The sequence below is a fragment of the Elaeis guineensis genome, chromosome 9, assembly GCF_000442705.2.
Source record: "Elaeis guineensis isolate ETL-2024a chromosome 9, EG11, whole genome shotgun sequence".
NCBI lineage: Eukaryota > Viridiplantae > Streptophyta > Magnoliopsida > Arecales > Arecaceae > Elaeis > Elaeis guineensis.
The window spans coordinates 32,084,178-32,156,266 of NC_026001.2; the positions used below are offsets into that span (position 1 = coordinate 32,084,178).

The following is a 72,089-nucleotide window of genomic DNA, read 5'->3' on the forward strand; positions in this document are numbered from 1 at the left end:
TCTACTTATGTTCTTATTCTTATTGATATTTCTAATAAAGTCTATAAAGCTAAAATGAGTACCAAGACCCAACTAATGAGAGCATGTAAAAATGAGTATCAAAATATTTCACATAATTTAAAAAGCTAACGATAGCAATCAACAACCTTCGATCAATAGAATCTTGGTTCTTTTCCGATCTATATATAAAGTTTGGAGAAATGAAGGTAGGAAGAAGTCAGAGAGTTCTATTTTATCCATTTTTAAGTTAATATGCTCCTATCATTTTTATAATGTTAGATGAATAAATATTCTAATTCTACTTCTATCGTGCTTCCTTTTGACATATATTTAATATTAGAAAATAGGTAGGGTTGCGTGCATAGATTTTAAAATAATTTTAAAATAGCAGAAGCAGAACTAGGTTAAATCTTTTAATCCTACATGCAATAGATCTAATATATATCTACTCGAGTCTTGGATCTAAGTCATGCATATAATTTAAAAATAAAAATAAAAATTTAAGATCGAATCTTAATACCTTACGTGGGTCGAAATACACCGCAATCGATGATCCTAGATCTAAAGATTTCTAAACCGTACATGTGTCCGACCTCTACAGATATCCACTAGGATCAAGCTTGAACCTTTCTTCTTTACTTGATCCATCTTCTTCAAGATGAATCTCAATATTTTTAGACCTTTGATCAACTCTTGATCTTTGACTATGATCTCAACGCTTGAACTGCAGCTTTTCTCCCTGTTCCTGACTATAGAAGAGATCACCCTCAACTTGGGCGTATGAGAAGATGGGACATCGAACCCTAGGGTGTTGGAAAGAGAGGAGGAAGAGAGGTTGGCATGGTGAATGAGAAGGAGATTGAGATCTGAATTCTAAATTCAATTAATTTTGAAACCCTAGGAGACCATCTCTTAAATAGACCTTTTCTTTATTCCAGATCAATCTCCAATCAATCTAAAAAGGCTAGTCCTTGTCTCATAATATTTTTTGTCTTTTAATCTGATTGTTTTTCAAAAAAATTAGATCCAATTGGAAAGGTCCTCACCTCATATGGCAAGTAGATGGAGCACCCCATATCCCATAAGGCAGATAGAGGGGGAACCCTCATCAAATGAGGCAAGTAGATGGGGCACCAACCCTTGGTGCCTCTTAGGGTATAAGGTGCACAAGAGAAGGGGGCATAGCCCTCTCTCTCTCTCCTTCCATGCTAAAGCAAAAGAGGAGGCAGGCGCCTCTCTCTTCTTATGCCCACTCCAAGGGGTTTGCGCCCCTTGGACTTTTCAAAAAGGGAGGCATGTGCCTCCTCTCCTTTTTTCAATTATTCTATGCCACAGAAGGAAATAAAAAGAGAAAAAATAAGAAGATTTGTTTATCAACTAATTAGCTTGATGCAATCCTTTTGGGCCCTCAAATAAGTACCCCTCTAAACTCAAATCAAAATGGATCTAGTTAAGATTCAAGGCTATAAACTTGATTTAATCTTTATCTAATAAGCAATCTAAGTCTAGAGAAGAATTGGATTTAACCATGTGCTAGCATGATTCTCCTAAACCTAATAGGATTTCATTAAATTCTAATCCAATTAGAACTTCATAAGCCCAATTGGTTAATTCAAGATTAAATCCCTTAATATATGCCCCATAAGTTTCATTCTATCTGATAGTGAAATATATTGTGATCTCCATCACAATATTATTGAAACTCCTTTCGATGGATTAGAATAATTTCAACTCTGTACTTCGAGGGTCATCGATCATCAAGATGATGCCCGATGAGTCCCACAATCTACTAGTGACATCTAGCAGTATGTAGTGGCAACCTAGTAGAATGAAAGTATGAACTCCTAGGTACAGCTATCGTGTGATTCAGTCCTTCTATCGTGAGTCCCGACTTGACAGAGGTCATAGAGAACTTGTCAAACCCCTCGTCAATCATATGCCAGATTGTCTCGACTCGAGTTGACTTGTGAATCCTATGGAAATACTTTTTCAGTATTCACATTTTCTTTAGTCAAAGACTTTTTGAACTCAGTCTTACAAATCGCATAAGACTTCTCCTTATCTACCAAGGTTAATAAATTCTATCTAGGTGCATCTTACTTCTAACAATGAATCTTGTTGGGTATAAAATACCCCCAGCCGAAGTTTGTAAAGGACCGACCCTTCCAGGACTTTTCGGCTTCCGACCTTATGTGGCGTCTCTCTGAACCCCCTCGACTGTCCGAGCTTCCATAATACCATCCGGACTTCTCCAACAATGAGCTTCTCCATCCATCTACCGGGCCGCTCCAAAGGCTCTCTGGGCCTCACTATTAGCCGACCTTCTACAGTGATCAACTATTCTCCGAACTTCTTCCGGACTTCATCAATATCTGAGCTTCTCCGACAACGAGATTTCTACAGTAATCAGACTCCATCCAAGTTTCTACGACGGTCGACCGCCTTCAGGATTCCAACCGAGCTCCTGCGAGAGCTAAACTTCTACTACGAGCGGTCTACTCCGAACTTCTACTACGAGCGATCTACTCCAACTCCTACAGTGGGCGATCTACCCCGGATATCTACCATAAGCAAATTCATTCGAGCCTCTACTGTAAACAAATCTCTTCCGAACTTCTATCACAGGTAGACTTCAGCCGAGCTTCTTCGTAGTCGGATCCCGAACGAGCTTCTACATGGGACAGGATCCACCGTCAGGTCACTACTCCGAGCTCCCACGACAATCGATCTTCGACCGAGCTCCTACAATAAGCGGTCTCCTTTCAGCCTTCTACAAGAATCAGACTCCGTCCGAACTTTCATAGCAGATGGATATCGGACGAGCTTCTACGACAGACAGACTTCGATAGCTAGATTACTACAACGGCCGATCACCTCCGGTGCTTGCCGAAGCTCCCCAATGCCATCCGAAGTCCACCGCCGGCTGACCCTCCACCAGATTCTTCATGAAACCGGACTTCTCCGATGGATAATCTTCAGACGAGCTACCACATCAGGCAAATTTCAGTCGGACTTCTCTAGCAATCGGACTCCTACCGGGCTTCACCAACAGACAGTCTCCATCCGAGCTTCTACAGCAGATGACTCCCGCCTGTAGCATCAGTGCCTGAGGTATCCGACAATAGTAGACTCGTCAGTAGCCTCAGAAACATCCGAGCTTCTCCTAGATCGATGGGATAGAGAGCCATTTCGCTCCATCAGATATCCCAGCCGAGCTCCAGCCGACAGATCCGAATTCTCTGGCAAGTCACGACAATGGCCACTACCCTACTCCACTCTCTGCAACGGATTCCACATGGCTCCACACTCTCTGGCAAGTCACGACAATGGACACCACTCCACTCTCCGGCTCTACCACTCTCTGGCAAGTCGCGATAATGGACACCACTCCACTCTTCGTAACAAACTCCACTGGCCATGAACGACCCCTGACCCACTACTCTTCGTAACAAACTCGTGCGGCTTTGAACAGCCCACTACCAGGCGGTTACAGACATCGCTGTCAATCAGTTACGCTCTCCATCTATAAAAAGGGACCCCCAGATACGTTCTTCTCTAAGCTCTAAACTCTATCTTGAAATTCTGCTAAAATTCTCACTCAAGCACTCCATTTCTATTGAAGCAGAGTACTGACTTGAGCATCGGAGGGTCTTGCCGGAGCACCCCCAACTTCGATTTAGACTTCCCTTGCAGGTCCCGACAACGGCCGCGGTCATCTCAACTCCAGCAACTCCGACTTCGATGGAATTCTGCACCAATAGAATTGGTGCTAGAGGAAGGCGGGCTGTATCTTTGCAGTACCCTTGTTCTTAAAGGAGTGCTCAATGGGACTGCCTCTGGTCATCTTCTTTGACATCCTCTTCTCCTTCTCCTACTAGATCTCCACCTGATGTCTCCCCGAAAGGCATCCACCAGGCGATCCACAGCCTCCACGGCCAGATCTTAGGCTCCGGCCTCACCTCCAATTTTTCAGGCTCCTCCTCCTCCTCCGACAATGGCAGTCGGCATGGAGCAGTTCGACCTGTTGGTCCAATAGGTCAGAGGCCTCACCGAAGTAGTGCAGGCCATGCAGCAGCAGCAGCAACAGCCGCAGACGTCAGTGCGGTTGGAAAGAACATCATCGGAGTTCTAAAATCTGGTAGTAGGGTGGGCCACTTGGGCCAGTCACCCTATCTTCTCCAGAAAGGGGAATCCGAGGGTGGAGAGCCCTCAGTCTAATCATGATTCCACTCCCGGAGGATCCTTACCTCTACTCTATCAGAAGACCCTCGAGACTCGCAGTCGAGAGGACCTCCTGGATCGAAGGCTCCAGGAGATGAACCGACAGATCGAAGAACTCCGCCATGCTCCCCCTACTTATGGTGAGGACATCTGTACTGATCCTCCTTTCTCTCAAATGATCATGCAGGAACCGCCAAACTTCAAGCTCCCCCAATTCGAAAGCTACGATAGGACCTTGGATCCGGTTGACCATCTGGAGGCCTTCCGGACAATGATGCTGCTCCATGGCGCACCAGACGCCATCCTGTGTCGAGCTTTCCCATCTACTTTGAAGGGAGCAGCAAGAAACTGGTACTTGGCGCTGAAGTCGGGTACTATCTTCTCCTTTGATCAGATGAGCCACTAGTTTGTGGCTCATTTTATTAGCAGCCGATGTCCCCGGAGAGGCTCGGAGTCCCTTATCAACATCAAGCAGAAGGAGGGAGAATCCATCCGAGCTTACGTCAACCGTTTTAACGTCGCATGTTGGAGGTTCGAAACTTGGACCAATCGGTCGCGATGGCCGCCTGAAGGACGGACTTCAAAAGAATGATCTTCTATTTTCTCTGGAAAAGAAATATCTCATAAACTTTGCTGATTTGCTAGCTCGGGCTGAAGGATATGCCCGAGCATAAGAAGCCTTCAAGATGAAGGATGAGGAGGCCGCGAAGGAGCGCGGGCGGGGTACTCCAGCAAGCCCGTAGCTGAAAAAGGCCGAGAGAAGCTCGGCCACGTTCTTGAACTCCCTCCGGACACAAGCATGCCCAGACTCCTCCCTGGGCTCGTAGGCAGAGGAGCCCAGACCACAGAGTTCGGTGGAGCTCTCCCCAGGAAGATTCCGTAGCTACACCCCTTCAACACATCGAAAACTCAAGTGCTGATGGAGGTTAGGGAGAGCTGCCAAGGCCGGAAAGGATGCGCACACACCCCGAAAAGCATAATCTTAACAAGTTCTGCCTCTATCATTGTGACCACAACCACGACACGAAGGAATGTATTCAGCTTCGTGATGAGATCGAGGAGCTCATCAGACGAGGTCGGCTCGACAGATTCATTCGACGATGACCTGAGGGTAGGGAAGACCGACCTAGGACCCTGCCGCAGCCGGAGCTGCCAAAGAGGGAGGAGCAGCCTGAAGATCGACCTCCGATTGGGATTATCAACTCCATCTCAGGAGGACCCCGACGGGGAGCAGACCTTCCGCGGCTATAGGATTTGAAAAATCTACGAATGTATTACCAATAGCTTTGCCTTAAATAAAAATTTTATATTTGCATATTTATCTTTTTAGCATGAGCTTATAACGATGGGAAGTAACTCCCTCATTCAGTCGAAATTAAGCGTGTTAGAAACAGGAGGAAAACCTCATCCTAACATGAGCAAAGTCGAAGGCCCGATTACTTAAAGATCGGATGGGGGGAGAGGCCCTCGCAACGACCCTTATGTGCCCCCACAGCCTTGTTAGAACAGGAGGAGAACCTCATCCTAACATGAGCAAAGTCGAAGGCCCATTACTTAAAGACCGGATGGGGGGAGAGGCCCTCGCAATGGCCCTTATGTGCCCCCACAGCCTTGTTAGGAACAGGAAGAGAACCTCATCCTAACATGAGCAAATCGAAGGCCCGATTACTTAAAGACGGATAGGGGGAGAGGCCCTCGCAACGGCCCTTATGTACCCCCACAGCCTTGTTAGGAACAGGAGAGAACCTCATCCTAACATGAGCAAAGTCGAAGGCCCGGTTACTTAAAGACCGGATGGGGGGAGAGGCCCTCGCAACGGCTCTTATGTGCCCCCACAATCTTATTAGGAAAGGAGGAGAACCTCATCCTAAATGAGCAAAGTCAAAGCCCGATTACTTAAAGATCGGATGAGGGAAAGGCCCTTACAGCGGCCCTTACATACCCCCACAGCCCTGTTAGGAACAGAAGGAGAACCTCATCCTAACATGAGCTGAAATTGACTATCGAAAATAAGAGGAGAATCTCGTCCTGACGCAAACAAAGACCCAGTCGATCAAGATCGGATGAGGAGGAAAGCCTCCTCAATGGCTCCTCTATGCTCTCACGACCCCGTTAAGAGTAGAGGGAAAACCCTCACTCGAACACAAAAAAAAAAAGAGGGGGAGGAGATGAAAAGGGAAAGCGACGAACTACACCAGTGATAAGTGAAAAATAAACTACATCAAAGACCAAGGGACCTCGTCTCAACGAGGAAGGATACTCCTATCAAAAAACCCTCAGTTACTAAGAGGGAACTCAACATAAGTCGAGGAGAAATTGACTTCCTCAAAGTAACGAGGAGTTTGGGTCCCCAAGCTCGAGCACCGGAGGAAGCGTCAAACTCAAATAACCTCGAAAAGACCTACAGTCGTAAACAAAAAAGATAAATCAATACAGTGGTGACCAGGAACCTTCAAACAACGATGACGTTGAACAAGATAAAAGACAAAAGAAGTTCGATAAACAATAATTCAATACCAGAATGAACAAGGTAATGAAAATTTTCTTTTCATTTCATTAGTGAAGTATACACTACAAAGCCTTGAAGGCCAAAAAGAGAAACAACAAGAAAAGAAAAAGAATACATGAAAGGATGAAAGAAAAAAAAAAGGGGGGGAGCTCTAAGGAAGCCCAGCTCCTTCCAACTTCGAGCTCTCGATTTCGATCCTTATTAGGGATTGCTTTAAATTTTTGACTTCTTCCTCTAGTTTCATCTTTCTCAGTAGCATATCCTGGTACATCTGGTGGAACCGCCGGCTCTCACCCTCCGACTCTCGAAGCCTCTTCCTCAGGACCTCGAACTTTGTCTTAGCATCTTTGACCGCCTACTGCTCGTGGACCAGCTGAATCTTCAGCCGCTGCAGTTCGGCCTCCTCCTGCCCAAGGGCCACGGACAGTTCTGCCATGGTCCCCCTCATGGAGCGGAGCTCATCAGAGCCTTGTGCAGAGGCAAGCTGAACTCTCTCAGACAACTACCTCCGAAGGTGGGCAACTTCGTCGGACGCCGTCTGGAGCTTCCTTTGGTAGTCCTCTACTTGCCCGCTCCAGCCGACTCGGTAGGCGTTGTAGTTCGCCTCAGCATCCTGTAGCTGCTTTTGAAGGTCGGAGAACTTCTTCGATCAGTCTCGATCACGGTCGGCTTAGATGTGAGCCAGGATGAGCTCCCTTCCAATTGGCCGATCTTCTTTCGTGCGGCTGCCAGCTCGACTTCAAGGGAGCTGATCTTGGAAGCCTGAGTCCAAGATCGATCGCTGGCACATTTTTGGAGTTTCTCAAGCTCCGTCATGAAGTCGGCCTTCCTCCGGGTATATTCCATGAGACCCTTCTGTGGAGGTCCTGAAAGCGAACAGCCTCCGCAGTAACTTTCGAATGGCTCTTCCTCAGTCGGTGAAGTTCATCTTCCAGCTTCTTAGATTTCTTCATCAACTGACGAACTTCCTTTCTGAGGTCTCGGATCATCGACTTCAGAGGAATCCCCTGTGGCAGGGGAAGAGCTTCGGCAGGACACTGTCGTTGGGAGACAAAAGCACCACGACTCGAATTAGTACAAGAAGACAGAAGAAAAGGAAAAGAATGCAGAAGAAGGAAAAGGAGCCTTCTGTAAAGAAAAATCTAATTTTATTGATTAAATAAATTTCAAGTACAAGGGAACGAAGAAAAGTCACCACAAAGAAAAAATACAAAGCTAGAGGTTCCGGACCTCTGGGGCAGAAGTGGAGGGGCTCAGCATCTCCAGAAGATCGGCAGCGACAGTCGCGACGGTCGACGGGGTCCCAGCTGGAGGAGGACCGACAGCGGCTTCGGATGGTCCGACTTCATCGTCGGATGCCTCATCCAAAAGCCAAGATCCAGTTCGAGAAACCTTCCAGCCATCTTCTCTTGACAGAGTTCGAAACCCTTGATGAAGGCGTCCTGGCCAAACTGGACCTTTAGATCCTCCATCTCGGAGGAGGCCTTGAACTCCTCCACTGCTCGGGCCCCTGCCTCCAAAACCAAGGATGGGATCTATGCTTTCAGTTCGAAAACCTGCACCTTCAACTCGAAAATCTGTGCCTTCAGTTCGGAGACCTCGGCCTCAGCCTTCTTTCTCTCCTCCTCCAAGGCGGTCCTCAGATCGGACGAGGTTTGTCCCTCCTTTTCCAGCACCTCCTGGAGACTTAGGGCCTCGACGATTTTCTCCTCGAGGCGAGCGGCCCCAGCCAGGCGACCTTCCTTCGCTCGAGCTGCCTCCCTCTTGGTGATCTTCATCGCCTCGACGTTGGTGACAAGCTAGTGTCCAATTTGCAAGAAAGGCCGGGGAGTCAATATAAAGGCTAAAGAATAAATTAAGTAAAAAAGCAGAAGGAGAAAAAAGTTAGTTAACCTACTTCGAGAAAAGATCCCAGAGATTTCCAGACCCGCAGCTCGGGATCAGCAAGGACGATCCTCTGGACGACCTCGGGCAGAATGCATCCTTCGACCAGCCTCTTTATTAAATCCCTGTTGTTGAAGGGATTTTCCCCTAGGTCTTCCTCGAAGCCGCCGGCCCCCTCGACGACAGCCTTGCGACTACGGCTCTTTCGGGCCAGGGTCTTCTTTCTCCTCCTCCCTTCGGCCCCGGGTGCCCCCTCAGGACGAGCCTCTGGAGCGGGATCCTCGGCGGGGGTGCTCCTTGAAAGGGCTCGGGGGACTTCGGATTCAACGTCGGAAGGGACGTCGATGGCAACGGCCACCTGAGCAGGTGCGGCCGAGCTTGTCCCTTCTATCCTGGCTTTCTTCACTGACCCCGAAGTCGAGACGTCTTTTCTCTTATGGGTCTTGAGACCTTGGGCTAACCTTCAAGCCATGCCTGCGTCCATGTCTATAGTAAAAAAAGATCAACACGGCTCAGAGATGGAATAAGAGAAAGGGGAAGCAGCAAAAAAAAAATGGTACCGACAGGGTTAAGAGGACTCAGGCCGACGTTGAACAAAAGTTGTTCCTTCAGAAGTTCGGAGAGGAAGGGGGCTTGATAGGCCTCGAGCTTTTTGGAGGCTTCGAGGTCGTCCCTTTTCAGGCTGGAAGCCCGGCGAATGGAATCCCTCAGAGAGCCCCAAGGGGGTAATCCTAGCTCCAAGGTCGGGCATCAGACATAGAAGAATCTCTCCTTCCAGTTGTGGATAGAAGAGGGGGCGCCTTTCAGCAACCCCTTTCTACCAAACTGAGGGGAGAAGTACCACCAGTCTTTTGCCGAGGGATGATGCTTGAAGGTGTAGAAATTCCTAAACAAAGAAAGAGTCGACCGAACTCCAGCTAAACTACAAAGAGAAAAAAATCTTATCAAAAATCTAAAGGAGTTCGGCGCTATTGAGACTAGAGAAATATTCAGAAAATGAAAGAGAGCGACGACAAAAGATGGAAGTGGAAGCCGAAGTCCGGTGCGGAAGGCCTCCTGGTACAGAAAGAAGCGGCCAGAAGGAGGGGCGCTAGCCCGGTCAGTTGGCCCGAGAAGCTCCAGCTCGTACTCCGAAGGAACTCCATATTGAATCCTTATCAGTGAGAGTTCATCCGGAGTCAAAAAGCTTGGGATGGTGTCCGACGCAAAGACCAGACGAGGTTCGATCCCCACTACAGGTCCATCTACGGTATGAGGACTTTGAAAAACTGGGGCCGACGAACTCCTAGAATCGCTAGAAGAGGAGATATCGAAAGACATTTTGGATCAAATAGAAGCCACAAAAATCTCGAAAAAAAAATGAGAAAAACAACAAACAAGCTCTCGAGGAAGTTGAACGAATGGAATACGAAGAAGAAAGAACAGAAAAATGGCAAGAAGTTTCGAAACTAACCTAGGTTGGTCCGAGGAGTACAGGAAGATGGCAAGGATGATGAAAGTCGACCCGGAGGATGCCTAAGGCCGAGAAAGATGCTAAAGGAGGCTGGAGCTCTCGGGGAAGAGGAGGGGACCGAGGGACTCTCTCAGGCAAAGTGAAATCCCTGAAGGAGGAGGACGTGTTTAAATAGGCAACAGGGCCTGGAGCAGTTATGATTGCGGATCTCCTCTGGCCGACCCGCACTTGCCGCGTGTCCCACTCACAATGACGGGCTGCTGAAAATAGCTGACAGCTGACAAAGTCATTATTACGCCGTACCTAGAGCCACACCCCAGCGAGAATTTCGAAGAAATCTTTTCGGATCGCCTTGATTTGAAAAGACTCCGATACCAACGTGCTAAGCACCAAAATATCTGGCAACCACTGAGTGCGAAAATTAAGGGGGGCAACTTCGGTCGAGAGAATTTCTCTGTACTTCCTTCATTTGGAATCCGAACTCGAAAGTAAGGGGACTGGTGTTGGGTATAAAATACCCCCGATCAAAGTTTGTAAAGGACCGACCCTTTCAGGACTTTTCCGACTTCTGATCTTGTGTGGCATCTCTCTGAACCCCCTCGACTGTCCGAGCTTCCATAATACCATCCGGACTTCTCCAACAATGAGCTTCTCCATCTATCTATCGGGCCGCTCCAAAGGCTCTCTGGGTCTCACTATCAGTCGACCTTCTACAGTGATCAACTATTCTCCGAACTTCTTCCGGACTTCGTCAATATCCGAGCTTCTCCGATAACAAGATTTCTACAGTAATCAGACTCCATCCAAGTTTTTATGGCGGTCGACCATCTTCAGAATTCCAACCAAACTCCTGTGAGAGCCGAACTTCTACTATGAGCGATCTACTCCGAACTCCTACAGCGAGCGGTCTACCACGGATATCTACCGTAAGCAAATTCTGTTCGAGCCTCTACTGTAAACAAATCTCTTCCGAACTTCTATCACAGGTAGACTTCAGCCAAGCTTCTTCGTAGCTGGATCCCGGATGAGCTTTTACAATGGGACAAAATCCACCGACCAGGTCGCTACTCCGAGCTCCCACGACAACCGATCTTCGACCGAGCTCCTACAATAAGCGGTCTCCTTTCAGCCTTCTACAAGAACCAGACTCCATCTGAACTTCCATAGCAGATGGATATCGGACGAGCTTCTACGACGGATGGACTCCGGCAGCTGGATTACTACAACGGTCGATCACCTTCGGTGCCTGCCGAACCTCCCCAATGCCATCCGAAGTCCACCGTCGGCCGACCCTCCACCAGATTCTTCATGAAATCAGACTTCTCCGATAGATAATCTTCAGACGAGCTTCTATATCAGACAAATCCCAGTCAGACTTCTTTAGCAATCGGATTCCTACCGGACTTCACCAACAGACAGTCTCCATCTGAGCTTCTATAGCAGATGACTCCCACTTGTAGCATCAATGCTTGAGGCATCCGACAATAGTAGACTCGTCAGCAGCCTCAAAAACATCCGAGCTTCTCCTAGATCGATGGGATAGAGAACCATTCCGTTCCATCAGATATCCCAGTCGAGCTCCAACCGACAGATCCAAACTCTTTGGTAAGTCACAACAATGTCCACTACCCTACTCCACTCTCTACAATGGATTTCGCGTGGCTCCACCACTCTCTGGCAAGTCACGACAATGGACACTACTCCACTCTCCGGGCTCTACCACTCTCTAGTAAGTCACGACAACGGACACCACTCCACTCTCCGTAACAAACTCCACGTGATCATGAACGACCCCTGACGCCACTACTCTCCGTAACAAACTCCATGCGGCTCTGAACAGCCCACTACCAGGCAGTTACAGACGTCACTGTCAATCAGTTATGCTCTCCGTCTATAAAAGGGGACCCCCAGATACGTTCTTCTCTAAGCTCTAAACTCTATCTCGAAATTCTGCTAAAATTCCCACTCGAGCACTCCATTTCTGTTGAAGCAGAGTACTGACTTGAATGTCGGAGGGTCTTGCCGGAGTACCCCCAACTCCGGTTTAGACTTCCCTTGCAGGTCCCGGCAGCGGCCGCGGTCATCTCAACTCCAGCAACTCCAGCTTCGATGGAATTCTGCACCAACAAATCTAATCCTACTGTAGCCAACATATACAGCAAAGATTCGAATGGCTAGGATCCAAGAGAATATGCAGTCAAACTTAGTAGCCTCACTGTAAATAGCCGATGACACTGCAGGTCAAAAGATCACTCATACCATTGTAGCATCAAGACAATCACTGACGAGTGAGTAGACATCCAAGTGATTTCTTGTGTTGGTCACGCTCAGTGCAAGTTGTTCTCTAGCAACCATCTACACTCACTCCAATATTTCTCTACTGCAAACTTGAGATTCATCTACCCAGAAGGGAGGTGATCTATGCATCGATCTTTAAATAGATGGATCACTGTCCTTCATGATGATTCTTTGATCGAAAGTATTTAGAAACAAACCACTAATTAATGTACATCTTAAATTCTCAATACCTTAAGAATATACAAAATCATCTTTGTTAATTTGTAGGACAAATCATGGACACATAAATATGATTGAAAATAAAAATATCTTTTATTAATAATAAAAATATTACAAGTATAAAGTTAAGTCCTGAAATTATAAAATATATCAGCCAACAACTGACTTCTAGGGCACTCATCTAACAAACTCCCACTTGACCTAAAGCCAATTGGCCATATACCTAAGATCCATCTTCTCAAGGTGAGGTTCAATCTTTTGCTGGCTGAGAGGCTTAGTTAGTGGGTCTGCCACGTTTTATGCAGAGTCAACTTTCTGCATCTCGATGAACTTCTTCTTGAGGTATTCACGTATGATGTGGAATCGCTGCTCTATATACTTGGACTTTTGGTGAGACCTAGGCTCCTTAGCAGGGCTATGATGCTATTATCGCAGTGCAGTGCAATGACATCTGATGGCATTACATCTAGCTCTACAATGAACTTTTTAAACCAAAAAGCTTCTTTAGCAGCTTCAGAGGTGACGATGTACTCCGTTTCCATGATCGAATCTGTAATGATCGGCTATTTGAAACTCTTCCAGCTAACCGATCCTCCATTACATAAGAAAATACATCCTGATGTAGATTTTTATCATCAACATCAGTCATGAAGTCTAAATCGGTGTATCCCTCCACTTTCAGCTCCGATCCTCCATCAAAGATCAAGAACAAATTCTTAGTCTTTTTCAAGTACTTAAGGATGTACTTCACAGCAATCCAGTGCTTTTCACCTAGATTCACTTGACATCTACCCATGACTCACGACAAGTGCTATATCGATCGTGTACATAACATGCATACATAAGGCTCCCTATTATCGAAGTATAAGGGATCTTGCTCATACGTTGGATCTCCTCAGGTGAGTCAGGGCATATCTTTTTGAAGAGATGAATGCCATATCTAAAGGGCAAGAGACTATTTTTGAAGTTTTCTATGCTGAACCTCTTCAGCATCTCCTTTATATACATTCACTATGAGAGTCTTATCATTCTCTTAGATCTATCCCTATAGACCTTTATATCAAGAATGTAGGAAGCTTCTCCTAGATCTTTCATGGTGAATTCTTTTGACAACCATATTTTGATCGATGTCAGTATGGGAATATCATTTCCAATCGGAGAATGTCATCCATGTATAATACGAAAAATGTGACAGCACTCCCACTGACCTTTTTATACACACATGGCTCCTCATCATTTTTTATGAAATCAAATATTTTGATCACATCATTAAAGCGAGTGTTCCAACTCTGAGATGCTTGCTTGAGTTTATATATGGACCTTTGCAGCTTGCAGACCTTGTGATCACTATCACTGGATGTGAAACTCAAAAATTGCTCCATATAGATATTTTTCTCAAGATATCCATTTAGGAAGATAGTTTTCACATCCATCTATCAAATTTTATAATCATGAAAACTGCAATCGCAAGCAGAGTCCGGATGGATTTCAGCATAGTCATGGGCGAAAAAGTTTTCTAATAGTCAATACCTTCGTATTAACTATAACATTTACAACCAGCCTTACCTTATAGGTCTCTACCTGACCATCTAACCTAATTTTTCTTTTATAAATCTATTTATACCCAATAAGTGTTGAAAAATGTGTCCTAAAGTCAATCGTTTGATGATTGTACTAATTATAAATGTATATGAATTGATTAATAATAAAAGTTATTTGATTTTTTTCATCACAATATTACATCTTCTAATGAACTTCTATATTGTGATGAAGTTTTTAAGATTATTTTGATCGATAAAAGAAAATTTATCACATAGTCTTTAAACTGGTTCGCGACCAAACGATACGCTATTACTAAGATAATAGCGATATCAAGTATAAGTCATTGTATGCCATATGCATTGATTGTCTTCATAACCAAATGTGTGGAGATATTGGTATGGCATGCAGATGAGATATAGGAGTACATCATCACAGAACGTGGTCATATGCAGAGCACTCTGCTGTCAAGAGTAGCTTGCAAAGGATATGGGTATAAGTATCCCTCCGACTTGAGATCACCATGATGACTTACAAGCAACTCACTGTACTTTGGTATAGACTACTTAAATTTTTAATTCAGTGATGGAAGGTTTTTGGGTATAGTCAAGTATTTGTCAAGTCAGTACGTGAGTCAAGATGGGATTGATCCTTCGAATCAGTAAGAGTTAATGTATCAATGTATTTTAATTTAGCAAAATCTGAGTTCGGATAATTTATGTGATAATTTCAAAAATTTAAATATAATGTGAATGACTTATTACAGGGTTGACAGTCAAATCCTGATCTCCTTGAGCATTAGAGTCAAAGAGATGAATTATACAGTAACCATATGCCAATAGGTTCTTGAATGTTGTTTCGCCATCATTTGACCTATCCAGATGTTGGGTCCCATTGCTAGATGGTTAAATCGATTGGTTCAAAAATCTATTCCTATGCTACCAGCTTAGATTCAAACCTATAAGGTCATACTCAAAAAAAATTTCTGACTGATCATGTGGCTGATCGACGATTGAGAATTGTTCAAGAGCTTAATCGTCAATTCGATTGATAGTTAATCTTATGCAAAAGTTATAATAATTTATTCACTGAGTGTTAGTGAATTAATAGAGAATAAGAATTAATAGTAAATTTATTCGATTAGATTGCTGATTAGCTCAATTTGATTGAGCAAAGAGGATTAAATCAAATCTAATGGAATTAGATTCAATTAAGTTTGACCTAATTAGGTTATGAGATGACTTAATCGCTAAGAGAGAATTATCTTTGATTTAATCAAGATTTTGATTCAATCAATTTCTAATTTGATTAAGATTTGATTAAAAAATTATGAATTTAATTAGATTGGATTTCATCTATTTATTTAGACTTAATCAGATATGATTTGGTTTGGAGTCAAATAAGAAAATCAAGAGTCCATAAAAGATGGACTCTCCTTCCCATGCGCCACCATATTTTTGATGCCATTTCTTCTTCATGCCAAAGAGAGTTTTGCATGAGTTTTTCCCACACCAATAACATCTGATGTTGCTTCTTTCTCAACACCAAATCTAGTTTGATTTTGATAAAAGAAAAGTTTTGAAATTTGATTTCAAAAATATTTCTTATCAAGAGAGTTTGTTTTCATCCAAACTACTCCACTCACCATCCCTTTTATTCCTTTCTTTTGTGCGACAAAAAGCAAGAATTTTTTATGTAGGAAATTAGATGGAGATCTGATTCACCATGGAAAATAATTGGTTGGGGAGTCCAACAATTTTTTGTGTGTGGACTTGTGAGAGGAGGCGACAAAAACAAGCAAGAGTCTAACATCTCTAGGACTCTTTACCCTAACCTTCTTACACACCCAAATAAAAGAAGATTTTATTCTCTTTTGTGTGTGTAAGAGAGAAGAAAAAGGGCTTTTATGGTGAGTGAAAGAACCAGATCTAGGGTTTCAAGGTTAGATCTTGAAATTTTTTCAAGATCATGCAGCGGAAGACTAAAATAAATCAAAATTTATCTTATAAAATCAAAGAATCCCTAGGTCTAAGATCTTATTACATGATTATTATATGACATTAAATCAAAAATTAAAATATAAAGAACAAGAACTATATGTTGATCATATCAACATGTTTCTATACTATATCTAATGTATGTAAAATATAATAGATCAGATCTATTACCTTACAAGTTAGATGTTCTAACTTTGCTGATCTGGACTTGAGAATGATGTTGTGAGCCACACATACGTCCGATCTCTAAGAGTCATCCATACGAGCCCACGAATCACGATCAGAAGTCTTGATCCAAGAAATCAGCACAATATGCTAGTACTGTGCTGATCCTTCTTCGATGGTCGATCAGATGTCTCCTTCTTCTTGATTTGGACTCTTCCAAAAATGAGAAGTAGAAGAAGAAGTTTTAGATGTGAGACACTCTAAAAAAATTCACAGATGGAGGAAGGAAAGAGGTGAACTCAGCAACCCTAGAAGAAGACCCTCTTCTTCTTCTCTTTGCTCTAACCCAGACACTTAGTTTTGTGTCTATTATATCTCCACGCCCCAACACCTTTCTCCCTAATTTTCACACACCCCAAAGGTCTCTCAATGCTCTATAATTCAAAAAAATTTAAGAATAAATTTATCTTAAATAAAGAGATATGAAGAATCTTTATCTAGGTCAAATACCTAGTCAAGGAAAATCCAAACAGGGCAAGACAAGCGGTGCCCAACTCATGGATGCCCCCTCTTTCTTTTTTTGCCATGGACCACTAGCAAAGGGTGCACAATATATGCCATAAAAGCCATAAAAATCTTTAAAAAAATTTAGATAAAATCAGTTCCATAAGGAAAGAGTTTTGATTTCTTAAAATTCTATCTCATAGAATTTGAAATCCAAACTAATTCCTACTTTGACTTGGTCCACAACCACATTCCATGTAAGAGAGAAAGAGTGAAAAGCTTTGGGCATGCATGAAGGCCTAGGAGAGAAGGTTTTGTCATATAAAATAAGAGAGAGTGGGCGTGGGGAGCTAAGGTGGCGCAAGGTGGAATCCTACTCTTACTAAGATTCAATCTATGACTTGTTCAAATTTGATTTCTCAAACTAAATCAAACCAAAACCAAATCAATCCAATTAAAATAGATCTTAATTTAATTAAAATCTAATTTAATCAGATTAAATTAGATTTAAATCTAATTTAATTTTTTAATCAAATTAAGAATTAGGTTGACCCAAGTCCTAATTGAACTAGGACTAGTTTTTTCTTGCACTTGGCTTATCCAATAAACTAATTGGACTTGATCCAATCAAGTCCAAACTAAATCTAATTAAATTATATTCAATTAGACTTAATCTCAACCCATTGGCTTAATCAAATTAAGTCAATTAGCAATCGAATTGCTAATCGATCCTCCTGCAACACTTGCACTAGGTTAAATGTCAATCGTATTGATCGTTTAACCCTAGAACGATTCTCAATCATTGATCAACCATCCGATCGGATCATGAACTCTAATGTGTGTGACCTCATAGGTCCAAACCTAAGTTGGTAGTACAGAAATAAATTTTTGTACCAATCGAAGTGACCATCTAGTAATGATACCCGAGGGCCAGATAGGTCGAATGTGTAGAACAACATCCTTAGAACTCATGCATATATAGTTTCCATATAATTCATCCCCTTGATCAAAATGCTCATAGGACACCTCAGAGTTCAACTGTCAACTCTGATCAAGTTGTCCACATTGTATTTCAAAATATCAAATCCATCTGATGGATTATCCTGGCCAAGATTTTGCTAAATTGAAATACAGCGACTCATTCTTCTCCAACTCTTGGAGTGGTCAATCCCATCTTGATCACACTCTGACTTCACAAGTACTTGACTGTGTCCAGAAGCCTTCCGTCACTGAATTAGAAATTCAGTTAGTTCAGTACCAAAGCACAGTGAGTTACTTGTAAGTCACTGAGGCGATCTCAGGTCTAAGGGACATTTATATCTATATCCCATCAGAGACATTCTCGACAGCAGAATGCTCTGGAGTTGATCACGTTCAATGATAATGTACCCTTACATCTCACTTATATGCCATACCAGTATCTCCACACTCCTTGATTAAGAGGATAACCAACCCATATGGCTTACAGCGACCTATGCTCGATAGAAGCTATCATCCTTATTAACAGTCTATCATTTGGTCGTGAACAGTTTTAAGGACTAATCGATAAATTCTCTCTTTATCAAACCTAAATAGTCCTAAGGACTTCATCACAACAACGGAGTTCATTAGAAGATAAAAACTTGTGATGAAAATATCAAAAATATATTTTATTTATTAATAAATCAATTACAATATAAGGTTGCTCAACCGTCAACAGGTTGATGATTGGCTTTTGAGACATATTTTCTAACAGTGAGAAGCCTTTGGGGCATGGGTTCGTGGCATGAAAGAAAGAGGAGAGTCCTCTCTTCTTGGGTGAGTGCAAAACCTAAATTTCTAGGATTTCTTCCTATGGGTTTGGGAAGAGAGAAAAAAAGAGAGAAGATCTCCTCTCCATACTTCTTCCACATCTTCATCTCCTCCCGATGTCCATTTTCAACCTCTAAAAAGGTTCAAGAGATTTGAAGAAAGGATCCAGATCAGCTAACAAGAAGTCTTCATGCAAACTAGCATTTTCGAGAAGATCGATCAGATTGGAGCTTGGAGTGGACCTTTCGTAGAGGTCGAACATGTGTGCGGCTATAAGCAACCAGCAATGATCCTTTTACTATGTCTCTCAGCAGTGACAATCGTCGATCCATACTCAGATATCGAGTTCTAAACTCAGATAGATATAGATTTGATCTATTATTCACATCCATGTATGCAAAGTTTATCTTCTATTTTTTTTTAGATTTCATATGCAACATATCATATCATAGATCTAGAGTAAGTTGATTTGATGATTGGATCATATGCATATTAGGTTAATATGATTAATCTAGATACTTTTTACTGTATTTTATTTCAAAAATTTTTGAAATACATACATGAAATCACCTACATTTTTCAACAATAGGTACAATACCTTTAGGTGGATCTACTAAGGTCCAAACTTGGTTGGAATACATGAAGTCAATTTCTAACTTCATCGCTTCCATCCATCTCTCAAAGTGAACATCTAACATCGCCTCATTATAGGTCTTAGGATTATTCCTAATGTCCCTATCTCCCATAAGGAACGTTTCTTCTAAATCCTCTATAAGAATATCTAAGTACCTTTTAGGAGGATGGAAGATCCTACTTGATCTATGAGGTAGAGGAAGTACCATATCTACTGGCTCACTACTGGGTTCAGATTTTTGGACTCGATACTCTTCAGAGACCTCTTCGAGCTCAATCTTTCTCCAACTACCTCCATCTTGGATAAACTCTTTTTTCAAGAAGATGGCATGACGGCTCACAATTATATTGTGATCCTCAAGAAGATAGAAATAGTATCCCATGGTTTCTTTAGGATACCCTACAAAATGAGCTCTAAAAGACCTAGCCTCTAACTTGTTTGCTTGCTGTCATTTGACATGAGCCGGACATCTTCAAATTTTGAGATATCCAAGAGTTGACTTCTTACCATACCATAACTCGTATGGTGTGATAGGAACAGATTTAGAAAAAATCTGATTCAAAAGATGAATTGTAGAAACTAATATATGTTCCCAAAGAAAGATAGAAAGATCTGTGGAGTCATCATAGATCGAACCATATCTAATAGGGTCTGATTCCTCCTTTCAGATACCCCATTAAGCTGAGGTATCTCAGAAGGTGTCCACTATGAGACTATGCCATTATCCTTGAGATAGGTCCAAAATTTTTCGCTAAGGTATTCTCCTCTCGATCTAATTGAAGAACCTTTATAAATTTTTTGATCTATTTTTTTACTTCATGTTTGAACTCAATAAATTTTTCAAAGACTTCAGACTTTCGATGCATCAAATACATAAAATTATACCGTGAATAATCATCGATAAAAGTTTTGAAGTAAACATAACTACCTCTAGCTTATACATCAAATGGACCATACACATCAGTATGTACTATGGCTAATATCTTAGTGGCCCTTTCCCCTTATCTCACAAAGAGTAGCTTAGCCATTTTTTCTTGAAGACAAGACTCACAAACCGGATAAGACTCAGAAGTCAATGATCTGAGAAGGCCATCTTTCTCTAGTTTGTTGAGTCTGTCTTTTTCTATATGGACTAGCCTAAGGTGCCATAGATATTTTTGACTAATCCTATCTCTAAGTCTCTTAGACCCTATTGTATTCATAGTTTACTCGTTAATATTAACACTCACATCCATATGCAAATGATAAAGACCATCAATCAAGAAAGTACGTGCAACAACTTTATTTTCAAAATAAATTACACACATATCTTTATTGAAATGAAAATTATAGTTATTCTGTGCCAGCACAGATATAAAAATTAAATTTCTACTGGCTATAGGTACATAATAGCAATCTTCTAATAACAATTTATATCCTAATAGTATCGAAAAGGTAGGTCTCGACAGCCACAATAGCAACTTCTACTCCATTACCGACATCGAGAGTGATCTCACCTTTTCTCAATCCTCTAACTTCTTCAAGACCCTGCATAGAAGTGCATAAGTGAGCATAAGTGAGCATTTGAACCAGAATCTAGAATTCAACTGGAAGAAGAAAAAATTGTTAGATTAGATTCTATTATGAGCAAACCAGATGTACCTTCAGAAGGCCCATTTTTCTTCTTATGCTTCACAATCATCAGGTAGATCGGATAGTTCCTTCTCCAATGGCCTTCGATATTGCAATGAAAATATTTTTCTTTGCCGTCAATCTTCTTCGAAACTTACTTCTTGGGCTTGGCCTCATTCTTTTGCTTCTTTGCAGGCTTCTTCTTTTTTTTGAAAGAAGACTTTCTCTTAGAGGAGCCCACTTCATAGTTAGAATCGTATCCCTGAAGCTTTTCAAGGCGCCCTCAGCTGTTACTATCATGTTCAGTAATTCAGATAAAGTGCTCAATTTTATTCATATAGTAGTTCATAATGAACTACCCATATGAATCAGGAAGAAACTAGAGGATCAAATCTACCTGCAATTCCTCATCTATATTCATCCGGAGCTTCTGAAGCTCTTCGATGTCTTTGATCATTATCAAACAATGATTATTAACGGACTGCCCATCATGTATTTTTACTCTGAATAGTTTTTGGGAGACCTCAAAATGAGCTATATGACTCTGCTCATCATACAACTCTTGCAGGTGAGTCTGCATCTCCTTGGCAGTCCTCATATCTTCATACTAGTGTTGAAGATCATTGGATATAGATGCTAATATGTAGCATTTTGTCTTATTATCCTCATTCATCCACTTCTCAAGTGTGGCTCAATGATCAGGGGATGGATGAGCTAGTAATACAAGTGCATCCTAGTCTAGGATATGAGTTAGCTTTTTAAAATTGAGAACGATTATCAAATTTTAGAGTCAGACTTTATAGTTTATCTCGGTCAATCTATTTGTGTCAAGAATACGGGCTAAAAGATTTGAACTAGATATGATTATCTACAGAGAGAATAATTTTTAGTTAGATATTTGTACTTATTAAATATTTATTCTAAAAATTTTTAAAATCAAACAAGGCTCCCACTATTTTTTCGAATCTTCCATGTTCCTCGGATAGAGAAATGAAAACCTATATCGATCGATTTTTAGTGGGTATTGCAGTCCACTGATCTATGCACATCTCATCTAACAGTTATTGGTGAGCATAGACCAATGAGTAGACAATACTTTATCCATTGCTTCACTAAGCAAGTTATAGTGGATTCAGTCTCTAAGTCCTGTAGCCTCACCTAACAGTTATTGGTATATGTCTTAGTTAAGTCAAACCCACTATTTACCAGCAGGCGCAAAGCCATTATTGGGTCCCTCACCTAATAGTTATTAGGCCTAACCCCATCTCTACCCTAGGGCATCTAATGTCAATAAAATGATTGTATCTTTTCAATGCAACCGAATCACTGTAATCAGTCGAGAACGATCAATGCGAGGAAGGCACCCGCATCTCTACAATGGTGAAAGACTGCTAGACTTAATATTTAGTGAAGAGATTTAAATTTAGATCTCTTCTAAATTATCAGATTTGATATCTGACTGATCAAGTTCAGATCAGCACATTCACATATCTGACCTATCTAGTCGGTATAGGTGAACTCGAGTCAATAAGTTACCTAATTTAAAATTTAATCTTCCAAAATGACCAGATAAGTTAAGATGAGTGGGGGTCTCCCTGTTACTTTTTTAAATATCAATAAATTGATCAGATCAGATAACGAAACTAATTAAATAATCATCATCTAGATACTTGCCTTAGACACCAAATTGATCGATTAGAATCGTTCAGGTTAACCTATTGACTCAGATCCGAATCATTGAGCTAAATTAGGTCTTGAGTCAATGAATTCACATCAAAATATGAATCGATGCGACCAACTATAACTAAACTTGACTTTAAGCCCTTTTGACCTATTCCTAACCAACAATTGATTAGGTTCAATCAATTACTCAAAAATTGACAATGGATTCTAGCCTGATTTATTCAATTGACCCTAATTATAGTTTAATCACTAGATTTAATTTGTTCAACCTATATTCACATGCAATAACATAATTTTTAGATTCTAAAACAAAATTAGATTATATTTCATTATATGCATTAGTGACTTATGATCTTGAAATAGTTTCAGATCTAAACCTAATATTATATATCACATATATAAAGTATACTACAAACATATATCATATATATATATATTAAATTTTAGATCTAAAATAAAAATTATGTATATCAAATATATGTAAAATTGGATCTAAAATAATGATTAAAATATTTTAAAAATATTTTTTCAAAAATTGGTTTGCATAAAACTAGGATAACCTTTTCAATATAGGAGATAAATCCTATATCAGGACAACCTTATGTCAGTTCAATACAAACTTTTAATCATTCTAATTTTAGATCTAACATGAATAAAGATATATCACATATATCTATTTTAGATCTAAAAGATTGATTTAAATATTTTAAAAATAATTTTTAAAATCGATCAATCTTATGCTAAGATAATCTTTTCAATATAGAGGATTAATCCTATATCAGAAGAACCTTATACCAATACAAGATCAAGATTAAATCATTCAAACTTTAGATCTAACATGAAAATTAGATTATACATGTCTTAAAAAATAGTGGCTCTGATACCATTGTTAAGAAATTGATAGGATTGCATGCATAGATTTCAAAATAATTTTGAAACAGCAAAAGTAGATCTAGGTTAAATCTTTTAACCCACATACAATAAATCTAATCTATATCTACCCAAGCCTTGGATCTAAGTCATGCATATAATCTAAAAATAAAAATAAAAATTTGAGATAGGATCTCAATACCTTGCATGGGTTAAAATATATTGCAACCGATGATCATAAATCTGAAGGTTCCTAAGTTGCACACGTGTCTGGCCTTCACAGGTATCCACCGAGATCAAACTTGAACCTTTCTTCTCCTACTTGATCCATCTTCTCTAAGATGAATCTCAGTCTTTTTGGATCTTTGATCAATTCTTGATCTTTAACCGTGATATCAATGCTTGAACTGCAGCCTTTCTCTTTATTCTTTGCTGTAGAAGAGATCACCCTCAACATGGATATGTGAGAAGATGAGATGCCTAACTCTTGGGTGTTGAAAAGAGAAGAAAAAGAGAGGTTGGCATGGTGAATGAGAAGGAGATCGAGATTTAAATTCTAAATTCAATTAATTTTGAAATCCTAGGAGACTATCTCTTAAATAGATCTTTTCTTGATTCCAAATCAATCTTCAATCAATCTAAAAAGGCTAGTCCTTATCTCATAAGGTTTCTTACCTTGTAATTTAATTTTTTTCAAAAAAATCAGATCCAATTGAAAAGATCCTTACCTCATATGGCAAGTAGATGGGATGCTCTATATTCCGTAAGGCAGGTAGAGGGGGCGCCCTCATCAAATGAGGCAAGTAGATGGGGCGCCAACCCTTGGCACCTCTTAGGATTTATGGTGCACAAGAGAGGGGGCATAGCCCCTCTCTCTCTCCTTCCACGCCAAAGCAAAAGAGGGGGCGGGCCCCTCTCTCTTCTTATGCCCACTCCAAAGGGTTTGCGCCCCTTGGACTTTCCAAAAAGGGAGGCATGCACCTCCTCTCCTCTTTCCAATTATTCCACACTATAGAACAAAATAATAAGAAAAAAATAAGGAGATTTGTTTGCCAACTAATTAGTTTGATCCAATCCTTTTAGGCCATCAAATAGGTGTCCCTCTAAATCCAAATCAAAATGAATCTAATTAAGGTTCAAGGCTATAGACTTGATCCAATCCTTATCTAACAAGGAATCCAAGTTTAGAGAAGAATTGGGTTTAACCATGTGCTAGCATGGTTCTCCTAAACCTAATAGGATTTCATTAAATCCTAACCCAATTAGAACTTCATAAGTCCAATTAGTTATTTTAAGATTAAATCCCTTAATATGTGACCCCATAGATTTCATTCTAACTGGTAGTGAGATATATTATGATCTCCATCATAATATCATCGAAACTCCTTTTGATAGATTGGAATAATTCCAACTCTACCCTTCGAGGGTCATAGATCATCAAGATGACGTCTGATGAGTCCCACAATCTATCAGTGACACCTAGCAGTATGTAGTGGCAATCTAGTAGAATGAAAGTATGAATTCTTAGGTGCAGTTATTATGTGATTCAGTTCTTCTATCATGAGTTCCGACTTGACGGAGGTCATGGAGAACTTGTTAGATCCCATCGTCAGTCATATGCTAGATTGACTCGACTTGAGTTCACTTGTGAATCCCATAGAAACTTTTTTTCAGTATTCATACTTGCTTTGGCTAAAGACTTTCTGAACTCAGTCTCACAAATCGCATAGGACTTCTTCTTTTCTACTAAGGTTGATAGATTCCATCTAGGTACATCCTACTCCTAACAGCGAATCTGAACTTACTGTAGCCAACATACACAGCAAAGATTCGAATGGCTAGGGACCAAGAGAATGTGTAGTCAAACTCAATAGCCTCGCTGCAAATAGCCGATGACACCACAGGTCAAAAGATCACTCATACCACTGTAGCATCGAGACAATTACTAACGAGTGAGTAGACATCCAAGTGATTTCTCAGGTTAGTCATACTCAGTGCAAGTTATTCTCTAACAACCACCTGCACTCTCATCTCAGTGCTCCTACACTGCAGACTCAAGACTCATCTACCCAAAAGGGAGGTGATCCGTGTACCGATCTTTAAATGGATTGATCACTGTCCTCCGTGATGATCCTTTGATAGGAAGCATTTAAAAACTAATCACTAATTAATGTATGTCTCAAATTTTCAATACTTTGAGAATATACAAAATCATCTTTGTTAATTTCTAGGATAAATCATGGACACATAAATATGATTGAAAATAAAAATATCTTTTATTAATAATAAAAATATTATAAATATAAAATTAAGATTTGAAATTACAAAATGTGTTAACCAATAATTGGATTCTAGGACACTCATCTAACATTTAAAACTTTGAATGAGGTTGATGGAGTAGCAGAAATATGAGTTTAAAAAAATCATCTTCCAAAGAACCAAAGGATTGTAATTATGAAAACAAATGAATAAATAAAAGAAATAAAAAGAAGTAGAACTTTGAACTTCAATAAACAGAGGAGAGCGAAACCAAAGAAGATAATCATGGCCACATCTTGTATTGGGTTGATTTGGGTCTTACATTAGGTTCGGATCGAGTCAGGTCAGATTGAGTCATTTATCTCAAGATCCAAAGCAACCCAAAAGTCCCTATAGGTCAGGTCAGGTCAAAATTCACTACATTCAGATCCAATCTTGAAAAATGAAATGGGTCCAATTTTAGAACTTAACCCAAATCCATAAGTCTTTTAAAATGATTCAGGTTGGGTCCATACAGGTCGGATCAGATCGGGTCACAAATCAACCCGACCCATTTGTAGCCTCAGTAACATAGAAAATATAACTGTTATGTTTCATTACGTCTCATTATTTACCATTACAAGAGGCCATTATACCACAAATAATGGCTTTTATAACTTGTACTTTCCTATCAATAAAATTAATATTTATTTTAAATTTTTTTTTTTCAAAGTCATCTCCAAAATTGATTGTGTGAACAAATATATATATAGATATATATATATATATATATATATATATATATATATATATTATATATATATATATATATATATATATATGTCATTTTATCTCTTTAATGCACGTTGTTTTTTATTATAACACCATTATAACAGCCATTATTATTATATTAGTGATCATTTTAATATAAACAAATAAAAGAAGCTTTATGGGGTCATTATAATTATTATAATAATTAGTGTTAATTATGCTTTTAGTCCCTAAACTTACTTATCATTTTTTAAAAGATACTTAAAGTTCAAAAACCTAAAGTTTGGTCCATCTAATTTGTGAACTATTTTAATATAATGCTTTTTCCAGATTTCCATTACCTTCTCCCATCAAAAATCCCAGCTGACTATAACTGGTGCTTATGTGGTAAAAACAGAATAGAGAGTATCACATGCATTATAATGCATGTATATATTGCCTAGATTGCATCAAAAGGTTATGATACAAATATAAAACTAATTAATAATAATTTTTTGAACTTAACTTAGTTACCTTGCATGGATGCAAAAAAATTATCTTTGTTCACGATCACATCAGTTGCCCATAAATATTGCCGGTTTCGTGTGTGATCACTAGAGAGGAAAACACAAGTACCACCTCAAATGCCTTCCTAAGTGAATCCGATGATGAAGGACCTTTGTTTCCTCTCTAGAACACTCTTTTCGTGTGTTTTCTGCCGAAAGAATGAAGAAAGAGGGAGGAAGATACGGCTATAAGTGAGCGAGAGATTAGTTGTTCTGTAACTCCCCCTATTAATTTTGAATGGAAGGGTAACCATTGGAAACCAACCCAATGGTTCGGCAACCCCAATACAATCCAACAACTCCACCCCACCACCGCCCGCCCAACCCCACCCCACCCCCCGACACCCTCCGGCATCATGGGCGCCCAACCTGAGCCCAGTTTCCATTTCCAAACACGAGGAGAGACGGGGAAAAAAATAAAGGGAAAACAGGGCATCCTTTGTCAAGGACAGTTAGTGGGTTAAAAGACAAAATTTGTCAACATTTGTTTGAGATCAAATCAAATTCTAGAACTTGATTAAGGTAATAATTTGTTAAACACTGTCACACTCTTCCAAATCAAAATTTTCTGGTGAAAGAAATATAAGAGGACTCATGATGATAACCAATATGTCTCCAAAAGAATATCAGACGATCCACGGTAAGAAAGATAAAAGCTAACACCACATTGCAGAAGGAATGGAATGATATGAAAAAGAGTGTACTTCTGCCACTAAATTACTCATCACTTGTTGCTGAAAAATTGACATGGCCACCATCTTTTCAATGAACTAAATATGAGAAGAAATGATCATTTCTTTCTTTATCGATCAAATTAAACATAAAGAATTCACAATGTCTTTGATTTCATATTACATTAGCCAATAGCTTGGTTAAGATCAATGCGTAGAAAACAGATAAAACTGCACCAACTGGAATAGTGACCACCCAAGAAGCAACAATTTCACGCACAGTCTCTGCTCTTACATTATTGAGTCCCCGCGCAAAGCCTACACCCATTACTGCACCAACAAGAGTATGGGTTGCAGAAATGGGTAGGCCAAGCTTCGACGCCACGAGAACCACGGAGGCTGCTGCAAATTCAGCAGCAAATCCTCTAGTTGGGGTAAGCTCAGTTATTTTCTTCCCAATGGTTGCTATGACTCTATATCCCCACATTGTAAGCCCTGCAACAATTCCAAATCCACCCCAAGCAAGAACATCAGTGGGAATGACTATTTCAGTGCCACTTGCATTGCCATGGAGAATAGATATTGCAGCTGCCAACGGCCCAATGGCATTAGAGACATCATTGCCTCCATGGGCAAATGACATGAAGCAAGCTGACAAGACCTGCATGTAACCAAAGACACCATATACAATCTCCAACTGAGCTCCTGTAGGGCCCGCAAAGTCAGACAGAAATCCAATATTTCGAGGATGTGGCTTGTCAACTGGTGCTGGTTTCTCTGCTTCAGAATTGAGCAGGTGGCCGAGCTGTTTTCGTATGATTCTGGTAACAATAAGTGCACCCGCAATCCCACAGGTTAAAGCCTGAGCTAGTGCAATCGGAAAGACCTTGCTAAGGGGAAAAGCAGCAAAGGAGATTCCTGTAACACCCAGAAATACAGCAATTGGTGCAGCAGCAGCTGCAGCCTGCCCTGGGTTTGGAGCACTGTACACAAACTAAAGAGAAACAAGATAAGAACACCTAAAGAGAGTTCAAGTAATATTTTCAATAAGTTGTGCATAAAATGAAGGTTCCTATGTTTTTGTAGGTTAAGCTCTTGTTAGTGATACTCAGAGATGAAATGCAGAACTCTTATAGATGGTCTAAGGCTTGTTGTGGGTGTAACTCCTTATAGAAGTGAAAACATACCCTACGTATGCATTTGTAGACAACAAATGAGACTGCTGCTCCCATGATTGGAGAGATGACCCAAGATGAAGTTACCCTTGCCAATGAACTCCAGAAAACTGCCCCAATTCCCCCATAGACTAGTCCAAAGCCAACCATGGCTCCTACTATACAATGTGTAGTGGAAACAGGCCAGCCATAAAAAGAAGCTACCTGAATGAGGAAAGACAATTAATTAGTTTACAGATATAGATGATGACAAAAGTACAGACATTCATTCATGAATCCAACATGGAACAATGAAAACAATTAGTAAAATAAGGCATGCACTCTCACATTATCGACTTGTTATTTTGCACTCTGGATAATGCTTTAGTGCTGCTTTAACTTGAGACCAGATTAGACATGTTCATTCAGTATTTTCTAAAGCAATTCAAGCATATGCAATCAAACCCAAGGTTTTACGTCCCGGCTGTCCCGATCGTTCCATCCCGTTTTTGTGAGAAAACGGGATCAAGACAGAGTTGGAACTCCGAAACCCATCCATGTAGGGAGAGAAGAAGAAAGAGAAAAGGAAGATGAAGAAAGAAAAAAGTGAAAGGAAAGAAAAAGAAGAAAAAGAAAGGAAAGAAGAAAGAAAGGAAAGAGAAAGAATAAGAAAAAGGATAAAAACAAAGGAAGGGATAAGAAAATGAAACAAAGAAAAAAAAAAGAAAGGAAGATGGAAGAAAAAGAAAGAAAAAAAAGAAAGAAATGAAAGAAGAATGGAAGAGAAAAGAAGAATATCTATGGGGATGTATGATCGGAACAGCTGCCCGGATGCACAGGACAGCGGGGCGTCCTATTCCATGGAGATACCGAGACATTTCCATCCTATGGAATTTAAAACCTTGATCCAACCAACATCAAATTGGTATACATCTCTGTAATTTTACTCTTATCAATATTTGTAAGTTCCTAGAGAGCTCCAGCAAATATAGACATGGAGAAGTTCTCGTCCTTCCAAATTCAATGGATCAACTTGGAGTTTATTTTTAAGAATAAAACAATGAAGAAAAGATTCATAGGCATATTGCGTGAGGTCTAAAGCCTTTGATTTCTGGTTTGGAATGAAATTTGTATCTTTAAAAGAAAACTACAAATGTCTATGAAACATACATTTATCAAGATCCAACTATTAAGACCTTGTCTAGTTAAAGCAAGTATTTTGATGATCTTCATACATCTGTCTATACTTTGTCACTCATAAATTTTTCATTTTTTAAGATTTTCAAACTGATTAATATATATTTAGTTCATATAATTCCTACTTACATTAGTATGGTATACAGTCACCAACCAAGTCTTACTATCCAAATAGCAGAATCAAATCTTATGATGGCATGCAAACACGGTGCAGAAACCTACCAGGACATTAGAATCTAGTCACCATGAGAAATGATTTGTTGTAGATTACCCATATGTTGAAGTGAGTGACAAACTTGAGAGGACTTGGGAGGGGTGATCACTTTCTGAATCCTTGTTATGTCAATGCAACCTAAATGGTAAATTATCAGTATACTTAAAGTCACTGGAAACATTCAAGTAGCAGTGAAACTCCACCGGTGAAAGAGAGTTTTATTGTAATTGGGTTGTGAAGAGCTTGAAGTTGAGGTAGTGCCAATTAATCCAGCATCCAAAAAAATTCTCCAACAACTCAAGAATAATGCTAACTAGTTCTTGTAAATTATAACCATTTTATGGAAGAGTACTTACAGTACCATTAATCACAATTTTACTATTAGTATGAGATTTAAGAATAAAGTTATTTTCTAAGTCTTGCTTTCAAAGATTTTTGAAACAGAGCCGCTCTCAGGATTTGAAGATAAAGGTTAGGATTACTGGATGACAATTTGGGGTTTCCAACATTCTTATAATCATTAGATAGTATTGACTTTAGTTTGATTGTGTTCGTTATAAATAATCTTGTGTCAAATCTTTATGAGTGAATCAAATATAGACAGCTGAATCTTCTTTAAATTTTGATCATGTTTAAATGAAATTTTTTGAAATATCCTTTCTCTTCATATATTAATTATTTAGGTATTGTTCTGAGCTGTCCAAGAGGGATGTTTTCTCTCTCCCTTTCCCTTTTACTTTATTTCTTTATTTATTTATTTATTATCTGAGTGAAGACTATTGGCATTATCTAGTGTGAGAGTAGGACAGCAGTAACCAGGTTAAGCGAATTTAGTACCTAGAGCTCTCAATTTGTTCCTTGGGCTGGACCCTATTATTGTTCTTCAAGTTCATACAATCAAGGAGCTGCTACTATGAATGTTCTTACCGGATAAGCGATGTATTGAAGTGTTTTCTTTATCCTTTCTCACCTTTTTTTATAAATTGAGAATGAAGGATTGAGTAATTGTTCCTTTGAAGAAACAATGCATGAGGAGTAATCCATCCGTAACACACTAATGTCAGAAATAAACATGCCTGTGCTTTATGCTTTTATACTAACTTTTTTCTTCTGTGAAGCTAAAATCATGTTTCTTAAATATCTGTTGGTTGTCTTGGAAATCCTGCATCTACGAATTATAATGGACTTAATCTATCTCTGAGAGGAGGTTCAGATATCATCGTCTTTTCACTATCTTTTCACTTTTTGAGAAGAAAGATGTGAACTATCCATAAATTAATTTAATGACATAATGAAATAAGTAGAGGAAAAAAATGATAGAGCTAAATAGTAATCTAAAGAAATTAATTTGCATTTAGCTCTAGATGATGCTGTCAGAAATTGCTGGAAGAAATAAAAAAAAAATAGAGGGAAATATGAAAGAGAAAGAGATGAATTAAAATGTTATGGCGAAGGCATGCTGACCAAAGAGTTGTCTTAAAGATAGTAGATTCTTCCACACTATAGAGAGAGGTTGGCTACTAGATATCCTATTTCAGGATACAATACTCAATTGATAAACCTAGTTGGGCTTTGCACTAGATGATTGGCTTATGGAACTATGCAATGAAAAAAACTTAACCCAATTATATAAATTAAAACAAAAAACAAAATGAAACTTAGAAACAGAATGTTTAAAAGATTCATAAACTCAAGGGAAGACAAGTGAGAGACTTTCAATAGTACATCGAGATGTAGAACCAAAGAAGCAAATATGGCACCTTCAAAAGAATCTTGCTCTCTGACAAGCCTCGAGTGTATCATATTTGAAGCAATGATGAGGATAAACTCACCCTCTTTTAGCATGCAAGTGGCATCGAGTGAAGAGGCTTTTCCATATCATGATAAAAAGGAGTGTAGTATTTTTTACAACGGTCAAACTCAAAGTTCACAAATGATTTTGATTCACCTCCTATCTATGATATTTATAAGTTATGAGCAGAAAGATCTTTATGATACATGCAAAACTATCATTGTCAATGATTCAACTCTTAGTCAAGATGAGAATGATAAGGTTGGCAAGCATGATTAGAATGATATCCAAGTCTTTATTCCAATGTATTTTCAAGAATACTTAAATGAAGAGTTGGCTCTTAATCAAGATGGTCATTCACATTGACATATAAGAAAATAAATCTAGGATTGATCATGTGAATTTATGCTTTGATCTCTTAAAGATTCTGATAAAAAAGAGAGGGCATGTTTAATAAATTGTCTTGCTTTCTCTTTACTCCATTTATTCAAAGAACATGAAAATCCCTATTCGCATAGAAAAGTATTGCTCATTGTGCATGATTACTGAACTTTTGTTTCAACCAAGAGAAATTATATGGAAGGAAGACACAAGAAGAAAAGATTGAGGACAACACAATGAAAGGCATTTATAGGCTCATACCATCAAGTACTTAATAAAGTTTTGAACTCATCGATGAGTTTCCATGCAACGGAAGCACCTGATGCAGCTGGGCCAACAATGATCAGCCATGTTGGAGTAACCTATAGTTTATTCAAGAAGTCATGTGAAGTCTAATTGAGTATGTAAAGTTATTAACAGTTACAAGTTGTAAGCTTTAATTGTGTGCTCATACATGCCGTAGCTTTTAAAGTTTCTAGGTTTTATTTAGTATCCATAATTTCTTTTAGAGTTGATACAAGTATTTATTATATTTGTTATTTAGACTTGTAAGTATAGGCACATTGATATACAAGGTCATCTTGTATCTATATAATCATGTAATAGTGAATGGATGTAAATGAAGCATCATGCCCTGACTTGAGATCGCGAGCCGAGGTCATGGCAACAGTCACGTACTCATAGAAAGCTCTCCCCACAAGCATACAAGGAATCTCATCATAACATTATAGAGCAAGTAGAAAAATAATTAATCAATTAAATAAGTCCCAAAATTTTAAACAACTAAGTCCAAACTTAATGTTTCACAAAATTTCAATAATATTCAAGGTCTTACATAAGACCTTAAGAAACCCTAATCTAGAATAAAGATGTGAAAATTCTACCTTTAATCACTCTCCTAAAACATATTCTCATGCCATCTTAGTTTTCAAGATTTGTAAAAACAGTAAGATATAAAAAAATGAGCTAGACAGCCCAGTAACAATGAACGCTTTAACTAGATAAATCAGATAATATAAATAATAATTTTTAGAAAATAAGCATAAAGAATATATCAATTCAAAATCAAAACCTAGATAGGCAGCCTCATAAGGACATCATACATGCCAAATTCGATCCTTCTTAAAATCCAAGTTTCATTAATAAATATAATTTCTTTCAAAACATCAAGTTCTTCTCATCAACTATAAGCTATGATCATATTTTCCATATGGCAGGATTATGATACCATGTATCTTCTTGCAATATGCTATGCATCATTTTATGGCAAATTCTTTCAAAACCAGTATCTACTTGCAATATGCCGTGCATTTTCTTGCAGCATAAACCCTTCAGAATTGGTCAAATACCAAAATATGGGCCCCCATTGGCTATATCTTTAACATAGTCAGGTTGAGAGTCCATAATCATGTTGCATCAAAACTATTTTCACAAATCGTTTCATATTTCAGATCAATAAAAATATATATAATCATGTGATATGAAAATCAATCCAACATAATCCATAACAAGATCAATCCTTTAGATCAGGCACCATCATAAGATTTCAAAATAAGATATATTCAATAATAAAGTATCATACATAAAATTCATGCTGCATAAAATAGTATAATTAAGAAATTATTAATATAATAATCTTATAATTTGTGAATAAATCTAGAAAAGTAAAGCATTACATAATTGACAAGTACTCTAACAAATCCAAATAATTCTAAAAAATAGCATTCTCTTGTTGGACATCTTTTGGTCTACACGATTTTATCCCTACAAATATTCGACTCCAATAATCAAAAAATATTGATGAAAAATTGGGACAATGATGGAAAAGTATGAGCCAAAGGTGAATAAGGGATAGGCTGGCCAAGCAATGGTGCCCGATAGCTTAGATTGGTCCAATTGGCTTAATCCAAGTGATCAAATTATAAATCAAGAATCAGGATAGGGTATAGATAGATCAAGAGAAAATTATTTATAGGTCTCTTGATTGATCTAAACTTACTTTTAAGTCCCTTGACCTCTCGATGGAATAAAATCTTCTTGAACTATATAAGGAGTTATTTTTAGGTCCTTATCATCCACTCAAGTCACCTACTGCCGTTTAAGTCCATAGAAATGACAAAAGTGCCCTTGGATGATTTTGGAGGGAAAGATTAACCCTTATAACCAAACCATGTATCCATGCAATCAAAAATTTATTATGTGTAACCAGAAATAAAAATTGGATAACTGGATCAAACGACCATGTAACCAAGGCATATATCTCTATAACCGGAACATAAACCTATGTAACCAATTATCCAAAACCATCTAAGAGCACTTTTGTCATTTATGTGGACTTAAACGACAGCAAGTGACTTGAGTGGATGGCATGGATCTAAAACAACTCCTTATGCAGGTCAGCAAGATTTTATTCCAACTGAGAGGTCCAGGGACTTAAAAGTAAGTCCAGGTCAATCGAGGGATCTATAGATAATTTTTTCATAGATCAATAAGGACTAACAATAATAGAGTCTAGTAGTGTTCATCAAGGACCAAGGGGATGTTGACATGTTGCCCAACCAGCAGAGCATTTCAAGCCCCTTTAATAGGGTCAACTCAAGTCTCAAACAAAGGGGCTCAGGACCCTCCACTAGGTCCATAGATCAGGTAGACAAAGAAACATAAAGAAGAAAAGATAGAAGCTAAAAGGGTGGATAGGGCTATCTAGCCAGTAGTGCCTGGAGTTATGAGTCAGTCGAGTCAAAACAACTTCATCTGGTCAAAGTCTAGGCTATAGTGTACGTGGCTCAATAGAAATCAAGGTCAACCAAAGTTAGTAGTGTTTGATAAAAACCAAGGTAGAGGCCAGTATGTTGCCCGACGGCCATAAGCAAGATCCCTTCACTAGAGTCAATCAAGGTCGTTGAGAAGGGCCCTCTACTAGATTCAACAAACCCTCAAGAGACAATGGAGAGAGAAAATCTAGAGAGAGAACCAGTAGAGAGTGGGAAAGAGAGAAAGCATATGAAAGATGCAATAGGAGAATTACTAGGGCTTTCTCTTGTATCATGCAAGAGGGGAGAAGGAAAGCTACAAGGGATCCCACTAATGAGGCCCAGGGTCATAAAGAGGAGAGAAAAATAGAGTCAGAAAAATGAGAAAGGAGAGGGGACTGGTCTTCTTTCTTTCTCCTCACTTTTCTTCTTTTATTTTTTCATTCAAAAAAAAGGAGATGATGGGCATGGTCGTCTTCATAAGGTGAAGAGGGAGAGAAGAGAAGGGGTGGTGTTGATTTGGTAAGGAGCTGCAGTACAGTCGGAGGTCCGATACTGGTCATGCAAGAGAATGACTGGTGACGATGGATATTCAGTGATGGAAAAAATCAAACAAAAAAATTCTCCAAAACAGAGGCTTGGAACCATTTCTTGAGATCCATGGCTTTCGGAACCTAAGACTCCAGCCATGGCCATAGACTAGCATGGACAATCGGATGAGGGCTCGGGTGATGGGCCTCGAAAAGGAAGAATAATAAAAAAAATGGATTAGCCGGCTGAAAATCAAGATCCAAGAGATAAGGAGGATGAGAAGGAGGGAGGATTAGATGACTTGAGTCTTGATTACCTAATTCTCGTGAAACTGAAGCTGTTGTAGTGGCGAATGGCATTCAGGATGGAGGTCAGCAAATGCCAGTGAACCCTACTTCCAGACAAAGATCTTCGATGGGGGGGCTGAATGGGAGCTTTGGTCGTTTAAATAGAGCTGGATGGAAGTGGAGTCCTCGGTGACGGACTCCCACCAGATTCAAGGGAGAAGAGAACTCCTTCGGGAGTCTGTACATCTCTCTTTCCACACATGAAGTGCACATGCGCTATAGTAAACCCCCCACCACGTGCTGGGTCATTTTTTTTTTAAATTCAAATTGTATTTTTGGGGTGAACTTGCTTCTGGGTTAGTCAGATGGACCAGACCTGGTTCGATATTAGGCCCTAAAAAGCCTAGGTATTACATGATGAAGTTGATAACTTGAATGAGAATTAGTCTTTGATTTTGGAGTTCTCCTTGTTTATCTTTTGCTCCTATTCCCTTGGTTTATTCCTTGCATGCGAAGTGTTTGTCTAGTTCCACTTATTCTACTTCCTTACCTTTAACTCAGTGTTCCCCTAGTTCCAGTCTCAACTAGAGTCAGCAAATTGAATAACCACAACTTAGTAATTGTCACAGGCAATAGTATTATGAAGTTCTAGGTTGTAAATAAAAAATAGTCATAGTAATCATCAGAACTAATCTAATGCAACAAAAGGTTATCAAAAAGCTAAAATATTGAATTTGTCCTAAGAAGCGACCTGATTGAGAAAATTGATGTTCCAAACAAGAAATATACTGTGCCTAGTTCTGAATAAAGTAAAGGATAAGAGAAATGAAAGAACTACACTAATTCAAATAAAATTGTAGAGGAAAACAAAATGTACCATGAAGTAAGGTTTGAAAAGCATTCAAGGGTAAAAATGTACAGTAGATGGCGGGAGATCCAAATTTAATGGATCGGACAAGTAAAGGGTTCTAATAGGTGCATTTTTGCAACATAAGACTGTAAAGGAAAACAAAACATAGAAGAAAGGGATAAAAGAAAATGCTCTGCAATTTTCTGAGGAAAAAAACTGAAAGAAAATAAAAGGACAAGGAGTGAGTTTTAAGAAGATTTGGATTTTTAATTGATTGAAATAGGCTGCAATAAGAAGGCAAAAATATATATATATATATATAAGAAGGCCTAGATGGCCTTTTCACGTGACTGCCTTTAAGGTCGTTGATGATGGAAAAGAGAACAATTCTGAAAAATTCTCACAATTCATTAGTTAGAAAACATTGGACTTGGGAAAAGTTTGGGGACCACATTGTTATGACATCATCTACTCCGATACTATTTATTGGAGATATTTGGCAGGACACCACCTTCATAGGACTTTTTCGATACCATGCGTCGTAGCAGAAAGAAAGAAAAAATAAAACAGAAGCACAATCAAATACGTGGATTAGCCAAAAGGCTCACCTCCACAGGACACACAAGCTTCACTATGAAAAAGAGAAAATTACAAGAGGAGATCACACTCTCAACCCTCGTATACCCAATCTCTCTCTTACAAGAGCTCTCCCTCACAAAAACTCTCTATCTAGGAAGACCTTTAAACCTCTGAAGCGATTGCTGTCCGCAGCCTGACAGTCTGCCTAAAGCCCCTACTCCTGCTCTCTGTCGGCACCTCTCCAAGGTCTGTTTGCTGGTACCTGCCGAACTCCTCTCTGTTCGCTGCGCACAAAATCTCTGCTAAACCACCAAAGCCATTGGTCTGCTCTTTGTTTCGCCATAGGGCCCTTTAAAGCCCTAAAACCCTTTCTGGATCAAAGAACCACTTTTGATCGGATTCTAGATGCTTCACGATCGTCCGATCAACACTGCAAGTCTCCTCAACCACTCGATCGTGCTCGATCAAGCTCCATTAGATCCAGATCACACCCGCAAGCCATCTGCATCGTCCGATCGTGCGCCAGATCGGATCTCAACCATTCAATCATGTCCGATCCATGCAATAGTGCCGTGGGCCGCAAGAAACGGCTCCGAAATGCCGTCAGTCCATGATGGACCGTGAGAAGCAGGCAAAAAATGCCCCGTTGGTCCACCGTAACTTCATGGACCATTGGTCCATGCACTATGCATGGACCACATGAGAGATCCGTGCAGGCTACGTCTGTGTGCGCCCACCTAGGCCTGGGCTGCACCTGCGCATGCGCCTTCCTGGGCCTGGGCCGCACACCGCATGCACCCACGCATTTGCGAGCTCGCAGTCGGAGCGTGCGCCGTCGGCCTCCACCTCTCCGATCTTCGTGCAGATTTTTTTCGAGCATAACTTCTTCATCCGAACTCCATTTGGATTGATATTGGGCTCGTCCTGAATCTCGCCGTGTGCTTAGTGTGGATCGAATCTCCAGACATATTTTTTAACAATCTCCATCTTGACTCGACATTCGATCTCTTCCTAACTCTGAGAGCTTCTGGATCTCTTCATCCCATATCCTGAGGCAATCGCCTACTGATCATGGATGGACAAATATGAGAATTGAGCCAGACCGCTCGATCCCATCTCTATTGTACGTTGTGCTCCTTCTGACCTGAGATCTGCTCAAGGTATTCTCCTGTGGCAATAGGAATCTCACTCTACGATATCGCCTCTCATCCTTCCAAATTTCGCATCTCGTGCCCGATCCACCTCCACCTGGAGCTCCACCTCACTCTGAGCTCCTCCTGGCTTCTGAAGCTCCACCTCGCACTGGGCTCCTCACCAAGTAGTAATGTCCTTTCGTCTTCTTCTTCTTCAAAATAATCTTATCGCCATGCAACACCTTCAGGATTCCTCCACTAGCTACCATCCTGTAGCCTCTCGAATCCAGTCTGCTCAGTGAGATAAGATTCCACCTAAAATCGGGTATGTATCGGACCTCCCTCAATCTTCTCACTATACTATCATGTGTCCTCCAGTTGACTATTCCGATGCCTCTGATCACACAGCTCGATCCATCTGGTAGATGAATAGTGCCCTCACTACTCTCTAGGGAATCAAACTACTCCTTTCTGCAACAACATAATAGGTGCATGCAGAATCTAAAATTCACTACTAAGAAGAAGTAGATACCTTGTCAGATATCTCTAGGACATCATCCTCTGACTCGCTACTTACCGTCGCTACAGTAGCCCTTGTTCGATCCCTGAGTTGAGGGCAATCTCTGGCTAGATACCCCAACTTATCACATCGGTAACATCTGGTCTTACTCAAGTCTCTCGTCTTGGACATGGACCGCCCTCGTCGTGATCTTCTATCGCTCTGTCTGTCACCTCTTGCTCTTCCAAAAATCGCCAAAGCTGAGCTACCGCTACCTGAGCTCGAAGCTGGGTTCTCCCTCCTAAGAACTTTATTCTGGAGAATCACCACTAGAAGACCAATCACCAATGACTCATATGAAGGAAGAAGCGACGCTAGCAAGATCGGCGCCCTGATCTTCTCCTCAACTTTCTCGCCAACACTGAATAGGTCAGTGAGGATCTTCTAGAAGTGACTGAGATGTTCCTGCATGCTCTATCCCTCAGTCATCTGTAGTTGGTAGAACTGCCTCCAGAGAAAGAGAGTGTTGGTAAGAGACTTCACCATATATAACTCCTCGAGCTTCGACCACAGCACTGTTAGGAAAGTCTCATCAAGCACATGGATCACCATCTCATCCGTTAGGTACAAACGGATCGTACTTACCGTCTGTATCTGGAGCCGCCTCCAATCCTACACTTCTATGGTAGTCGGCTTCTCCTCGCACAAAAGAGCATCGATCAATCCTTGCTGGATGAGCATGTTCTTCACCTTTGTCTGCCACAAGGAGAAATTGCTCTTTCCATCAAACCTGTTGATCTCCACCTTGATTGAGTCTGTCTTCTCCATCTTCAATCTTGCTCACCACTATCGCAAACTACGTCCTAGTACCGCCTCACTTTGATATCATTTGTTATGATATCACCTACTCTGATACCACTTGTTGGGGATGTTTGACCAGGACACCACTTTCACAGGACCTTTTCGATACCATGCATCGTAGCAAGAAGAAAAAAAAAATAAAATAGAAGCACAATCAAATACATGGATTAGCCAAAAGGTTCGGCTCTACGGGGCATGCAAGCTTCACTATGAAAAAGAGAAAATTACCAGAAGAGATCACACCCTCAACCCTCGTATACCCAATCTCTCCACCACAAGAAGCTCTCTCTCACAAAAGCTCTCTCTTTAGGAAGACCTCTAAACTTCTGAAGCGACCACTATCCACTACCTAACAGTCTACCTAAAGTCCCTGCTCCTGCTCTCGTCGGTGCCTCTTCAGGGTCTGTCTGCTAGTGCCTGTCGATCTTCTCTTTATTCGCTACGCACAGGATCTCTACTGAACCACCAAAGCCACCGATCTGCTCTATGTTTCGCCACTGGGCCCTTTAAAGCCCTAAAACCCTTCCTGGATCAGAGAACCACTTCTGATCGGACTCCAGATGCTTCACGGCTATCCAATTAGCACCGCAAGTCTCTTCAGCCACTCGATCGCGCTCGATCAAGCTCCATCAGACCCAAATCACGCCTGCAAGCCATCTGCACTATCCGATCGCGCGTCAGATCAGATCTCAGCCATTTGATCACGTCCGATCCATGCAATAGTGCCGTGGATCATGAGAAACGACCTCAAAATGCCGTCGGTCCATGGTGGACCGTGAGAAGCAGGCGGGAAACGCCCCGTTAGTCCACCGCAACTCCCATGGACCGCATGAGAGATCCACGCAGGCCGCGCCTGTTCGCACCCACCTGGGCCTGGGCCGCGCCAGCGCGTGTGCCTGCTTGGGCCTGGGCTGTGCACCGCATGCATCCGTGAGCTTGCGACCGGCCTGCGCGCCGCCGCATGCGCTCACTCCGCCGCAGCCTCCGCGACCGGCCGCCAACCTCTGCCACTCTGATCTTCGTGCAGACTTCTATCGAGCATAACTTCTTCATTTGGACTCCATTTGGGTTGATCTTAGGCTTGTTGGACTTTATTCATCGTCCTGGAGCTCGCTGTGGGTTCGGTGTGGACCGAATCTTAAGATGTATTTCCTAACACACATGGCATGAATGTGATCCCTTGATGAACACATTGAAGCCATATTGATTGGTAGATTATGGCATGGTTGAGGTGATCCACCTTGGATATCTAGCTTATCTCAAGTAATAGTTGATGCTGAAATACGATGAAACTATCAACAGAATGTCAAAATTATCAAATATGATTTTGGTAACTAGCAGATAGAGATTATTCATGAATCACATTAAGTCATGAAGTTATGACAAAGACCATGATGCAAATCCATTTCTTTAGATCATTTTTTTCTAAGCGCAAATTGTTTTGCATCCTGTAAACCGGCAATCTTTCAAATATAGGAATGAGAGCATAACCCAAGTTATAGACATATCATAAGCTATAGGTACTTGCATTAAACACTTATGTATAATAATGTATCATGTACACAAACACATTGACCGAATAAATAGCAACAGTAAGTGCAGAAACTGAAATTCATTAAGTTTTTTCTCAAGAAAGACTGGTAGTTTACAAAGAAGTTGTATTTTCTTACAGGAATAATATTTGCAAAATTATTAATTATAGTATGCATATAAGATAATATGCGATGAGAAATTTTATCAAGTACAACTTGTGCATGAATGATTCTGCCAGTTGGCATAAGCATACATTTTATGTTACATAAAATAGGAGGAGGAGGTTATTATAGAATATGGATGGTATGGTATGGTGCAACATTCATTTTCTAAGCATGGAAAACCCGTTATAAGAAATGACCCACATCTTGATCTCTCATCATCTCTAACAATCCAATACTTAATTTAAAAGATGAGTGTTTTGACACATTACAAAGCATGGAAAACCTGTTATAAGAAATGACCCACATCTTGATCTCTCATCACCTCTAACAATCCAATACTTAATTTAAAAGATGAGTGTTTTGACACATTACAAGTTAACTAAACTCCTCTGAAACAAAACTTCTCATTTACAACCATGGGAGAATTCACCAAGGAATTAAACTTGACTACAAAGCAAAAACACCAAAATAAATAAATTAGTTTTAAGTAAAACAAGATAGATATAATCAGTAAAATCTGATAGTTGAATGATTGCAATTAATAATTGTTAGAATTGAGAACATTCCTAGAACAAACTTGAATACATTTATTGCATATAATAAGGGGCATTGTACTCTATGCATCTCCAACTCTTTACCGTAATTAAAAATGTTAGAAAATTTAATGAAAAATATGCTCTGCATCCTTGAAATTTAAATCAAATAAAGAGAGGGCCTCGTATATACCTTCCTGAAAGGGTGAAGAAAAGTTTGAGACATGAAAATCACATTGATTTATACTTGTCTCACATGCGTTGCTAAGTTGTACGACCATCCATAACAGACTTTCTTTTCCATCAAAACTTCAGAACATACAAACCATGTACAGAGCTCATTGTAATTCACGTACTACATACATCAGCCACATAATTAGGCTTCTTGCAAGAAATTTCTGTCATTCAATCCTCTAAAACAGCAAAACTTTAGTCCACATGGATTTTTGACAGGACTGGTGTCCAAGCTACATAACATATCAGATTTACAAATAAAAATCCTACCAACAAATATCCTACAAACATAATTGAAGTTAAACACCAAAAGGTTCTTGAAACGGATATTATGGTTGAATCCCCCTTGTTTCTAAAGTTAGATGCTCTACCAACCGCTGAGTCATCCTGTTGTCAGCTATCCCATTATAAAACTAGAAAACAATAAGCTGTGCTCCTCACATCACATTGCCAGTGGCATGCAATAAGTAGACATTAGGACAATCATCTATGCGACATGATCAGAAGAGCAACAGCAAGATGAACATAATTCTATACTTCAAAAACTCCAAATTTAGGGATACCAAGAGTGTGTATGGGAAGGAATTAAACCTGCAACCAGGTACCAGCTGCCGCAAGTGAAGAGAGCAACCCGGCAAAGAGCATGGAATCCTTCCCCTGGAACACCGAAGCGACAAGAATTCCCTTCTGCATCGTACTGGTCACATGGGTCCCCATGAGGAACGCCCCCGAGAACTCGAGCACGGCGGCGGTCAGCACAGCCTGCCGCAGGGTGAGCGCCCCCGATCCCACCGACGTCCCCATGGCATTGGCGACATCATTGGCTCCAATGTTCCAAGCCATGTAGAACCCCGAAAGGAGCGTTAGGTACGACAGCACCTTCGTCTTCAGGCTGGCCCCTTGCGCCAGGGACCGCATGGTGAGGGGAAGAGAAAGCGCGGCGAAGGCGATAAGGATGCAAATGGCCGAGGCCGTCCTGGACGAGATGTGGAAGGCCTTGGCCATCTCGGAAAGCTCCACCTCCCCGGGTTGCGACGTCTCCTCTGTTTTGGTATCGGCGTCAGCCTTCGGTTCATCATCGGCGCTGGCGAAGGAGGAAAGAGTGGCTGCAGGAGGGTGAAGGCGATGGAAGAGAGGGTTTGGAGGGTGCGGTCTCTTGAGCGGAGGAAAAGGAAAGGTGTTCTTATAGGAAAGGAGAGGAGAAGAGTGAGTTAGGAGGTGGGGAAGAGGGTTGTGAAGCCGGAAAGCAGCAGCAATAGCTTCTCCTCCTCCTCCAACTCCTCCTCTAGTGTATCTTGCGAGGGAGAAGTGGGGAGAAGAGGGAACCATGACGCGCAGGAGGGAGGGAGAGAGTGGAGGGGAGGAGAGGTTCTGTGGTTTTGCTTATGGTGGGAAAGTGGTGGCCATGGGAGGCCGCGAGAGATGGTGGGCTTGTGGGATTTGAGGGCGACTTTGGTTTGTTGTTTGGTGGGGAGTGGATTCAACATTGCGACCGAGAATGAGTGGTGACAGTGTGTTTGTACCAGATTCGCTCCTAATCTACTGCTTCCGACAAGTTTATAACTGTAGCAACGGCTAGATTTTCTTTTTCTTCTTTTTCGGCTTCATTTTGCTTGGGAGAGAGTATAGAAATAACAGTTGGTAGCATTGCAAAAATGGGTCAATTCACGGGGCCCACGTTTAAGGCCCTGGAATCTGATGAAAGCCGTGTGGATAAGATGGATGTCGAGCGAAACAGACAATGGTCACCAATGCATTGAGGTGCCGGTAGGAAAATTGGAGTCAGTATCCGTCTGCTGACCATATTGGATAGAAGCATCCCGAACTGTTTGATACAAATCAGTGCAGAACAGTGTATAACTGATACCAGTGTTTCCCGATAGGTATCATACAAGGGGGAGAGAGGAAGATTTATTGGTGGGAAGCTTTGGAGCGCTTCTTCTTCCAGATCCACCGTAATTGGCTACTTGGAAGTTCCAAAGCTCATCTATTCAGATAAAACATCATTTTTCTTCCTCCTTAATTATTTTTGTCAAGAAAGATTGGAAATTAAAAGAATAAAGATAAATTATTCAGATCATGAGCTAGAGGTCACAACAACTGTCATATACTCAAAGAGAATTATCTCGTCAAACATGTAAGATATCTAGTTACGATATCATAAAATAACAACAAAATAAATAATCAATAAATTAATATTCAAACTAAATTTAAATAACTAAATCAAATATTTTATCAATAAAATTTTAAAACCGTACATCAAACTTCAATAAATCCTAATCTAAAATAAAGATTTCCAATTTTACTTTTAATTGCTTTTCCATTATAAATTTTCAAATCAAGCTACTTCTCTAAATCTATAAAAATAATAAAATATAGAGTAATAAGATAGATAGTCTAATAAAAAATGATCACTTAACTAGATAAATCAAGCTAAAATAATATATTAAAAATAAGCATATAGCATATATTAATTAGAAATTCAATTCAAAATATACAGCACAAGTAAAATAGGATGCATACGAATTCAATCTTTTCAAAATTCATTTCCATTTATAAATCAATTTTTTTTAAACATCACATTCATCTTGATATTTATGAACTAAATTAAAGTACTACTGCATAACTCCCAATGGCAGGATATCAAAGTATCAGCACACAGCCCTCACTGATAGATATCAAAATACTAGTGTACAACCTCCACTATCAAGGTATTAAAGTACCAATGCATAATCTCTTCAAGTAGAGTATCGAAGTATCAGCACACAATCCCTACTGGTAGGAAATTAAAAAACCAGCACATAACCTCCACTAACAGGGATCAAAGTACTAGTGCATAACCTCCGCTGGTAAGGTATCAAAAAATTAGTGCATAATCCTCATTGATATGATATCGAAGTACTAGCGCACAACTCCCATTGACAGGGTATCAAAAATAAAGTCTGACTGCAAGCCAAAATTTGTCTCAACTCAAAACACTTTTCACATAATATATTTTGTATTCTAATTTGAGAAGTTCATGAACCATACGACATCAAAATTAATTGACATAATCCACATCAAATTCAATATATTTAATCATAAATCATTTAATATTTTTAAAAAAAATTATATTCTATAATTAAAAATACATACATCGAATTCATAAATTATAAATAATTTAATATTAAAAATATTTTATAATTTATCGATAAATCTAGAAAAATGAAGCATCATTTATCTCATACATACTCCAATAAATCCAAATAATTTCAAAATTTTTTTTCCAAAACCTTTAGTTCATAGGCCATATTACATTATCCCACTACTGAATCTCTTCTTGTTGAGACAACTACAACCCTATATAAGATTAAGTCAGTAATTAGAAAGATTATGAATAATTAAGAAAGACAAAATCGATAGGTAGCCACATCCATCGGCCCAAATCAACCTGGTCGATATAATGTTATTCGGTTAAGATCAAACTAGGATATAGTTGGTTAAATAGATATTGAGGATGATCAAATTAGAAGCATCAGAGAAAAGTCAAAATGGATGCTAGTATGTTGTCCGACAATTAGAGTTTGGTTTGATTAATTAATTTTATTTAATCAAGATTACTTTGTTAGAAAGCCAGCATTTTTCATGCATGCAGATTTTAAAACAAGAATGCAGTGAAAATAATGCAAATTAAAATACTTTTAATCAGAAAGGTATACATAAGATCTCATCTTTAAAAATATTTAACAGGATCTTCATATGAGAGATAAGATTCAGATCTACAAATTTCTAAAATAGAGGAAGATTTGATCTCACTTTGGCATGGATAGTTCTTCACTACGATCAAATGATCTGTGAATGCCTTCGAGGTTCTTCTGAAGCTACACACATATTCGATTTTTACAAGTATCCACACAAAACTGATCTGATCAAGAGATTCTGATTTTATTAAGATGCTAGCTCCCTTACAGAGATCATTCTTTGGATGTTGAATATTTTCTCCTATTTCTCTTCTCAAGAGAATGTTAGAGAAAATTGGAGGAAAGAGGAGATAGGAGAGGAGACAGGCATGCACATCTTAGGCATCCAACTCTTGGACATGTGGAAGAGGGAGAGAGGGTGTGAAGATCTTGGGCATCCAACCCTTTGAACGATACCAAAGAGAAAGAAGAAGGGAGGCATTAGAACAATTTCAGCACCCCACCCTTCCTATTTTTCTTCCTTGCATGTGCCCCTATTTTGTGTGTGAACTTCTTTCATGCTATTCTCCTCTTCATTGTGAGATTGGGAGACACAATTTAAGACCATAGCCTCTTAAATCTCAATGTCCAATCTTAATCCTATTAGGGTTTGTTAAGAGTCTTATGGCGCATGGACTCTTGAAGTTGCGTCTCAACCTTTTTTGCACCATCTCAAATCCACTGCCAAGAAAAAACTCATGTTATTCTTTTCATGCGTGAGGGAGAGTGGGGCACCCCATCTGATGGAAGGAGTCCTTCTAAATAAGGACTCTTATAGATAAGATCCAAGGTGGTTTGGATTTCTTTTTAAGTCAAAATCTGATTGAGTCTAAACCTTTTAGACTTATGAAATCCAATCTGAGTCAAATTTAGACTATATCTAATCAAATTAAATCTAAATTTAATTTGACTAGGATTTAACCTCAATTATTTGATCAAATCAAATAGTATAGCAATAATTACAAATTAGTCTTCTTTTAACTTACTAACTCTTAGTAAATCCTCTCATGTAATTTTTATAAATTAGTCCAATCATCAATCATATTAATAATTGAATCTTTATGTGATTCAAAATTATAATTCAACTATCCAATTAGTCAGGACCTCTTTTATGTATGATCCAATAGGTTCTATTTTGTTTGATAGTAAAATATATTATGATCTCCATTACAAATATCATTGAAACTCCTTTCAATAGATTAGAATATTCCAACTCATCCAATGAGAATTATTAACCATCAAAATAATTTTTATTGATCTCAAAATCCATCAGTGATGCCTAGCAGTATGTAGTGGCAATCCAACAGAATGGAAGGTATGTAATCTCTAAGTGTAGTTATCATGTGATACAGCTCTTCTATCGTGAGTTTCAATAATATGGAGGTTATGAAAAACTCGTCAAACCCCATCATCTGTTATATATAAGATTTATTCGACTCGAGTTTTTTTATAAAATCTTAAAAAAAAATTTTCTATTATTCATACTGCTATAGCCATGGTCTTCAGAACTCAATCTCATAAATCACATAAGACTACTTATCTACCAAGATTGATAGATCCCATCTAGATGTACATTCTACTCCTACAATGAATCTGTTGCAGCCAATTGCACCGTAAGGATTCAAATGGTGAGGGACCAAATGTATGTACAGTCAAACTACAGTAACTCTATTGTGAATAGCCGAGGCACCATAGGTCAAAGAACTAGTCACACCACTACAGCATCGAGAAAATCACTGACGAGTGAGTAGATATTCAAGTGACTTCTCATGTTAGTCACACTTGGTACCCTTACTCTTTAACAACTGAAAAAAAAACTGGCAGTTCATAGCATGCATTTTTCAAATTTTTTAGTGAAAGACTACAGATTAAACATTTTAATCTAATTGTATGCCCTAGATCTGATCTAAAAACTATAAAATAAAGATCATATGACATGGATAAATGCAATATCTAAATTTAAATAATTGATCATATCAATTTTGCAATCAGATCAAATCTGAAACAAACATTCTAATCAGAAGCAGATCCTATCTAATGAGATTAGATTCTTTATCAGAGTATGAGTCGATGATCACCATTACTGATAGATATGGTAAAAGATTCTTCTTGATGTCAATGAGCTGCACAGTATGTCTGGCCTCTACAGGATATCCACTCGAAGTTCTGATCAGATCGATCTTCCCTGAGAATGCTAGTTTGCACGAAAGACAAAGGATGGATGATTTATGCTCCTTCCTTTGGATCATTCGGACTCTTCTGGATCAAAAGATAGAATAAAAGGAGAAGAAGGTGTAGGAAGTATGGAACAAGACTCTCTTATTTTGTTCTTCTCACAAAAATCTAGAGTCGAAACCCTAGAACCCACCTTAGAACTCATGCCCAAAAGAGGAATCGATATCCTCTTTTTGTCGCACAAGAAAGCCTGCCCCTCTCTGATTTTTTTCACACCCCTTCTTAGATAATTCTCATTGAAACCTCTTGGTTGCACAAAATTCCATCTCTTCTTAAGGTGGCATTCCACAAAAGATAAGGATAAGGAGAGGTAGTTTGATTCAAGTTCAAACAAGGGTTTATCCTTATCACCATTCAAACCAAATTTGAATCAAACTTGAACCAAACATTATCCTTATCCATGGAGCTCAGAAAGAGGATGACAAACATCTGAATGGCATGGAAAAATATCATGCAAGAACTGATTCTCGCGTGTGGGAAGAGTGGTCGGTAATTTTAGGAAAGAGTCCAATAAGGTTTGGATTCTAAGTTTTCATTTAAATTCAAATATTTGGAACTCAAATTTTTAGCCAACCCTTCTTTAATCCAGAGTGGGCAAGAAGAGCCTTTTAGGCATGAAAAATCTCCATGCAAAAATTAGAAGTCACATGGAGAGGAGGGCATGTAGAATTTGTTCAGTGCTTTGGGAAGAGTCCAACCTAGTTTGGACTCTTCAGGGTTTATCTCATTAGATCTCTTTCTTAATCAAATTAAGTTAGACCCAATTAGACATCAGGACCTAATCTCATTAGGTACTAACTCAATTAAATTCTAATTATATTGGAGATTAATTGAGCTCAAGTCTTGATCAAATCAGGAATCAAACACTTTTAGCGATTAGGTCATCTCATAACCTAATCGATTTAAACCAAATTGAATCTAATTCAATTAAATTTTATCCAAACCTCAATGCTCAATCAAATAAGCTAATTAGCAATCTAATTGTTAATCAATCATCCTATAATTCATCAACTATTAGCGAATTAATTTATTATAATTTTTACGCAAGGTTAATCATCAATCAAATTGATGGTTGTACTCTAGAATGATTCTCAATCATCGATCAATCACTTAATCAGTTAGAAACTTCTTTTGAGTATGATTCCATAGATTCAAACTAAAGTCAGTAGTACAAAAATAATTTTTTTGTACCAATCAGAGTGATCATGTAGCAATGATACCCAATATCCGGATAGGTCAAAAGAATGCTAAGCAACATTCAAGAACCCATTGGCATATGGTTACTGTATAATTCATCCTTTTGATCCTAATACTCAAGGTAACCTAGAGTTTAACTGTCAACCTAGAAAAGGTCATCCATATTATATTTTAATTTTTTAAATCCATCATATGGATTATCCCGATCGAGGTTGAAAGGAATATGCCCTATAAGCCAATCAAAATGTATAAATAGATGGATATTTTTTTTTGTCTCCCGACAACTCATGTACTGATGTTTTAAATAAATAAAGGCATTTAGTTCATCATATGCTGCATCTTATTTTGATGAACCCCATAAATTAGGGCTATGGTTTTAGGGTTATGATGCGATCATACCAAGTGAGACCTAAAACCTTAAAACTCTAATTTTAAATATTCCTAGTCGATGGAACATTGAGTAGGGGATCAATATTTTCGGTAAGACTGGTACATCCTGTGTATGCTCGACAGAGAGAGTAATTGATCTCATAATTACTTGTGTATGACACTAATATAAGGATGTAAGTGTTCATTAGAGAATGAATTCACTAAATTGATCTAATTAAAGAATATCTGATGGAGTCTTATCTACATGTCAACAGATTTTTTTTATAGTGGGAATTGTGCATGTAAATCTTTTGACCTGAGACTGCCATAGAACCTTATAAGATGAATCCATATTTTGGATCATACTCATTCATGATTTAATCATGTACAGGATGTTCTGGATATGATGGATTGCTTATGAAGGTTGTGAGTAGGTCAATATGGAAACGATCGCTCCTAGTAAGAGGAGATCGCATCCTATCTGCTTCAATCAAATAATGATTCAGGAAGACTTTGATCAAAGCATTATAAAAAAAAATTAAAAATGGTTTCTAATATTTTATAAATCGAATCATTATTATTTGATCAAGAAAAATATGAATATAAAATTGAGTTTGATATTTTTCCATATCCAAACTTATATTCGGGATGCAGGATGATCGTAAGATCAAGTTGCATGGTAATTTTCACAGAAGGGTATTTTTGGTGTTTCTATCAAAATTCTATATCTACCAGGTAGACATGATACGTTGCTAGACATCAATCATGTCTTGTGAGTTTGATCGAATTAAAGAGTTTAATTCGATCATTAATTAAAAGCTGTTCTGATTGATCAAAACGGTTCAGCTTGATTTGACCTAAATCGGCTAGATTGTGTTCTAACCAAATTAGTTTAAATTGCACATGGACTCACTGCTGGCTAGATGTGGAACCCAATGGGTCACACACAAAGAGAATTGATCATGGGTTTAATTTGATTAAACCATGTTTGCAAGTTGAACATGCTAGCACATGTTGCAAACCCTAGCATTTAGATTCGAATCGAATTCGAATCGGGTTCCGATTTGGGCTAATTTAGAACCAATTTGAGCCAAATTGGATTTGATCTTGAAGTGGGTTCGAAGTGTTTTAATTGGGCTTGCTGTTGGGTGCCAAAAACTAGGGAACCACATGCCTAAGAGTCTCTCTCTTGGCGTGTGGATTTAAATCCATGCGCATGAGCCACATGGCGCATGGATGGAGTTGGCGCCACCTTTAGATAAGGTCTATCCTATTTTTTTTCGTAACCTTTATTCTATGAATGTATTTCAAATGTCTTAGGAGGCACCTAAGAGTCCTTCTGAGTATTAAACTCATCGTAGAAGAATTAAGAAAAGGGATAAGGATTAAATCCATGCGCCACCTCTCGAAAGCGCCCCTTTGAAATTTCAAATGGGGAGATAAGTTTTAAATTATCCACGCCCCTTAATCTCTTACGCCATTCTTCAAGTTGGCACCATCTATCTTGGCCATTGGATGGTCTTCCTTCCAAATCCAAAGGCATGGGTTGATGGCGCCAATAAGAGAAGCTTCGTGACTTCTCATCTGAACACCGTAAGTTAAGATTGAAGAGTCTTTCTGAAATAAGGCGTCTCTTCAACCCAATTTTGATGTACACATGGTATTTCTTAACTTATGGGGCATGAGAAATAGACAAGAGGTGTGAGATAAATTGTAAGAGGGTGTGAGATGTTTTGGATTGCACCTTTACGTGCAATATAAATAGGGGTGCACACCGAGGAGTCTCGGGTATTCAGAAATCTTCTTTCTTTCTTACAAGAAGCTCTGCTTGTCCAATTTTCTTTATTCTTTCTCTCTAGCCTAGATAAGGTCCTGATAAAGGACAAAAAATCTTCCAAAAAGGCTTAGAGAATTGGAATAAAAATTAAAGAGACAAGGAGCAAGAAAGAAAGGGAAGAAAAGGTCCAACAATGTGACAACAAAGCCAAGAAAGGAAGTTCTGCCCAAATTGCATTTAAATTCTGATAAATCAGAATTTAATTGTAGAGTATTTTCTAATAAGTGCTAGAGAGTTGATTGAGTCCCCGTGTGGATCAACGTTGGAGGGTGAACACGTGGGCACCTTGTGGAAACCCAAACAGATTGCTGCCGGCAACTATGCACAAATCAGGGTTTAGCGATAAGAGGTATGTTTCTATATCTTTTATTTGATATTAATGCATATTATATGGTTTAATTTCTGATAAGGTGATCTTGGAGTTAGGTTTTATTTTTATGATTTCATAATAATTGCTTTGAAATCCGTGCTTCCGCCATTGTATTAAAACCTTTCAATGGTATCAGAGCCACTTGTTAGAATTAAATCATATGATGATATGTTAATGATTTAAAGGCAATATTATAAATATGATATGATCATTATTTATGTTTTAATATGATATTAATATGATGAGATCATATTCATTATTTCATAATTAAATCATGATATATATAATTTTGGAATGTTGCTATGTAATATTGAATTGTGTTCACTATGATGCTATATGATGAGATCATATTCATTATTTCATAATTAAAATATGATGTATATAATTATGGAATGTTGCTTTATCATATTGAATTGTGTTCACTATGATGCTATATGATGAGATCATATTCATTATTTCATAATTAAAATATGATGTATATAATTATGGAATGTTGCTTTGTCATATTGAATTATGTTCACTATGATGCTATATGATGAGATCATATTCATTATTTCATAATTAAAATATGATGTATATAATTATGGAATGTTGCTTTTCATATTGAAGTGTGTTCACTATGATGCTAATTTTTTTTATTCATGTATTTATTATGATATAGAAATTAAATATGCATTGAGACCTGAAAAACCCTCTGTAAAATGATATTAAATTGTAGTGTAATTAACCAATAGCAGAACCAGTCGATGATGTCTAATTGATCAATTGGTGTCTAGGAAAGTGGTTCATGATTGGTAAAGAGAATGTGATTTCTAATTGGTTCCGTTATCTGACCTGACCAAAATTTATTGGTGTCTAAGGAAAGCAACGAGGGGACCCCCACCTCTCTTTCACTTACCTGGCTGATTAGATTAATTTAATTCTTGATTGGGATGCTCGTGTTATATTCACTATATTATGGCCTTCCTTCATGCTAGGACATTACTATGTCACGAACCATATTAGGTTTATTGTGTAACCACAAGACCTATTATGGAAACTGACATAATATTATTCTGGCGCATCGACATGCTTACAGCAATTTTTTGAGTATAATGCTTTGTTGTGTAACCACAAAAGTATTTATATTCTATTTTGACTGTATTAAAATGAAGGGTCCTACTTAACTAAAATATTATGGTCTGTTGTGTAAACACAAGGCTATTAATGTTTTAGAGGCCAGGGCTTATTATTGAGAATTGCATGAGATGCAATTGGAAAGAGTTTCCTACCTTTCAACTTATAAAAGGTTTATTGTGCAACCACAAGATCTTTTATAAGGAATTAGGGTCTCAATCCCACTAAGAAAATCAATCAGGGTTTTCTCAAACATCATACTAGAGGGTTATGATGTCTGATAAAAATAGTGGGAGACACAATAAAATTAAAGTCCTAATTTAATTGTGTATATCATGAGTTGTTCGCTTATGTAATGTTCTTTATTATATAGATTAATGGCTTCTTCACTTTCACTTTGCTCCATTTTGGATACAAATAAATTGACTGGTACAAACTATGTGGACTGGTTGAGAAATCTTAAAATATATTTAGTCAAGAGAAGCTTTCCTACATTCTCGATACCCCTGACATTGAGCCAGTTGGGGAGGATGCCACAGAGGAAGAAAAAACCACATATAGGATATGGCAAAATGATTCTTTAACTGTCAAGTGTATCATACTTGCCTCTATGACAAATGAGTTACAGAGGCAGCATGATAGCATGGACACTCATTCCATATTGCTCAATTTAAAAGAGCTTTATGGAGAACAGAGTAGGACTGCAAGATATGAGATATCTAAGCAGTTTTTCCATGCCAGAATGACAGAGGGGTCATCTGTACAAAATCATGTTTTGATGGTTATTGACCTGATCACTCGATTAGGTCAATTAGGTTTTGTTATGGATGGGGAGTTGAGTCAGGATCTAATCCTGCAATCACTTCCAGAATCATTTTCTCAGTTTATCATGAACTATCACATGAACAAACTGAATTCTTCCTTACCTGAGCTGTTAAATATGCTCAAAACAGCAGAGAGCCATATCAAGAAGGATAAGGCTCCTCTTCTTCTTGTGGATGGGATCTCTAAGAAGAAGGCAGGCAAAAAGGGTTCTAAAAGGAGGCTGAACCCTAAAGGTGGTATAAATAAGAGAAAGAAGGGAAAGAAGACCTCCGGACAGTCGACCTGCTTCCACTGCGGCAAGGCAGGTCATTGAAAAAGGAATTGCAAGGCTTATCTTGCAACAGTGAAGACTGGTGCAAATAATGCACCAAAAGGTATGTATGAGATACATACAATATTATCATTGAATTCTTCCATATCAAACTCATGGGTATTAGATACTGCCTGTGGTTTTCATATCTGCAAATCATTGCAGGGGCTGCAGAAAATTAGAAGTTTGAGAAAGGGAGACTTCGAGCTCTATGGTGCTGGAGGAGATTCTATCCAAGCAGAAGCTGTAGGGACATATATCTTGAAGTTTCCTTCTGGGAAGATCTTAGAGCTAACAAATTATTATTACATGCCTAAGATCATTAGAAATATTGTATCTGTACCCTTATTGATAAAACAAGGATATCAAATATCTGTAACGAGCAATGGTTGCTCGATTAATTTTTCTAATGAAATAATTTGTCATGGTATTTTTGACAATGGTTTGTTGACTCTATGCTTGAATGATAATATTTTTCATGTTGATGAAAATAGTAAACGTAAGAGAAATAATGTAAATAATACATTACTTTGGCATTGTCGACTTGGTCATATTAGTGAGACTAGGATTAACAAGTTGTACAAAGAAAAGTTCTTTGATTCTTATAATTGTGAATCATTAGGAACTTGTGAATCATGTCTCATGGGTAAAATGACCAAGACTTTATTTAGTGGACATGGAGATAGGACAAACGAGTTGTTAGGACTTGTACATACAGATGTATGTGGCCCTATGACAACTCATGTCAGAGGTGGATACTCATATTTTATTACATTTACAGATGATTTATCTAGGTTTGGATATGTGTATCTTATGAAATATAAATCTGAAGCCTTTGATAAATTCAAAGAGTATCAAAGCATGGTCGAAAAACAAATTGGAAAAAGTATAAAAATCCTTCATTCTGATCGAGGAGGAGAATACTTGTCCAATGAATTTTTAGACCATCTTAAAGCAAAGGAAATTATCTCTGAATGGACACCTCCTTATACGCCATAATTAAATGGTGTAGCCGAAAGGAGGAATCGTACCTTATTAGATATGGTACGATCCATGATGTGCTTCACTGAATTGCCTACTTCTTTCTGGGGTTATGCTTTAGAGACCGCAATAATTATCTTGAATAGAGTACCTTCTAAATCTGTATCTAGCACTCCATATGAAATATGGAGAGGTAAGAAGCCCAATCTTAAATATTTTAAGATATGGGGATGTTCAGTATATGTCAAAAGAAATTTTGGACATAAACTAGATACTAGAGCAGATAAATATTTGTTTGTAGGATATCCTAAAATAGTATAGGATATCTATTCTACCACCCTACTGAACAAAAGGTATTTGTAAGTAGGCATGCCTCTTTCATGGAGAAAGAATTTATCCTAGAAAGAGGCAGTGAAAGAAATATTGAAATTAATGAAGTTCAACAAAAATAAATAGATATTTCTCAACCAAATATTCACATAAATAAAGAAGAACTAGAACACATAACTCCTATCCGTAGGTCAGAAAGGGTACGACATGTACCTATAAGGTATGTGTTCATTATTGAGAATAATGAAGCCCAAGTCATTGAGAATGACGAACCTTTGACCTATACAGAAGCTGTCATGAGTAAGGACTTAGACAGATGGCAGGATGCTATGAAATCTGAGATGGACTCCATGTACACCAACAAAGTATGGACTTTGGTTGATGCACCAGAAGGGGTAAACCCTATTGGGTGCAAATGGGTCTATAAGAAAAAGATTGGAGCAGATGGTCAAATAGAAACCTATAAAGCTAGATTGGTAGCTAAAGATTTCAGGTAAAAATAGGGTATTGATTATGATGAAACTTTTTCACCTGTTGTCATGCTCAAATCTATTCGGATAATGCTTGCAATAGCAGCATACTATGATTATGAAATATGGCAAATGGATGTAAAGACCGCCTTCTTGAATGATTTTCTAGAAGAGGAGGTCTACATGTCACAGCCAGAGGGTTTTGTCTCAAATGACAGACCAAATCTAGTATGCAGGCTTAAGAAATTCATTTATGGATTAAAGCAAGCCTCAAGGAGTTGGAACATCCCTTTGATGTAACAATCAAAGAATTTGGCTTCATCAAAAATGTGGATGAACCTTGTGTGTATAAGAAGATTAGTGGGAGTGCCCTAGTTTTCTTGGTTCTGTATGTAGATGACATACTCCTTATTGGGAATGATATCCCAATGTTACAAACAGTCAAATTATGGCTATCAAATAAGTTTTCCATGAAAGACTTGGGGGAAGCATCCTATATACTTGGTATAAAGATCTATAGAGATAGATCTAAAAGAATGCTAGGCTTATCTCAGTCTAAGTACATTGACTTAATACTGAAAAGATTCAGTATGAATAAAAGTAAAAGAGGTTATTTACCCATGAGTCAAGGCATACATCTCTCTAAGAAGATGTCTCCTAAGACAACTGAAGAGAGAAATAGAATGAGTTCTATTCCTTATGCTTCGGCTGTAGGATCAATAATGTATGCTATGTTATGTACCAGGCCTGATGTAGCTTATGCCTTAGGCATAGCCAGTAGATTTCAGGCTGATCCAGGAGAGGATCATTGGAAGATTGTGAAAAATATTCTAAAGTACTTAAGAAGGACTAAGGATATTTTTCTCATATATGGTGGATCTGATCTTAAACTAGAAGGATACTCTGATTCTAGTTTTCTATTAGACCTAGATGATAGCAAATCCATTTCAGGGTATGTCTTTACTTTGAATGGTGGAGCAGTGAGTTGGAAGAGTTCTAAGCAGCAAACAGTAGCTGACTCAACCATAGAGGCAGAATACATAGCTGCAAGTGAAGCTGCCAAGGAAGCTGTCTGGATGAAGAAGTTCATCACTAAATTGAACGTTGTTCCTGAGATTGAGAACCCAATACCACTTTATTGTGATAATACTGGAGCAGTTGCTCAAGCAAAGGAACCCAGGTCTCACCATAAATCCAAGCATATTTTGAGATGCTTCCATCTCGTTCGTGAAATAATTGAAAGACAAGATGTTATTATTGAATGAGTAGACACAAAGAACAACATAGCGGATTTATTCACTAAAGCTTTACCACAGCAGCAATTCGATCGCCATCTCGATTGTATGGGGTTGAAATATAAGGGAGATTGGCTTTAGTGCAAGTGGAAGATTGAAAGGAATATGCCCTATAAGCCAATCAAAATGTATAAATAGATGGATATATTATTTTTTTTATCTCCCGACAACTCATGTACTGATGTTTTAAATAAATAAAGGCATTTAGTTCATTATATGCTGCATCTTATTTTGATGAACCCCATAAATTAGGGTTATGATTTTAGGGTTATGATGCGATCATACCAAGTGAGACCTAAAACCTTAAAACTCTAATTTTAAATATTCCTAGTCGATGGAACATTGAGTAGGGGATCAATGTTTTCGGTAAGACTGGTACATCCTGTGTATGCTCGACAGAGAGGGTAATTGATCTCACAATTACTTGTGTATGACACTAATATAAGGATGTAAGTATTCATTAGAGAATGAATTCACTAAATTGATCCAATTAAAGAATATCTGATGGAGTCTTATCTACATGTCAACAGATTTTTTCTTATAATGGGAATTGTGCATGTAAATCTTTTGATCTGAGACTGCCATAGAACTTTATAAGCATGAATCCATATTTTGGATCATACTCATTCATGATTTAATCATGTACAGGATGTTCTGGATATGATGGATTGCTTATGAAGGTTGTGAGTAGGTCAATATGGAAACGATCGCTCCTAGTAAGAGGAGATCGCATCCTATCTGCTTCAATCAAATAATGATTCAGGAAGACTTTGATCAAAGCATTATAAAAAAAAAAAATTAGAAATGGTTTCTAATATTTTATAAATCGAACCATTATTATTTGATCAAGAGAAATATGAATATAAAATTGGGTTTGACATTTTTCCATACCCAAACTTATATTCGGGATGCAGGATGATCGTAAGATCAAGTTGCACGGTAATTTTCACTGAAGGGTATTTTTGGTATTTCTATCAAAATTCTATATCTACCAGGTAGACATGATACGTTGCTAGACGTCAATCATGTCTTGTAAATTTGATCGAATTAAAGAGTTTAATTCGATCATTAATTAAAAGCTGTTTTGATTGATCAAAATGGTTCAGCTTGATTTGACCTAAATCGGCTAGATTGTGTTCTAACCAAATTAGTTTAAATTGCACCTGGACTCACTGCTGGCTAGATGTAGAACCCAATGGGTCACACACAAAGAAAATTGATCATGAGTTTAATTTGATTAAACCATGTTTGCAAGTTGAACATGCTAGCACATGTTGCAAACCCTAGCATTTAGATTCGAATCGAATTCGAATCGGGTTCCGATTTGGGCTAATTTAGAACCAATTTGAGCCAAATTGGATTTGGTCTTGAAGTGGGTTTGAAGTGTTTTAATTGGGCTTGCTGTTGGGTGCCAAAAACCAGGGAACCACATGCCTAAGAGTCTCTCTCTTGGCATGTGGATTTAAATCCATGCGCATGAGCCACATGGCGCATGGATGGAGTTGGCGCCACCTTTAGATAAGGTCTATCCTATTTTTTTTTTCGTAACCTTTATTCTACGAATGTATTTTAGATGTCTTAGGAGGCGCCTAAGAGTCCTTCTGAGTATTAAACTCATCGTAGAAGAATTAAGAAAAGGGATAAGGATTAAATCCATGCGCCACCTCTTGAAAGCGCCCCTTTGAAATTTCAAATGGGGAGATAAGTTTTAAATTATCCACGCCCCTTAATCTCTTGCGCCATTCTTCAAGTTGGCACCATCTATCTTGGCCATTGGATGGGCTTCCTTCCAGATCCAAATTCATGGGTTGATGGCGCCAATAAGAGAAGCTTCGTGACTTCTCATCTGAACACCGTAAGTTAAGATCGAAGAGTCTTTCTGAAATAAGGTGTCTCTTCAACCCAATTTTGATGTACACATGGCATTTCTTAACTTATGGGGCATGAGAAATAGACAAGAGGCATGAGATAAATTGTAAGAGGGCATGAGATGTTTTGGATTGCACCTTTACATGCAATATAAATAGGGGTGCACGCCGAGGAGTCTCGGGTATTCAGAAATCTTCTTTCTTTCTTACTAGAGGCTCTGCTTGTCCAATTTTTTTATTCTTTCTCTCTAGCCTAGATAAGGTCCTGATAAAGGACAAAAAATCTTCCAAAAAGGCTTAGAGAATTGGAATAAAAATTAAGGAGACAAGGAGCAAGAAAAAAAGGGAAGAAAAGGTCCAACAGTGTGACAACAAAGCCAAGAAAGGAGGTTCTGCCCAAATTGCATTTAAATTCTGATAAATCAAAATTTAATTGCAGAGTATTTTCTAATAAGTGCTGGAGAGTTGATCGAGTCTCCGTGTGGATCAACGTTGGAGGTTGAACACGTGGGCACCTTGTGGAAACCCAAACATATTGCTGCCGGCAACTAAGCATAAATCAAGGTTTAGCGATAAGAGGTATGTTTCTATATCTTTTATTTGATATTAATGCATATTATATGGTTTAATTTCTGATAAGGTGATCTTGGAGTTAGGTTTTATTTTTATGATTTCATAATAATTGCTTTGAAATCCGTGCTTCCGCCATTGTATTAAAACCTTTCAGAGGTTTTATTGAATTGAAATACGGCAATGCATTAACTCCTACTTATTCGGAGGGATCAATTCTATCTTGACTCATACACTGACTTCACAAGTACTTGACTATGCTAGAAATCTTTCATCATTGAATTAAAAATTCAAATAGTCTGGCATCAAAGCATAGTGAGTTGCTTGCAAGTCACCGTGGTGATCTTAGGTCGGAGGGATACTTATACCCATATCCTTCATGAGCTACTCTTGATAGTAGAGTGCTTTGTAGTAGGTCACGTTCAGTGAGATGTACACCTATGTCTCACTTATATGTCATGTTAGTGTCTCCACATTCCTTGATTAAGAGGATAATCAACACCTATGGCACACAACGATCTGCACTTGATATAGCTATCATCTTAATAATAGCATATCATTCGATCGTGAATAAAGTTTAAGGACTAAATAATATATTCTCCAATATCGATTCAAATAGTCCTAAGGACTTTATCACAATCATAGGAGTTCAAAGAAGATGTACACAAAGTGATAAAAAAATTAAATAATATTTATTATTTAATAATTCATATATAATTATAATAATGAGCTCAACCGTCAATAGGCTGACGATTGACTTTGGGACATAATTTTCAACAACTCTCACTTGGATTGAAGCCAATCGGTATAATATCGTATACCCATATTTGATTTATAATCTTCGAACTCCTTGATATCAAGGGCTTTAGTGAATGGGTTGGTCAGATTCTCCTTTCTATTGATCTTCTGAAGCTTGACATCACCTCGATCCATAATCTCTCGAACCAGATGGTAGCGGTGCAGAATATGCTTGGTGCACTGATGTGATTTTAGTTCCTTTGCTTGAGCAATGACACTAGTACTGTCACAGTACAATAAAACAGGGCCATCGATGGAGAGTGCCACTCCTAGCTTGTCGATAAACTTTCACAACCATATAGCTTCCTTCGTAGCATCAGATACTGTGTTATATTCTACTTCGCAAGTAATCGGCCATGGTGTGCTGCTTAAAACTTTTTCAGCAGACTGCTCTACCATTCAGGGTATATATGTATCCGGACACACTCTTGCTATCATCATGATTGGACTAAAAATTAGAGTCTGTAAATCTTACAAGTTTGAGTCAGATTCTCTATAGACAAGCCACTAGTCCTTAATATTTTTCAAATACTTGAGGATGGTCTTTAAGATCTTCTAGTGGTTCTCACTTGGATCAGACTGGTATCTGCTCACTATCCCTAGTGAGTATGCCACATTCGATCTCATATATATCATGGTGTATATAATGGATCTCACTACCAAAGCATATGAAATTCTACTCATACGCTCTCTCTTGAGGAGTTGTCGGACAATCTTTCTTTGGGAGAAAAATTTCATGGTCTATCCGAAGATAGCCTTTCTTGAAATTCTCTATGCTGAACCATTTCAGTACAGTATCTATTGAAAAATATATCCTAAAGCCAATCATCTAAGTTATAGATGATTATACTTCATACATGTATATGAATTATAAATTGATAAAAATTATTTGATAGATTCATCATATGGTATACATCTTTCTAAATAGAACTCATATGTTATGATGAAGTCCTTAGAGCTATTTTCAAAATGATAAAAAAAGATTTATCATATAATTTTTAAATCTTACTTGCACCCAAATGATACAATTATTATTAGGACGATAATTGTATCTAGTATAGGTCGTTGGGTGCTATATTAGTTGGTTATCCTCTTAATCAAGGCATGTAGAGATACGGATATGGTATATGGATGAAATATAGGAGTGTGTTTCACTGAGCGTGACCAACTTCAGAGCACTCTACTGTCAAGAATTGCTCTAATAGAATATGGGTATAAGTATCCCTCTGATCTGAGACTGTCTCGATGACTTGCAAGCAATCATTGTGCTTTGATACCATACTATCCAAATTTCTAATTCGATGACGGAAGGTTTCTGGGTATAGTCAAGTACTTGTGAAGTCTGAGTGCGAGTCAAGATGGGATTGATCATTCTAATTAAAATTAAAGATGATGCATTACTATATTTTAATTCAGCAAAACTCTGGCCAGAGTAGTCCTAGTGAGAAATCATAGAATTTTTGAGGTTGAGACATAATGTGAATTACTCATCTAGGATTGACAGTTTAACCCAAAGTCATCCTTGAGCATCGAGAGTCAAAAGGATGAATTATACGATAACTATATCTACGTAGGTTCTAGAGTGTTGTTGGACATACATTCGGCCTATCCAGACGTCAGATCACATTGCTAGATAGTTACATCGATTAGTATAAAAATTATTCTTATGCTATCAGTTTAGATTCGAACCTATAGGGTCACACACATAGAAGTATCTATCTGATCAAATGGCTGATCGATGATTATGAATCATTAAAAGATTTAATTATCAATGTGATTGATGGTTAATCTTATGCAAAGGTTGCAATAAATTATTTACTAAGAGTTGGTAAATTAGAAGAATAATTAATTAATAAATTTAATTATTAATTAGCTCTATTTGATTGAGCAATGGAGATTGAATCAAATCTAATTGAATTAGATTTAATTAAGTTTAGTTTCAATTGATTGGATCAAGCCCTAATGGATAACAGGATTTATTCTAATTGATCTTAGGAATGCAAATCAGATTTAGTTGAAAAGAGTTCAATTTAATTTGATTTAGCTTTGATTGGATCAAATCCTATTGGATAATAGGCTTGATTGGATCAAGCACTATTGATCAAAAGCTTCCCTGATATCCAATAAGATGAGAAGAATTAATTCCTGGATTGATGGGGTTTAATCTAACTAATTTTCTAATTGAATTAGGGTCTAATTAGTTTTCTAATTAGACTAAGACCTAATTAGTTAATTTGTTATAACTAAATCCTAAATTGGTTAGGATTGGGTCCAAAAATTTGTTAGAGTTTGATAAAAAATTATGAGTCTTATTTGGACTAGGACTTAACCAACTCTTAACAACCCCATATGGCATTAAATTCTCCATGCCTAATCCCTTTCATCGTGAGAACCCACACCCTAACTAAGAAGCCACGCTCCTCTCCTCTCTTTCATGGAAATAAGGCACCCCTCCCCTCTCATGTTGTCGCCTAAAAAAAAAGGAGGGGGCATCTAAGAGGTCGATGCCCCAAAACCCCACACGCCTAAGCCCTTATGTCACGCCCTTTGGAAGGAGGTTTTTAAAGGGTTTTTGCTGTTGGTTTCAAGACATCAAAATGAGCCTCTCTTGCTGGTTTTACGGTAGAAAAATAGATAAGAAAGGTTCTTCCCAATGAGAGGAAGAGAAGGAAGAAGAAATATCTTCTTTCTTGTGTGCTGCCCTTGGAGAAGGAGTTCTTCTCCCAGATTTTTTCTTATTTTTTTCAAATATAAAAATTAGATTAAATTTGATTTTTAATATGATAATTTAAAAAAAAATATCAAAAAAATTTGGTAGGGCGTTGGGAGCTTCCTAGGGCTCTAGATCAAGGAGAAAAAGAGAGAAGAAAAGAGAAGAACGATTCTTCTCTTGGGTCTCTCTTTTGGATTCTTCTAGGGCTTAGAATTTCATATAATTATTTATATGAGAAATCAGATTAGTATTGAAAAATATGTTCCAAAATCAATCGTCAGCCTATTGACGGTTATGCTATTTAATGTAATTGTATATGAATTAATTAATAAAATATTTATTTGATAATTTTCATCATAAACTTGTACATCTTTAATATCAAACTTCTGTGTTATGATGAAAGTCTTTAGAACTATTTAAAATTAATAAAAGAGAATTTATCGTTGAGTTCTTAAATGAGTTTGCGACTAAATGATATGTTATTACTAGGATGATAGACATATCAAGTATAGATCGTTGTATGCCATATAGGTTGGTTGTCTTCTTAACCAAGAAGCGTGGAGGCACTGGTATGAAATGAAGGTAAAATATAAGAGTACATTTTACTGAACATGACCAAGTCTGGAGCATTCTGCTGTCAAGAGTCACTCCGAAGGGATATAGGTATAAGTATCCCTCCGATTTGAGATCACCACGGTGACTTGTAAGCAACTCACTATGCTTTGGTGTCAGACTACCTGAATTTTTAATTCAGGATCGAAAAATTTTTAGGTATAGTCAAATACTTGTGAAGTTGATGCATGAGTCAAGATATAATTGACCACTCCAAGAGATTGGAAAGAATATTTTGTATTTCAATTTAGTAAGATCTTGGCTAGGGCAATCCTTGTGAGAAGCCAAAGGATTTATTAGGTTGAGACACATAATGGATGTATTGTTAAGAGTTGACAGTTTAAATTCTAAATCATTCTAGCATCAAGGGTCAAATAGATGAATTATGTGGTAACTATATCCAAATAGATTCTTGAGTGTTGCTTTGCATACATTCAGTCTATCCGGACGTCGGATATCATTGCTAGATGATTACTCTGATTGGTATAGAAATCTATTCCTATGCTATCAGATTAGATTTGAACCTATGAAGTTACACATATTAGAAGTTTCTCTCTGATCATATGGCTAATCTGAAGAGTCTCAATGGATAGGGACTCTGGTGAAGAGTCCCACTGGACAGAGACTCTGGTGAAGAGTCTCACTGAACTTGAACTCTATCATTAATGGAGGATTAATTAGTGATTAGATTACTAATTAGCTCAATTTGATTGAGAATTTAAGTCTGAATTAAATCTGATTGAATTAGATTCAATCAGGTCAGGTCTGATTAGGTTATGAGATAACCTAATCGGTAAGGAAGAAATGATCCTGATTTGATCGGATCTATAGCTCAATTAATTTATTGATTTGATCAAATTTAATTGAGATTATAGGAGCCTAATTAGACTAAATTGATCATATTTTATTTGGGTCTAACTAGATTGGATTTAAAAGAAATCCAATCGGTTAAATCTTAAGAGTCCCAGATGATGGGACTCTCTCCCTTGCGCCACCCAAAAGGTCTCATGCCTTTTCTCACCACACAAAATTAGTTTATACATTAGAAAACTAGAAGCTAACCCTTATTTTGTCATCTATTAAGGATAAGATTTGGTTGGTTTTAAATTGAATTCAAATGGTTTGAATTTCAACCTAAAATCCTATCCCTATCCTTCCACATGTTGGCTTCTTGTGAAGGTGCCCATTGTGTGTGAGAAAAGAAAGTGTTTTTGATTATTTTCAATGCCCAAATTTCTTTAGTAAGTCTTTCTTTAAGTCAGATAAAGGTGAGAAAAATTTGAAGTTAAATTGAAATTCAAAATGGTTTGAATTGCAACAAACTCCAGCTCTTATTCTATCTAACCTGGTTTGTTCGACAACCATAAAATTGCTACAATTTTGTATGCCAACTGATAAGAACTTTTCTCTATGAGATACCAGAGGAAAAGAGGGGCCACAAATCTTCTTTGGGGTGTGAGGTTTGGGTGGACTTCTATCTTTTTGACATGAACAAAGGAGGAGATCGATCTCCTCTTGGGTAAGAGACCTAGAACTGTTCTAGGATTTCTGGGTGAGAAAAAAATCAAAGAGAAAAAAATATTTATCAGATTTACCTCTACCATCTAGCATCTTTCTTTAATCTATCTTCAACATCAAAAAGATTCGAGGTGATCAAAGAAGGAGATCAAATCAGATCTACCATCAAAAGCCGACTGTACGAGCTAGCACTCCCACGGAGGGCTGATCGGTCTGAGGGCTTCATGTGGACCATCCGTAGAGATCGGATGCTTGTACAACTATGAATGATCAGAGAAGACTTTCAGATCTATATTCTTGATCATGAAGTTCAACTATTTATGCTCAGGTATTAAGTTCGGAATCTTAAAAGTAGTAGATTAGATTTATTACTAAATGCTGATTTTTGGTTCACATACTTATTATTTTAAATTCAAATTTTTATGCATATAAATTTATATCATAGATCTTTTGTAAGAGTTTTTAAGATTAGATCTTATATATATATTTATGGATTAAATAGTTTAATCTAATATTCTTTCATTGAAAAATTTTTGAAATGCATGCATGGAACCCCTACGCATCCCAATAGTGGTATCAGAGCCACAGTTCGATATGACATGATATTATATGTATTTAGATCTATAATTTAATTTAGATTATATCTGATATATAATATTTAGATCTAAAATTAGTTATAGATCTGATCGCACAAACTGATATAAGGTTGTCCTGCTGTAAGGTTTACCCCTTACAGTGCAAAGGTTGTTCTAGTTTGCGCTAATCTTTATAAAATCTAATTTTAATTTAAAATATATAAAATTTATTTATAATGATTATTATCTAATTTTAATATAATTAAAATATAATAATTAGATCTAAAATAATTTAGATTAGATCTAAATTATTTGGATTAGATGATTTGAGTAGCGAAGTAATCGGATCGGATTTGTCACCAAGCCATCTGGTCATAGGAGGTAATAGAGATTAGATCTTTTTTTTTTCATTTAATTGAGTTATCTTATGATGTGTAAGGATGCCATTGTGATTATATCTCATGAAGATGAATGCAAAAAAAAAAAAATTATTTTTTTCAAAATCCTAAGATTGTGTATATGATACATTGTATGAAAAGTAGTTGCATCTAATCTTTGTAAATAAAATCTACAATCATAAATATATTTAGAATAGTTTTAAAATAATTTATGATTTATTTTATTACTATTTATGTAGAATTATTTTGATCTAAAATTAATACAATTGTTGTAGTTCACCTGTTGAGTCGACTCAGTATTATTTGGGTTGACTCAGGATCCTGATTAGTCAGCTCAATTTCTGTTGAATTGACTCAATATAATAGGTTGAAACTTATGATTAATAATTCATCATCAATGAGTCAACTAAGTCTCAAAACTTAATCGATCCATTATGATGAGTCGGCTCAATCTAGGAGTGAGCTGATTCAAATTTCAGATCTAAATAATCATGCATAAAAAAATTAATTATAAAAATATTTTATAAAATTTAAAATTATTTTTAAATATCAAACCTCTACCCATAGCCTCAAACTTAATTGAGAATTAAGTTGAACCTATTAGATCTAGAATTATGAATTAAAGATCTAATGTCATTCATGTAAAATGTGGGTGATGGGTTTATGGGTTAGCTTGATTAGGTCCTCCTAATTGGGTTAGACTCTAGGGTTAGAATCAAAGATTAAATAGACTAAGGAGAGAAATTAAATTAAATCAAAATTTTTCTAGAGCCAATACAATAGTTATAGTTGGTCGAGTCCATATCTTTGAGTAGACCCAAATGAACTTTGATCTTAAGCTCAGTGGTCGAATCCAAATTCATAAGTAGATCCAATTGAAACTGATTAACCAGTTGGTGTCTAAGATAAGTTTGACAGTCTTGATCGATGGTCATTAATTGGGAGCTACTCGCATAGATTGAGTCTATGATGAGTTAATGACATATCCATCTCACCGATCTCACTTATCTGGCCAACATGATGAATCAAATTTTGATCAGATCACTTAATCATTAGGGTTGACCCATGCTTATTAGAAAATCAGTTTGATTGATTTAGGTACCCCTAGTTTGACTTATCTTTATCCTCGACATGACTTGATGAAGTTAGTGGGTGGATTGATGACTTGTCAATAGGATTGGCTTGTTTTTAGTCTACCTTAATCTGATTTGGTGAAGTCAGTGGGAGGATTGAGATTAGTTGGTCTGTATATTTAATTCTGTTAAATTATGTTAATCAAATTTTTTTAATTATTAGATCCATAAAATGAGCTAGTTATAGTGATAACTAGATTATAGCCTCCCATTAAGGTGAATGGTAATGGGCCTATTATTTTTGATTAAAATTGCAAGCACCATCCGTTTGGTGTTTTTCTGAATGATAAAATTATTATTCATCATATGATGACTCTATTGTACTATTTGATGTATGGTTGGATTGGCTAAGCCATACTCGAATCCGATCATTCATTAGTTAGAATCATCGAGTAGGTTCGTGTTAATGATTGGACCTAACTAAAACTTTCAGTGGAGGCCCATCACCTATTGAAATAAAATCTAGGGTGAAATTAATTATTAAAAATTATTTGGAGAAATAATTGGTTGAAAACCTACCCATAGATGTATATGGGTTGGTCGAGCTATACTCGGGTCTGTATGCAGTCTGTGCGGATTCTAGTACCCACTAAGGAATTAAGGTAATTCTTCGAATTGGATGTAAATGCTATCAATTTGTATAAAATAGTGGGAGAACCTTTAAACTAAAATCCATATCTTTGGGCTTGATTATTTCATATACTAATTAGGTCAGTATTTTTTTTTTTTCGAAAATGGCTAGTAATTTATTGCTCCACTCACTGTTTGATAGTGATGAGCTTATTGGACCCAACTTCAAGAACCAATATCAGAAGTTGAACATTGATCTTGAGTCCAATCTAGCTAAAAAATTTAGGGCTAAATCGAGTCAAGCAGACTATGACCCAAATAAGCTAAAAAAAAAGAGCAATTAGTTACTGGTGAAGGTGCTTATATGATAATACCTTATAATTTCTCTATATGTGACACTACTACCTGGGTATTGGATATTGGAAGTCTAGTTTACATGTGCAATTCATTGCAAGGACTTCAAGTTAGTAGAAAATTTGAGAACGACAAGAAATTCCTAAATATGGAAGATGGAGGTCAAGTTTCAATCTGGGTTTTAGGAGTCATCGAGCTTATTTTCAAGTCTAATAGTGTCATTTTAAGTGATTATCACTATTGTCCATCTTTCTTGATGAATATAATCTCTGTTGGCTTTTTGGCCAAAGATGGTTATAGTTTATCAATAAAGAATGATTATTGTGATATCATTAGAAATGATGTTACAATAATATGAGGATAATTAAGAAATGACATCTATATTTTGTCACAGCCTGTGAGTATAATGTACACTCCAAATAAATATCCAAAGTTAGATAATGTCTTAGATGCCTACCTTTGGCATTACAGGCTCGATCATATTAACAAAAGCAGGATAAACAGATTAGCACAAGAGGGTATCCTCAGTATCAATGATTGTGAATCATTGCCGATCTGTGAGTCTTGTCTTCTTGAAAAGATGACTAAATCACCTTTTACTGAAAAAGGTGAATGAGCCAGTAAAGTTCTAGGTCTAATACATAGTGATGTTTGTGGACCTATGAACATTAGTGTTAGAGGAGGGTATAGCTATTTCATTACATTTATAGACGACCTATCTAGGTATGGATATGTCTACTTGATGAAACATAAATCTGAATCATTTGAAATGTTCAAATGATTTCGTAATGAAGTAGAGAAATAAATTGAAAAAAATATTAAGACTCTTCAATCTGATCGAGAGGGTGAATATCTTTTCAGTAATTTTTTGATATATTTTGGAGAGAATGGGATTCTCTCACAATGGACTCCTCCACAGACACTACAGCATAATGGTGTCTCAGAAAGGAGGAATCAAATCTTTTTGGACATGATTCGGCCTAGATGAGGTTTGTAAGTCTGTCGATCTTTTTTTGGAGATATGTACTTGAGACAGCCTATTTTGTGCTCAATAATGTTCTGAGTAAGTCAATTAGTAAAACATCATATGAAATATGATCAGGGTGTAGGCTGAACCTCACTTACTTTAAGGTTTGGGGATGTCCGATTTATGTCAAATGATTACAAATCGAGAAGCTCGGACCTAGGTCTGATAAGTATAATTTTGTAGGGTACCTCAAGAAAATAAGGAGATATTACTTTTACCTTCCTGCTGAACAAAAGATATTTGTCAGCAGTAAGGCACACTTTTTAGAAAAAGAGTTCCTTAGTGAAGGAATAAGTGCCTCTAAAGTCGAGCTTGACGAAGTTTGATAGGTAGAAGAACTGACACCAGTGACTGAATTTGAACCAGATTTGATAAGATCAAATCTGGATCCCAATATACAAATATCCTTAAGACGATCCAGTAGAGTACCGCATCAACCAGATAGATACTTAGGTTTCTTGGTCCGGGATGGGGATCCTGTTGAGCTCGATGAGAACAACGAGGATCCAGTCACCTATATGGATGCAATGCAGACGTCCAATTCTGAAAAATGGCTAGAAGTCATGAAATCCAAAATGGAGTCCATGAAGATCAACAATGTGTGGACATTAGTTGATCCACCTGAAGAGGTAAAACCCATAGGGTGTAAGTGGGTCTTTAAAGGGTAAAGGGTGCAGATAGGAAGGTAGAGACCTATAAAGCCCGTCTAGTTGCTAAGAAGAATCGTCAATATTATGATGTTGACTATGACGAGACGTTCTCTCCTATGGCAATGCTCAAATCCATTCGGATCATGCTTGCAATAGCGGCATACTTGGACTATGAAGTCTGGCAAATGGATGTGAAGATAGCTTTCCTAAATGGAGAGCTGAATGAAGAGGTGTATATGATACAACCTGAAGGGTTCACATCCATAGATGAGTCCAAGGTGTGCAAGCTTCAGAGATCCATTTATGGATTGAAGCAAACATCTCGAAGTTGGAATATACATTTTGATAAAGTGATTAGAACGTATGGCTTTGTTAAGAATGGAGAGAAACCCTGTATATATAAGTGGGCTAATGGTTCAGTAATTATATTTTTTATTTTATATGTAGATGATATTCTCTTAATCGAGAATGATGTCCCTGCATTACAAGGAATAAAAGTGTGGCTGTCGTCATAATTCTCTATGAAGGATTTGAGAGAAGTAGCCTACATCCTAAGGATGAAGATCTAGAGGGATAGATCTACGAGGCTACTCGGACTCTCCCAATCTATGTATATAGATACCATGATGAAATGGTTCAATATGGAGAATTTCAAAAAAAGACTATCTTTCGATAGGCCATAGAATTTCTCTCTCGAAGAAGGATTGTCCGACAACCCCTCAAGAGAGAGAGCGTATAAGTAAAATTCTATATGCCTCGATAGTGGGTTCTATAATGTATGTCATGACATGTACGAGGTCGGATGTGGCACACGCAATAAGAGTAGTGAGCAGATACCAATCAGATCTGAATGAAAACCATTGAGTGGTTACAAAAATCATCCTTAAGTATTTGAGAAATACTAAGGACCAGTGGCTCGTTTATGGAGAATCTGACATGAAACTCATGGGATATACTAATTCTAATTTTTAGTCAGATCATGACGATAGCAAAAATGTGTCGGGATACATCTTTACCCTAAATGGTGGAGCTATCTATTGAAAAAATTTCAAACAGCATACCATAGCCAATTCAGTTTGCGAGGCAGAATACATCGTGACATCCGATACTATAAAGGAAGCTGTGTGGCTGAGAAAGTTTGTCACCAAATTTGGAGTGGCACCCTCTATCGATGGTCTAGTTCTCTTTTATTGCAATAGTACTGAAGCCATTGCTCAGGCAAAAGAATCGAAAGTACATTAGTGGACAAAGCAAATTTTACATTGCTACCACCTTGTCCGAGAGATCATCGATTGAGGTGACGTTGATCTTCAGAAGATCGACAGAAAGGAGAGCCTAGCCGACCCATTAACTAAAGCTGTTGCAGAAAAGAAGTTCAAAGATCATAAAATGAAGATGGGTATACGATACTGTACCGATTGACTATAGTATAAGTGGGAGTTGTTGGAAAATATATCCTAAAGCCACTCATCAGTCTGTTGACGGTTGTGCTATTTGATGTAATTATATATGAATTAATTAATAAAATATTTATTTGATAATTTTTATCATAAGCTTGTACATCTTCTATATCGAACTTCTGTATTATAATGAAAGTTCTTAGGACTATTTTAAATCGATAAAGGAGGATTTATCGTTTAGTCTATAAATAAGTTCATGATCAAATGATATGCTATTACTAGGATGATAGACATATCAAATGTAGGTCGTTGTGTACCATATAGGTTGGTTGTCTTTTTAACCAAGGAGCATGGAGACGCTGGTATGGTATGCAGGTGAAATGTAGTATATTTCACTGAACGTGACCAACTCCGGAGCACTCTACTGTCAAGAGTCACTCTGAAAGAATATAGGTACAAGTGTCCCTCTGATCTGAGATCACCACGGTAACTTGTAAGTAACTCACTATGCTTTGATGCTGGACTGTCTGAATTTCTAATTCAGGATTGAA

General features: G+C 37.9%; 1 protein-coding gene across 1 annotated transcript; it reads right to left on the minus strand.

Moving 5' to 3' along the window:
* Positions 1-27,709: 27,709 nt before the first annotated feature.
* On the minus strand, positions 27,710-43,729 carry LOC105033552 (inorganic phosphate transporter 2-1, chloroplastic). The gene is made up of 3 exons (XM_010908415.4): positions 42,890-43,729; positions 28,791-28,982; positions 27,710-28,597 (listed from the first exon to the last, which is right to left on the minus strand). The coding sequence occupies exons 1-3, from the start codon at positions 43,625-43,627 to the stop codon at positions 27,779-27,781; spliced, it is 1,749 nt and encodes a 582-aa protein (XP_010906717.1). The 5' UTR covers positions 43,628-43,729; the 3' UTR covers positions 27,710-27,778.
* Between the last annotated feature and the right edge of the window lie 28,360 nt (positions 43,730-72,089).

What these genes read in the sequence shown, in the direction of transcription:
- LOC105033552 (XM_010908415.4), bottom strand. Translation starts at nt 43,627, where the DNA reads ATGGTTCCCTCTTCTCCCCACTTCTCCCTCGCAAGATACACTAGAGGA. An exon ending in CAGCTGGTACCTGGTTGCAG is followed by an intron (nt 28,983 to 42,889) that starts GTTTAATTCCTT and finishes TTCCTCATTCAG; the next exon opens with GTAGCTTCTTTTTATGGCTG. An exon ending in TCTACAAATGCATACGTAGG is followed by an intron (nt 28,598 to 28,790) that starts GTATGTTTTCAC and finishes GTTTCTCTTTAG; the next exon opens with TTTGTGTACAGTGCTCCAAA.